Raw genomic sequence first — 60,948 nt, forward strand, 5'->3', positions numbered from 1 at the left:
CCTCATAAAATAAAGGGGGGGGTTTTCATTCCTTTTTCTCATCTCCCTCACCCCTTCGTCTCACTCCTCTGACGTAAAAAGTGAGATATTTCCTGGAGACAAAGACTCTGGGCTTTCAGCCTTTTGCCTCACTGTAGATGAGTTTGTTCCCACATGAGAGGAAGGGGGGCCCTCACCCCTTCGTCTCACTGCTCTTACATAAAAAGGAGATATTTTCTGCAAAGAAAGACTCAGAGTACTCACCTTCTCGCCTCATTGTAGATGGTTTTTTTTCCTCATAAAATAAAGGGGGGGGTTTTCATTCCTTTTTCTCATCTCCCTCACCCCTTCGTCTCACTCCTCTGACATAAAAAGGAGATATTTTCTGCAAAGAAAGACTCAGAGTACTCACCTTCTCGACTCATTGTAGATGTTTTTTTTTTCCTCATAAAATAAAGGGTGGGGGGGATTCTCATTCATTTTTCTCATCTCCCTCACCCCTTCGTCTCACTCCTCTGATATAAAAAGGAGATATTTTCTGCAAAGAAAGACTCTGGGCTTTCACCCTTTTGCCTCACTGTAGATGAGTTTGTTTCCACATGAGAGGAAGGGGGGGCTCTCACCCCTTCGTCTCACTTTTCTGAAATAAACAGGAGATATTTTCTGCAAAGAAAGACTCAGAGTACTCACCTTCTCGCCTCATTGTAGATGGTTTTTTTTCCTCATAAAATAAAGGGGGGGGTTTTCATTCCTTTTTCTCATCTCCCTCACCCCTTCATCTCACTCCTCTGACATAAAAAGTGAGATATTTCCTGGAGACAAAGACTCTGGGCTTTCACCCTTTTGCCTCACTGTAGATGAGTTAGTTTCCACATGAGAGGAAGGGGGGCTCTCACCCCTTCGTCTCACTGCTCTGAAATAAACAGGAGATATTTTTTGCAAAGAAAGACTTAGAGTACTCACCTTCTCGACTCATTGTAGATGTTTTTTTTCTGCATAAAATAAAGGGGGGGGGGGGTTCTGATTCATTTTTCTCATCTCCCTCACCCCTCGTCTCACTCCTCTGATATAAAAAGGAGATATTTTCTGCAAAGAAAGACTCAGAGTACTCACCTTCTCACTCATTGTAGATGTTTTTTTTTCCTCATAAAATAAAGGGGGGGTTCTCATTCCTTTTTCTCATCTCCCTCACCCCTTCGTCTCACTCCTCTTACATAAAAAGGAGATATTTTCTGCAAAGAAAGACTCAGAGTACTCACCTTCTCGACTCATTGTAGATGTTTTTTTTTCCTCATAAAATAAAGGGTGGGGGGGATTCTCATTCATTTTTCTCATCTCCCTCACCCCTTCGTCTCACTCCTCTGACATAAAAAGGAGATATTTTCTGCAAAGAAAGACTCTGGGCTTTCACCCTTTTGCCTCACTGTAGATGAGTTTGTTTCCACATGAGAGGAAGGGGGGGCTCTCACCCCTTCGTCTCACTGCTCTGAAATAAAAAGGAGATATTTTCTGCAAAGAAAGACTCAGAGTACTCACCTTCTCGACTCATTGTAGATGTTTTTTTTCCTCATAAAATAAAGGGTGGGGGGGATTCTCATTCATTTTTCTCATCTCCCTCACCCCTTCGTCTCACTCCTCTGACATAAAAAGGAGATATTTTCTGCAAAGAAAGACTCAGAGTACTCATCTTCTCGACTCATTGTAGATGTTTTTTTTCCTCATAAAATAAAGGGGGGGTTCTCATTCCTTTTTCTCATCTACCTCACCCCTTCATCTCACTCCTCTGACGTAAAAAGTGAGATATTTCCTGGAGACAAAGACTCTGGGCCTTCAGCCTTTTGCCTCACTGTAGATGAGTTTGTTTCCACATGAGAGGAAGGGGGGCTCTCACCCCTTCGTCTCACTTCTCTGAAATAAACAGGAGATATTTTCTGCAAAGAAAGACTCAGAGTACTCACCTTCTCGCCTCATTGTAGATGTTTTTTTTTCCTCATAAAATAAAGGGGGGGGTTTTCATTCCTTTTTCTCATCTCTCTCACCCCTTCGTCTCACTCCTCTGACATAAAAAGGAGATATTTTCTGCAAAGAAAGACTCAGAGTACTCACCTTCTCGACTCATTGTAGATGTTTTTTTTTTCCTCATAAAATAAAGGGTGGGGGGGATTCTCATTCATTTTTCTCATCTCCCTCACCCCTTCGTCTCACTCCTCTGACATAAAAAGGAGATATTTTCTGCAAAGAAAGACTCTGGGCTTTCACCCTTTTGCCTCACTGTAGATGAGTTTGTTTCCACATGAGAGGAAGGGGGGCTCTCACCCCTTCGTCTCACTTCTCTGAAATAAACAGGAGATATTTTCTGCAAAGAAAGACTCAGAGTACTCACCTTCTCACTCATTGTAGATGTTTTTTTTTCCTCATGAAATAAAGGGGGGGTTCTCATTCCTTTTTCTCATCTCCCTCACCCCTTCGTCTCACTCCTCTTACATAAAAAGGAGATATTTTCTGCAAAGAAAGACTCAGAGTACTCACCTTCTCGACTCATTGTAGATGGGTTTTTTTTCCTCATAAAATAAAGGGTGGGTGGGATTCTCATTCATTTTTCTCATCTCCCTCACCCCTTCGTCTCACTCCTCTGACATAAAAAGGAGATATTTTCTGCAAAGAAAGACTCTGGGCTTTCACCCTTTTGCCTCACTGTAGATGAGTTTGTTTCCACATGAGAAGAAGTGGGGGCTCTCACCCCTTCGTCTCACTCCTCTGACATAAAAAGGAGATATTTTCTGCAAAGAAAGACTCAGAGTACTCACCTTCTCGACTCATTGTAGATGTTTTTTTTCCTCATAAAATAAAGGGTGGGGGGGATTCTCATTCATTTTTCTCATCTCCCTCACCCCTTCGTCTCACTCCTCTGACATAAAAAGGAGATATTTTCTGCAAAGAAAGACTCTGGGCTTTCACCCTTTTGTCTCACTGTAGATGAGTTTGTTTCCACATGAGAGGAAGGGGGGGCTCTCACCCCTTCGTCTCACTGCTCTGAAATAAAAAGGAGATATTTTCTGCAAAGAAAGACTCAGAGTACTCACCTTCTCGACTCATTGTAGATGTTTTTTTTCCTCATAAAATAAAGGGGGGGTTCTCATTCCTTTTTCTCATCTACCTCACCCCTTCATCTCACTCCTCTGACGTAAAAAGTGAGATATTTCCTGGAGACAAAGACTCTGGGCTTTCAGCCTTTTGCCTCACTGTAGATGAGTTTGTTTCCACATGAGAGGAAGGGGGGCTCTCACCCCTTCGTCTCACTCCTCTGACATAAAAAGGAGATATTTTCTGCAAAGAAAGACTCAGAGTACTCACCTTCTCGACTCATTGTAGATGTTTTTTTTTTCCTCATAAAATAAAGGGTGGGGGGGATTCTCATTCATTTTTCTCATCTCCCTCACCCCTTCGTCTCACTCCTCTGACATAAAAAGGAGATATTTTCTGCAAAGAAAGACTCTGGGCTTTCACCCTTTTGCCTCACTGTAGATGAGTTTGTTTCCACATGAGAGGAAGGGGGGGCTCTCACCCCTTCGTCTCACTGCTCTGAAATAAAAAGGAGATATTTTCTGCAAAGAAAGACTCAGAGTACTCACCTTCTCGACTCATTGTAGATGTTTTTTTTCCTCATAAAATAAAGGGGGGGTTCTCATTCCTTTTTCTCATCTACCTCACCCCTTCGTCTCACTCCTCTGACATAAAAAGGAGATATTTTCTGCAAAGAAAGACTCAGAGTACTCACCTTCTCGACTCATTGTAGATGTTTTTTTTTCCTCATAAAATAAAGGGTGGGGGGGATTCTCATTCATTTTTCTCATCTCCCTTACCCCTTCGTCTCACTCCTCTGATATAAAAAGGAGATATTTTCTGCAAAGAAAGACTCTGGGCTTTCACCCTTTTGCCTCACTGTAGATGAGTTTGTTTCCACATGAGAGGAAGGGGGGCTCTCACCCCTTCGTCTCACTTCTCTGAAATAAACAGGAGATATTTTCTGCAAAGAAAGACTCAGAGTACTCACCTTCTCGACTCATTGTAGATGTTTTTTTTCTGCATAAAATAAAGGGGGTGGGGGTTCTGATTCATTTTTCTCATCTCCCTCACCCCTCGTCTCACTCCTCTGACATAAAAAGGAGATATTTTCTGCAAAGAAAGACTCAGAGTACTCACCTTCTCACTCATTGTAGATGTTTTTCTCCTCATAAAATAAAGGGGGGGTTCTCATTCCTTTTTCTCATCTACCTCACCCCTTCATCTCACTCCTCTGACGTAAAAAGTGAGATATTTCCTGGAGACAAAGACTCTGGGCTTTCAGCCTTTTGCCTCACTGTAGATGAGTTTGTTTCCACATGAGAGGAAGGGGGGCCCTCACCCCTTCGTCTCACTCCTCTTACATAAAACGGAGATATTTTCTGCAAAGAAAGACTCAGACTACTCACCTTCTCGACTCATTGTAGATGGTTTTTTTTCCTCATAAAATAAGGGGGGGGGGGGATTCTCATTCATTTTTCTCATCTCCCTCACCCCTTCGTCTCACTCCTCTGACATAAAAAGGAGATATTTTCTGCAAAGAAAGACTCTGGGCTTTCACCCTTTTGCCTCACTGTAGATGAGTTTGTTTCCACATGAGAGGAAGGGGGGCTCTCACCCCTTCGTCTCACTGCTCTGAAATAAACAGGAGATATTTTCTGCAAAGAAAGACTCAGAGTACTCACCTTCTCGCCTCATTGTAGATGGTTTTTTTTCCTCATCAAATAAAGGGGGGGGGGTTTCATTCCTTTTTCTCATCTCCCTCACCCCTTCGTCTCACTCCTCTGACATAAAAAGGAGATATTTTCTGCAAAGAAAGACTCTGGGCTTTCACCCTTTTGCCTCACTGTAGATGAGTTTGTTTCCACATGAGAGGAAGGGGGGGCTCTCACCCCTTCGTCTCACTGCTCTGAAATAAACAGGAGATATTTTCTGCAAAGAAAGACTCAGAGTACTCACATTCTCGCCTCATTGTAGATGGTTTTTTTTCCTCATAAAATAAAGGGGGGGGGTTTTCATTCCTTTTTCTCATCTCCCTCACCCCTTCGTCTCACTCCTCTGACATAAAAAGGAGATATTTTCTGCAAAGAAAGACTCAGAGTACTCACCTTCTCGACTCATTGTAGATGTTTTTTTTTTCCTCATAAAATAAAGGGTGGGGGGGATTCTCATTCATTTTTCTCATCTCCCTCACCCCTTCGTCTCACTCCTCTGACATAAAAAGGAGATATTTTCTGCAAAGAAAGACTCTGGGCTTTCACCCTTTTGCCTCACTGTAGATGAGTTTGTTTCCACATGAGAGGAAGGGGGGGCTCTCACCCCTTCGTCTCACTGCTCTGAAATAAAAAGGAGATATTTTCTGCAAAGAAAGACTCAGAGTACTCACCTTCTCGACTCATTGTAGATGTTTTTTTTCCTCATAAAATAAAGGGGGGGGGGTTCTCATTCCTTTTTCTCATCTACCTCACCCCTTCATCTCACTCCTCTGACATAAAAAGTGAGATATTTCCTGGAGACAAAGACTCTGGGCTTTCACCCTTTTGCCTCACTGTAGATGAGTTTGTTTCCACATGAGAGGAATGGGGGCTCTCACCCCTTCGTCTCACTGCTCTGAAATAAACAGGAGATATTTTCTGCAAAGAAAGACTCAGAGTACTCACCTTCTCGCCTCATTGTAGATGTTTTTTTTCCTCATAAAATAAAGGGGGGGGTGGTTCTGATTCATTTTTCTCATCTCCCTCACCCCTTCGTCTCACTCCTCTTACATAAAAAGGAGATATTTTCTGCAAAGAAAGACTCAGAGTACTCACCTTCTCACTCATTGTAGATGTTTTTTTTTCCTCATAAAATAAAGGGGGGGTTCTCATTCCTTTTTCTCATCTCCCTCACCCCTTCGTCTCACTCCTCTGACATAAAAAGGAGATATTTTCTGCAAAGAAAGACTCTGGGCTTTCAGCCTTTTGCCTCACTGTAGATGAGTTTGTTTCCACATGAGAGGAAGGGGGGCTCTCACCCCTTCGTCTCACTTCTCTGAAAAAACAGGAGATATTTTCTGCAAAGAAAGACTCAGAGTACTCACCTTCTCGACTCATTGTAGATGTTTTTTTTCCTCATAAAATAAAGGGGGGGGTTCTCATTCCTTTTTCTCATCTACCTCACCCCTTCATCACACTCCTCTGACATAAAAAGTGAGATATTTCCTGGAGACAAAGACTCTGGGCTTTCAGCCTTTTGCCTCACTGTAGATGAGTTTGTTTCCACATGAGAGGAAGGGGGGCTCTCACCCCTTCTTCTCACTTCTCTGAAATAAACAGGAGATATTTTCTGCAAAGAAAGACTCAGAGTACTCACCTTCTCGCCTCATTGTAGATGGTTTTTTTTCCTCATAAAATAAAGGGGGGGTTTTCATTCCTTTTTCTCATCTGCCTCACCCCTTCATCTCACTCCTCTTACATAAAAAGGAGATATTTTCTGCAAAGAAAGACTCAGAGTACTCACCTTCTCGACTCATTGTAGATGTTTTTTTTCTGCATAAAATAAAGGGGGGGGTTCTGATTCATTTTTCTCATCTCCCTCACCCCTTCGTCTCACTCCTCTGACATAAAAAGGAGATATTTTCTGCAAAGAAAGACTCAGAGTACTCACCTTCTCACTCATTGTAGATGTTTTTTTTTCCTCATAAAATAAAGGGGGGGTTCTCATTCCTTTTTCTCATCTCCCTCACCCCGTCGTCTCACTCCTCTTACATAAAAAGGATATATTTTCTGCAAAGAAAGACTCAGAGTACTCACCTTCTCGACTCATTGTAGATGTTTTTTTTCCTCATAAAATAAAGGGGGGGGTTCTCATTCCTTTTTCTCATCTACCTCACCCCTTCATCACACTCCTCTGACATAAAAAGTGAGATATTTCCTGGAGACAAAGACTCTGGGCTTTCAGCCTTTTGCCTCACTGTAGATGAGTTTGTTTCCACATGAGAGGAAGGGGGGCTCTCACCCCTTCGTCTCACTTCTCTGAAATAAACAGGAGATATTTTCTGCAAAGAAAGACTCAGAGTACTCACCTTCTCGCCTCATTGTAGATGGTTTTTTTTCCTCATAAAATAAAGGGGGGGTTTTCATTCCTTTTTCTCATCTGCCTCACCCCTTCATCTCACTCCTCTTACATAAAAAGGAGATATTTTCTGCAAAGAAAGACTCAGAGTACTCACCTTCTCGACTCATTGTAGATGTTTTTTTTCTGCATAAAATAAAGGGGGGGGTTCTGATTCATTTTTCTCATCTCCCTCACCCCTTCGTCTCACTCCTCTGACATAAAAAGGAGATATTTTCTGCAAAGAAAGACTCAGAGTACTCACCTTCTCACTCATTGTAGATGTTTTTTTTTCCTCATAAAATAAAGGGGGGGTTCTCATTCCTTTTTCTCATCTCCCTCACCCCGTCGTCTCACTCCTCTTACATAAAAAGGATATATTTTCTGCAAAGAAAGACTCAGAGTACTCACCTTCTCGACTCATTGTAGATGGGTTTTTTTTCCTCATAAAATAAAGGGTGGGGGGGATTCTCATTCATTTTTCTCATCTCCCTCACCCCTTCGTCTCACTCCTCTGACATAAAAAGGAGATATTTTCTGCAAAGAAAGACTCTGGGCTTTCACCCTTTTGCCTCACTGTAGATGAGTTTGTTTCCACATGAGAGGAAGGGGGGGCTCTCACCCCTTCGTCTCACTGCTCTGAAATAAAAAGGAGATATTTTCTGCAAAGAAAGACTCAGAGTACTCACCTTCTCGACTCATTGTAGATGTTTTTTTTCCTAATAAAATAAAGGGTGGGGGGGATTCTCATTCATTTTTCTCATCTCCCTCACCCCTTCGTCTCACTCCTCTGACATAAAAAGGAGATATTTTCTGCAAAGAAAGACTCAGAGTACTCACCTTCTCGACTCATTGTAGATGTTTTTTTTCTGCATAAAATAAAGGGGGGGGGGGGTTCTGATTCATTTTTCTCATCTCCCTCACCCCTCGTCTCACTCCTCTGACATAAAAAGGAGATATTTTCTGCAAAGAAAGACTCAGAGTACTCACATTCTCACTCATTGTAGATGTTTTTTTTCCCTCATAAAATAAAGGGGGGGTTCTCATTCCTTTTTCTCATCTCCCTCACCCCTTCGTCTCACTCCTCTTACATAAAAAGGAGATATTTTCTGCAAAGAAAGACTCAGAGTACTCACCTTCTCGACTCATTGTAGATGTTTTTTTTTTCCTCATAAAATAAAGGGTGGGAGGGATTCTCATTCATTTTTCTCATCTCCCTCACCCCTTCGTCTCACTCCTCTGACATAAAAAGGAGATATTTTCTGCAAAGAAAGACTCTGTGCTTTCACCCTTTTGCCTCACTGTAGATGAGTTTGTTTCCACATGAGAGGAAGGGGGGGCTCTCACCCCTTCGTCTCACTGCTCTGAAATAAAAAGGAGATATTTGCTGCAAAGAAAGACTCAGAGTACTCACCTTCTCGACTCATTGTAGATGTTTTTTTTCCTCATAAAATAAAGGGTGGGGGGGATTCTCATTCATTTTTCTCATCTCCCTCAACCCTTCGTCTCACTCCTCTGACATAAAAAGGAGATATTTTCTGCAAAGAAAGACTCTGGGCTTTCACCCTTTTGCCTCACTGTAGATGAGTTTGTTTCCACATGAGAGGAAGGGGGGGCTCTCACCCCTTCGTCTCACTTCTCTGAAATAAACAGGAGATATTTTCTGCAAAGAAAGACTCAGAGTACTCACCTTCTCGCCTCATTGTAGATGTTTTTTTTTCCTCATAAAATAAAGGGGGGGGGGTTTTCATTCCTTTTTCTCATCTCCCTCACCCCTTCATCTCACTCCTCTGACATAAAAAGGAGATATTTTCTGCAAAGAAAGACTCAGAGTACTCACCTTCTCACTCATTGTAGATGTTTTTTTTTCCTCATAAAATAAAGGGGGGGTTCTCATTCCTTTTTCTCATCTCCCTCACCCCTTCGTCTCACTCCTCTTACATAAAAAGGAGATATTTTCTGCAAAGAAAGACTCAGAGTACTCACCTTCTCGACTCATTGTAGATGTTTTTTTTTTCCTCATAAAATAAAGGGTGGGGGGGATTCTCATTCATTTTTCTCATCTCCCTCACCCCTTCGTCTCACTCCTCTGACATAAAAAGGAGATATTTTCTGCAAAGAAAGACTCTGGGCTTTCACCCTTTTGCCTCACTGTAGATGAGTTTGTTTCCACATGAGAGGAAGGGGGGGCTCTCACCCCTTCGTCTCACTGCTCTGAAATAAAAAGGAGATATTTTCTGCAAAGAAAGACTCTGGGCTTTCACCCTTTTGCCTCACTGTAGATGAGTTTGTTTCCACATGAGAGGAAGGGGGGGCTCTCACCCCTTCGTCTCACTGCTCTGAAATAAAAAGGAGATATTTTCTGCAAAGAAAGACTCAGAGTACTCACCTTCTCGACAAATTGTAGATGTTTTTTTTCCTCATAAAATAAAGGGTGGGGGGGATTCTCATTCATTTTTCTCATCTCCCTCACCCCTTCGTCTCACTCCTCTGACATAAAAAGGAGATATTTTCTGCAAAGAAAGACTCTGGGCTTTCACCCTTTTGCCTCACTGAAGATGAGTTTGTTTCCACATGAGAGGAAGGGGGGGCTCTCACCCCTTCGTCTCACTGCTCTGAAATAAAAAGGAGATATTTTCTGCAAAGAAAGACTCAGAGTACTCACCTTCTCGACTCATTGTAGATGTTTTTTTTCCTCATAAAATAAAGGGGGGGTTCTCATTCCTTTTTCTCATCTACCTCACCCCTTCATCTCACTCCTCTGACGTAAAAAGTGAGATATTTCCTGGAGACAAAGACTCTGGGCTTTCAGCCTTTTGCCTCACTGTAGATGAGTTTGTTTCCACATGAGAGGAAGGGGGGCCCTCACCCCTTCGTCTCACTCCTCTTACATAAAAAGGAGATATTTTCTGCAAAGAAAGACTCTGGGCTTTCACCCTTTTGCCTCACTGTAGATGAGTTTGTTTCCACATGAGAGGAAGGGGGGGCTCTCACCCCTTCGTCTCACTGCTCTGAAATAAAAAGGAGATATTTTCTGCAAAGAAAGACTCAGAGTACTCACCTTCTCGACTCATTGTAGATGTTTTTTTTCCTCATAAAATAAAGGGTGGGGGGGATTCTCATTCATTTTTCTCATCTCCCTCACCCCTTCGTCTCACTCCTCTGACATAAAAAGGAGATATTTTCTGCAAAGAAAGACTCTGGGCTTTCACCCTTTTGCCTCACTGTAGATGAGTTTGTTTCCACATGAGAGGAAGGGGGGGCTCTCACCCCTTCGTCTCACTGCTCTGAAATAAAAAGGAGATATTTTCTGCAAAGAAAGACTCAGAGTACTCACCTTCTCGACAAATTGTAGATGTTTTTTTTCCTCATAAAATAAAGGGTGGGGGGAATTCTCATTCATTTTTCTCATCTCCCTCACCCCTTCGTCTCACTCCTCTGACATAAAAAGGAGATATTTTCTGCAAAGAAAGACTCTGGGCTTTCACCCTTTTGCCTCACTGAAGATGAGTTTGTTTCCACATGAGAGGAAGGGGGGGCTCTCACCCCTTCGTCTCACTGCTCTGAAATAAAAAGGAGATATTTTCTGCAAAGAAAGACTCAGAGTACTCACCTTCTCGACTCATTGTAGATGTTTTTTTTCCTCATAAAATAAAGGGGGGGTTCTCATTCCTTTTTCTCATCTACCTCACCCCTTCATCTCACTCCTCTGACGTAAAAAGTGAGATATTTCCTGGAGACAAAGACTCTGGGCTTTCACCCTTTTGCCTCACTGTAGATGAGTTTGTTTCCACATGAGAGGAAGGGGGGGCTCTCACCCCTTCGTCTCACTGCTCTGAAATAAAAAGGAGATATTTTCTGCAAAGAAAGACTCAGAGTACTCACCTTCTCGACTCATTGTAGATGTTTTTTTTCCTCATAAAATAAAGGGGGGGTTCTCATTCCTTTTTCTCATCTACCTCACCCCTTCATCTCACTCCTCTGACATAAAAAGTGAGATATTTCCTGGAGACAAAGACTCTGGGCTTTCAGCCTTTTGCCTCACTGTAGATGAGTTTGTTTCCACATGAGAGGAAGGGGGGCTCTCACCCCTTCGTCTCACTTCTCTGAAATAAACAGGAGATATTTTCTGCAAAGAAAGACTCAGAGTACTCACCTTCTCGCCTCATTGTAGATGGTTTTTTTTCCTCATAAAATAAAGGGGGGGTTTTTCTTTCCTTTTTCTCATCTCCCTCACCCCTTCGTCTCACTCCTCTGACATAAAAAGGAGATATTTTCTGCAAAGAAAGACTCAGAGTACTCACCTTCTCGACTCATTGTAGATGGGTTTTTTTTCCTCATAAAATAAAGGGTAGGGGGGATTCTCATTAATTTTTCTCATCTCCCTCACCCCTTCGTCTCACTCCTCTGACATAAAAAGGAGATATTTTCTGCAAAGAAAGACTCTGGGCTTTCACCCTTTTGCCTTACTGTAGATGAGTTTGTTTCCACATGAGAGGAAGGGGGGGCTCTCACCCCTTCGTCTCACTGCTCTGAAATAAAAAGGAGATATTTTCTGCAAAGAAAGACTCAGAGTACTCACCTTCTCGACTCATTGTAGATGTTTTTTTTCCTCATAAAATAAAGGGGGGGTTCTCATTCCTTTTTCTCATCTACCTCACCCCTTCATCTCACTCCTCTGACATAAAAAGTGAGATATTTCCTGGAGACAAAGACTCTGGGCTTTCAGCCTTTTGCCTCACTGTAGATGAGTTTGTTTCCACATGAGAGGAAGGGGGGCTCTCACCCCTTCGTCTCACTTCTCTGAAATAAACAGGAGATATTTTCTGCAAAGAAAGACTCAGAGTACTCACCTTCTCACTCATTGTAGATGTTTTTTTTTCCTCATAAAATAAAGGGGGGGTTCTCATTCCTTTTTCTCATCTCCCTCACCCCTTCGTCTCACTCCTCTTACATAAAAAGGAGATATTTTCTGCAAAGAAAGACTCTGGGCTTTCACCCTTTTGCCTCACTGTAGATGAGTTTGTTTCCACATGAGAGGAAGGGGGGGCTCTCACCCCTTCGTCTCACTGCTCTGAAATAAAAAGGAGATATTTTCTGCAAAGAAAGACTCAGAGTACTCACCTTCTCGCCTCATTGTAGATGGTTTTTTTTCCTCATAAAATAAAGGGGGGGTTCTCATTCCTTTTTCTCATCTCCCTCACCCCTTCGTCTCACTCCTCTGACATAAAAAGGAGATATTTTCTGCAAAGAAAGACTCTGGGCTTTCACCCTTTTGCCTCACTGTAGATGAGTTTGTTTCCACATGAGAGGAAGGGGGGCCCTCACCCCTTCGTCTCACTCCTCTTACATAAAAAGGAGATATTTTCTGCAAAGAAAGACTCTGGGCTTTCACCCTTTTGCCTTACTGTAGATGAGTTTGTTTCCACATGAGAGGAAGGGGGGGCTCTCACCCCTTCGTCTCACTGCTCTGAAATAAAAAGGAGATATTTTCTGCAAAGAAAGACTCAGAGTACTCACCTTCTCGCCTCATTGTAGATGGTTTTTTTTCCTCATAAAATAAAGGGGGGGGGGGTTTTCATTCCTTTTTCTCATCTCCCTCACCCCTTCGTCTCACTCCTCTGACATAAAAAGGAGATATTTTCTGCAAAGAAAGACTCTGGGCTTTCACCCTTTTGCCTCACTGTAGATGAGTTTGTTTCCACATGAGAGGAAGGGGGGGCTCTCACCCCTTCGTCTCACTGCTCTGAAATAAAAAGGAGATATTTTCTGCAAAGAAAGACTCAGAGTACTCACCTTCTCGCCTCATTGTAGATGGTTTTTTTTCCTCATAAAATAAAGGGGGGGTTTTTCTTTCCTTTTTCTCATCTCCCTCACCCCTTCGTCTCACTCCTCTGACATAAAAAGGAGATATTTTCTGCAAAGAAAGACTCAGAGTACTCACCTTCTCGACTCATTGTAGATGTTTTTTTTCTGCATAAAATAAAGGGGGGGTTCTGATTCATTTTTCTCATCTCCCTCACCCCTTCGTCTCACTCCTCTGACATAAAAAGGAGATATTTTCTGCAAAGAAAGACTCAGAGTACTCACCTTCTCACTCATTGTAGATGTTTTTTTTTCCTCATAAAATAAAGGGGGGGTTCTCATTCCTTTTTCTCATCTCCCTCACCCCTTCGTCTCACTCCTCTTACATAAAAAGGAGCTATTTTCTGCAAAGAAAGACTCAGAGTACTCACCTTCTCACTCATTGTAGATGTTTTTTTTTCCTCATAAAATAAAGGGGGGGTTCTCATTCCTTTTTCTCATCTCCCTCACCCCTTCGTCTCACTCCTCTGACATAAAAAGGAGATATTTTCTGCAAAGAAAGACTCAGAGTACTCACCTTCTCACTCATTGTAGATGTTTTTTTTTCCTCATAAAATAAAGGGGGGGTTCTCATTCCTTTTTCTCATCTCCCTCACCCCTTCGTCTCACTCCTCTTACATAAAAAGGAGATATTTTCTGCAAAGAAAGACTCTGGGCTTTCACCCTTTTGCCTCACTGTAGATGAGTTTGTTTCCACATGAGAGGAAGGGGGGGCTCTCACCCCTTCGTCTCACTTCTCTGAAATAAACAGGAGATATTTTCTGCAAAGAAAGACTCAGAGTACTCACCTTCTCACTCATTGTAGATGTTTTTTTTTCCTCATAAAATAAAGGGGGGGTTCTCATTCCTTTTTCTCATCTCCCTCACCCCTTCGTCTCACTCCTCTTACATAAAAAGGAGATATTTTCTGCAAAGAAAGACTCTGGGCTTTCACCCTTTTGCCTCACTGTAGATGAGTTTGTTTCCACAAGAGAGGAAGGGGGGCTCTCACCCCTTCGTCTCACTTCTCTGAAATAAACAGGAGATATTTTCTGCAAAGAAAGACTCAGAGTACTCACCTTCTCGCCTCATTGTAGATGGTTTTTTTTCCTCATAAAATAAAGGGGGGGGGGGTTTCATTCCTTTTTCACATCTCCCTCACCCCTTCGTCTCACTCCTCTGACATAAAAAGGAGATATTTTCTGCAAAGAAAGACTCTGGGCTTTCACCCTTTTGCCTCACTGTAGATGAGTTTGTTTCCACATGAGAGGAAGGGGGGGCTCTCACCCCTTCGTCTCACTGCTCTGAAATAAAAAGGAGATATTTTCTGCAAAGAAAGACTCAGAGTACTCACCTTCTCGACTCATTGTAGATGTTTTTTTTCCTCATAAAATAAAGGGGGGGTTCTCATTCCTTTTTCTCATCTACCTCACACCTTCATCTCACTCCTCTGACATAAAAAGTGAGATATTTCCTGGAGACAAAGACTCTGGGCTTTCAGCCTTTTGCCTCACTGTAGATGAGTTTGTTTCCACATGAGAGGAAGGGGGGCTCTCACCCCTTCGTCTCACTTCTCTGAAATAAACAGTAGATATTTTCTGCAAAGAAAGACTCAGAGTACTCACCTTCTCGCCTCATTGTAGATGTTTTTTTTCTGCATAAAATAAAGGGGGGGGTTCTGATTCATTTTTCTCATCTCCCTCACCCCTTCGTCTCACTCCTCTGACATAAAAAGGAGATATTTTCTGCAAAGAAAGACTCAGAGTACTCACCTTCTCGACTCATTGTAGATGTTTTTTTTTTCCTCATAAAATAAAGGGTGGGGGGGATTCTCATTCATTTTTCTCATCTCCCTCACCCCTTCGTCTCACTCCTCTGACATAAAAAGGAGATATTTTCTGCAAAGAAAGACTCTGGGCTTTCACCCTTTTGCCTCACTGTAGATGAGTTTGTTTCCACATGAGAGGAAGGGGGACTCTCACCCCTTCGTCTCACTTCTCTGAAATAAACAGGAGATATTTTCTGCAAAGAAAGACTCAGAGTACTCACCTTCTCGACTCATTGTAGATGTTTTTTTTCTGCATAAAATAAAGGGGGGGGTTCTGATTCATTTTTCTCATCTCCCTCACCCCTTCGTCTCACTCCTCTGACATAAAAAGGAGATATTTTCTGCAAAGAAAGACTCAGAGTACTCACCTTCTCGACTCATTGTAGATGTTTTTTTTTTCCTCATAAAATAAAGGGTGGGGGGGATTCTCATTCATTTTTCTCATCTCCCTCACCCCTTCGTCTCACTCCTCTGACATAAAAAGGAGATATTTTCTGCAAAGAAAGACTCTGGGCTTTCACCCTTTTGCCTCACTGTAGATGAGTTTGTTTCCACATGAGAGGAAGGGGGGGCTCTCACCCCTTCGTCTCACTGCTCTGAAATAAAAAGGAGATATTTTCTGCAAAGAAAGACTCAGAGTACTCACCTTCTCGACTCATTGTAGATGTTTTTTTTCCTCATAAAATAAAGGGGGGGTTCTCATTCCTTTTTCTCATCTCCCTCACCCCTTCGTCTCACTCCTCTTACATAAAAAGGAGATATTTTCTGCAAAGAAAGACTCAGAGTACTCACCTTCTCGACTCATTGTAGATGTTTTTTTTTTCCTCATAAAATAAAGGGTGGGGGGGATTCTCATTCATTTTTCTCATCTCCCTCACCCCTTCGTCTCACTCCTCTGACATAAAAAGGAGATATTTTCTGCAAAGAAAGACTCTGGGCTTTCACCCTTTTGCCTCACTGTAGATGAGTTTGTTTCCACGAGAGGAAGGGGGGGCTCTCACCCCTTCGTCTCACTTCTCTGAAATAAACAGGAGATATTTTCTGCAAAGAAAGACTCAGAGTACTCACCTTCTCGACTCATTGTAGATGTTTTTTTTCTGCATAAAATAAAGGGGGGGGTTCTGATTCATTTTTCTCATCTCCCTCACCCCTTCGTCTCACTCCTCTGACATAAAAAGGAGATATTTTCTGCAAAGAAAGACTCAGAGTACTCACCTTCTCACTCATTGTAGATGTTTTTTTTTCCTCATAAAATAAAGGGGGGGTTCTCATTCCTTTTTCTCATCTCCCTCACCCCTTCGTCTCACTCCTCTTACATAAAAAGGAGATATTTTCTGCAAAGAAAGACTCAGAGTACTCACCTTCTCGACTCATTGTAGATGTTTTTTTTTTCCTCATAAAATAAAGGGTGGGGGGGATTCTCATTCATTTTTCTCATCTCCCTCACCCCTTCGTCTCACTCCTCTGACATAAAAAGGAGATATTTTCTGCAAAGAAAGACTCTGGGCTTTCACCCTTTTGCCTCACTGTAGATGGGTTTGTTTCCACACGAGAGGAGGGGGGGTGCTCTTACCCCTTCGTCTCACTCCTCTGGCATAAAAAGGGAGATATTTTCTGCAGACAATGAATCAGGGCTCCTGATTTCCACAATTAGTTCATGAGAAGCTTTTTCTGTAATATGACAAGTAATTTTTTTTGGGGGGACCAGCAAACTGCACACAAGTATAAAAAAAAATATATAGTGGACATATTTTGCAAAAGCACATTAAATTATATTTAACTTACATGACATCTTTAGAAGAAACTGCTTACATCAGTAAAAGAAAGGTCACAAGTGCAAGGACTGCAAAGCTTTCAGTCTATGTGAACTTTGCTTTAGTGCAAAAAACCCCACCACAAATGCTGCCCACTTTGCACACATGCAATTTAGGCAACAATAAAAGCAACAGGCTACATATTAAAACTGTGTTGTGCAAAACAAAAAGTGCATTTGCGTCTCCTGGTTACAACAAAAGATGCACATCTTAAAATGTAATTTACCTCACAGATTAACACGGATAAAGTACATGTACTCTTTCCCCAACCCAACACAGTTCTACTAAACAGGAAAAGTCAAGTAATAAAGTAGTTTTATCATAAAGTGGGCTTACCTTACTCTCCAAAGGCTGATGTGCAAATGAGGCTGGAATTCGGTGACCTGCAGATATGCATATGAGCCCTTTATGGTGTCATCGTGAATAGAACACCAGGGTTCTAATTCTACTGTCAGTTGTTTTGTGTTTATTCTTCCTCATTCTAAACACACTCATTCACTTATCCTGCCAGCCCAGAAATCGAACTACAAACCTCCTTGTCGCAAGCACAACTCTCTCACCTTTGGGCCACCATTAGTGCTGTTCATCCTGCAGGGCAGCCGTGGTTACAGTGGTGATTTAGGTACTTCAAGTTTGAAGCACTTTATATTATTTGCTGATCTTTACCCAATCCCTTTGATAAATATCCAGCCATGCACAGTTTTCATAGGTCCAGGAGTACTTGGTTAGTAATAGGTTAGTTTGATTTTATTTCCATTTAATGCCAAACAAATATATCACGCAACAAAGCTGCATTTCCAGTAATGAATTACACTAATAAGTGCGTTAGAGGCTCCACATCCACCATATTTAGCACAGTTTAAAGCCTCATTTCAGTAATACTGTATGGGGACATTGATCTGATATGATTTGACCACAAGATGGAGCTCCTTTCTCATTAAAGACATTTACATGCACTGTTGTTTCAAAAGGAAAAGAGGGCTTTCAGAATGTCAGAAATTTGACTCCTGTGATCCTTTTCACTTTGGTAGCTCTTTCTATCTTTTAAAGTTAACGGTCTTCACTCTATTTTCTCAAAATAATACAGGCATAGCAAGAATATTTCCTTTTAGCACTAACATATGTTTGTCCAAAGGTCAGATTCAGCTACAGAGTGGAGCAGGTGGGTATTCAGTGTTCAGCAAAAGTTTGGAAAATTGAGGGAGGACCACCCTGGAGCCCAAGGTTTGCCTTTAGCATCTAGTGTTCAGTCTTTGTCAAAGGAAAATGGTGTTTCGACTTCTCTACCAGACAGTGCACACGTCACAGAGAAGAGCTGACACAACGACAGACACTAGGAGACTGTCTGTTGCCTCCCTGCCTGCCTTTCTGTGTGTTTCTGCTTTCTCTCTGATGCACACATACTTTAGTAGGTCCATATAGTTCCATACATTTGCACCACAGCGGTGCCACATTGTAAGGCATGATCAGAAATGGGTTGGTTTCCTTGTGAGACGATGGGGGGGGGCTCTCACCCCTTCGTTTAGTCTTCTTCGATGTGATAGAAGAGTCTTCTCCCAGAGACCGAAGTCTCACAAGGTTTCGAATGGTTGTCGACATCTTGTTTTCTCTCAAATTTGCGGACACAAACACACACAGCAATCATTTTACTGATAATCAGATTTTTTTTTCAAGCAGCACACTGAGCAAATTATTGCTAACTTAACTGACGTCCTACTCCAAAACACTGAAAAGACTAAATACTATAATGTTGTTTGAAATTAAAATTAAGTCTTCAAGATGTATTATAACTGTAGCTGACATATTACACATCTAAAATCATTATATTCATCAACATATTATTTTTGCAACTAGAGCTTAATACAATGAATGGTACTGAACTTCCACTGCTACCAAATGTGGTTACAGTAAATTAAATAACATTGACAATAATATAACCACTATTGGTGATAACGATCAGAAAAATTACAACATGAATCTCAGTGGTACAGTGAAATTTTCCACAATTAGTTCATGAGAAGCTTTTTCTGTAACATGACAAGAAATATTTTTGGGGGGATCAGCAAACTGCACACAGGAATAAAAAAAAAAGAATAAAAAAAAGAATATAGTGGTCATATTTTTTAAAATACACATTAAATTATCTTTAACTTACATGACATCAGTAAAAGAAAGGTCACAAACTGCAAACCTTTCAGTCAATGTGAACTTTCCTGTAGTGCAAAGAAACACTTCAAATGCTGCCCACTTTGCACACATGCAATTTAGGCAACAATAAAAGCAACAGGTTACATATTAAAACTGTGTTGTGCAAAACAAAAAGTGCTTTTGCGTCTCCTGGTTACAACAAAAGAAGCACATCTTAAAAAGTAAGTTTACTTGACAGATTAACACGGATAAAGTACATGTACTCCTTCCCCAACCCAACACAGTTCTACTAAACAGGAAAAGTCAAGTAATAATGTAGTTTTATCCCAGCTGTAAAGTGATCTTACCTTACTCTTAAAATGGTGTTTTGACTTCTCTACCAGACACTAGGAGACTGTCTGTTGCCTCCCTGCCTGCCTTTCTGTGTGTTTCTGCTTTCTCTCTGATGCACACATACTTTAGTAGGTCCATATAGTTCCATACATTTGCACCACAGCGGTGCCACATTGTAAGGCATGATCAGAAATGTACAGAGAGAAGAAAAAACACGTGAAAAAGCTGCAAACCAAACCTCAGTCTTTTGTAATCTATTACCAAGCTAGTAGTAAACCACTGTAACTGTGAGAGGTGATCATTAGTGGTCTTTGTCACTCATCATCTTCTGTACTGACATTTTTCCAGATATAACTCAGGTAGTCCAGTGCTTTTATGTATGTGACCTCAGAGAAATGACCACTGTGTTATTAGCTAAAGGAGATCCTCAAATTAGTGTCACCAAAGCCATTTTCCAAAACACTCAGCTGTTTTACAGCACTGTGTCCTGATCTGATCTCAGAAGAGGAACCAAGATGGAAACAACTTGACAGGCCTTTTGATTTATTTTTACGTAATTTATTTTAACATTAATGAGTAATGTCAAATAGACTAATTTAATCTTAGTAAATGTGGTATTTTGTACCATTGAAAACAAGTCTATGATAATACATCTTTTTTTAAATCCCATGTAAACCGACAATACAGGCCTGGATATTAATTTAAATAATAGTAATTACAATTAAAATGTATGTCTGGACTTTTACTAAAGATAACAAAAAGAAAAGAACATTCATTAATGCTGCCTGTATGTCAATGCAGCCCTCAAATCGTTCAGCTCTTATAAATAAAATATGGAAAATTCAAATAATGGAATAAAGTTCTAGTCTAGTCGACCTTAAAAGCAAAAAGATCAGTCGACCTTAAAAGTTAAAACTGAAGGGGCTCGGTCAAGTTTTTCGAGTGAGGTCACCAGCGCCGATTGGTTGCATTTTCGAGGTATGCGGGTATGCAAATGAGGGGGGGGGCGGGCTTGTGGAAACGAGTAGGTGACGTCAGTTCCCCGTTCACAGAGAGCGAAACAAACATGGCGATAGACTCGAGTGGACGGGGGTTTACGCTAACTTTATTCGTCTTTTCTTGTGTTTTTGCGGGCAGGCAGGCCGAGGCGGCGGTTTCGGAGTCACGGGGCGCCACTCGGATACTCGGTATGAGGCTGGAGAGGAGCGACACGCCGGCCGAGACCACCGAGAGAGGGGTTATTCAGGTGACCGAGGGCAGCGACACCCTCTTCAGGTTCTACGGGCTCCACTTGTTCCCAAACAGCTCGGGGCTTATCAGCTTCGCGGAACTTTACTCCAGTGATAAAGAGGATGATGCTTTCGGTGCAATCATGGTCCCCTTCAACAGGACTTGTCCCGAACTCACGAAGGATATAGCAGTGAAGGGGTTCATGGAGGTAAGCAACCAAAATACCTCCGGTGTGGTCAACCTCAGTATCAAGCAGCTCCGCAAGAGCGAGGCGGTGAAGGTGTTCGGCTTGTGCGTCCGCGACACCCATGAGAAGGACGAGACGTGGTACCTGCTGGACGATAAAGACGGCAGACTGCGGGTGGTGGAGGAGAAGAAGTCCCTGCTGCCCATCTGGCTGCAGGTGATCCTCATCTCCTTCCTGTTGGTGCTGTCCGGCATGTTCAGCGGGCTCAACCTGGGGCTGATGGCGCTGGACCCGATGGAGCTCCGCATCGTGCAGAGCTGCGGCACCGAGAAGGAGAAGAAATACGCGCGGAAGATCGAGCCCATCCGCAGGAAGGGCAACTACTTGCTGTGCTCGCTGCTCCTCGGAAACGTCCTGGTCAACACCACCCTCACCATCCTCCTGGACGACCTCACCAACTCCGGGATCGGCGCCGTGGTCGCCTCCACAGTCGGCATCGTTATTTTCGGCGAGATCGTCCCGCAGGCGCTGTGCTCCCGGCACGGTCTGGCAGTCGGGGCGAACACCATCCTCGTCACCAAGCTGTTCATGCTGTTAACTTTCCCCCTGTCGTGGCCCATCAGCAAGCTCCTCGACTGCGTCCTGGGCCAGGAGATCGGCACTGTGTACAACCGGGAGAAGCTGGTGGAGATGCTGAAAGTCACCGAGCCATACAATGACCTGGTGAAAGAGGAGCTGAACATGATCCAAGGCGCGCTGGAGCTCAGGACCAAAACAGTGGAGGATGTCATGACGCCGGTCAGCAACTGCTTCATGATCCACAGCGACGCCGTGTTGGACTTCAACACCATGTCCGAGATCATGGAGAGCGGATACACGAGGATACCCGTGTATGAGGACGAGCGCTCCAACATCGTGGACATCCTGTTCGTCAAGGACCTGGCCTTCGTTGACCCGGACGACTGCACCACGCTCAAGACCATCACCAAGTTCTACAACCATCCGGTCCACTTTGTCTTTCACGACACCAAGCTGGACTCCATGCTGGAGGAGTTCAAGAAAGGTTTGTGGAGTCAGGTGTAACTATCTTTCCTCCAAGATATATATGTGTGTGTGTGTGTGTGTGTGTGTGTGTGTGAAGCTTCAAATACAGGAGTGACAAACATGTTGACAACCCCATAGAGTAATCATGTAGTTAATTTGGATGAAGCTCATAGTATTTGGTTGTTTATGAAACCTTAAGAGGTTTTGGTTGAACCTGATGAGGCTAGTGTGTGTTGCATTTGCTGCTCCTCTTTCCTAGTAGGAGATTCCCGTGTTTGACAAGTGAATATTTAAACCTTTCCCTCCGTCAGATGACCTAATTTTGTAGTGATTGTGATGGGACGGATGCAGGCAATTCAGACGGCAGCGTGATAAGTGAGCTCAGTGAGCGGTCCGGCTGTGGTGTTGTGTGTTGCAAGGAGGTTGACCTTTGACCTCTTTGTGGAGCACACCAAGCAATACATGAAATTTGCATCTTGGGGGTCAGTGACGTATGGATTTATTCTTCTATATAGCAAGACCTCAAAATGTTTACTATTGTTGTGTTTCCTGGTAGATGTGCGATTAAATAATGTGTATTTATTCTACCAATACATGATTTTAATGTTGGTCTTTTTGCTGATGCTTGAGTGATGATGATGAGTGTCAGGGAGAAGTTCAGTGTCTTGCAATGAAACCGACAGGACACGGCTGTGGTTGCTATGCGCATTTTATTAGGAGACTGTCTCTGTCCGCCAGACTCCCTCTTTGTTTTGAGTATTTGATAACAACTGGTAGTATTTTCTCTGAGTGTAGGAAGTTGCCATCTTCATCATTTAATCATATTCAGCCTGTGGAAGAGAAGTTAGGTTTGTTTCTTACAGTTCAAAGTACTGAACAAAGTAAGGAAAACACAGTGTTGTTAATCTAAAGTGGTGTTTCTGACAAACATGACTCTGCTGAGAAGTGGTGTTGAGTCTTTGTCAGGAACCAAATGTCACCTCAGTCAGGTTTGTGATGGATGATATCAAAAACACTTCCCGGTTTTACTTCTCTCTCTCTCGCTTTGCTGCTTTTGTGCTTTCAACACACACATGCATGCAAGCACAAACACACACACATGTGCGCACTCCCTCTCTCAGGAGGAAGTACACACACTGACGCCATCCCCCGCAGGGATATATTTTTCCTTTCTCAGGCATCTCGTCTCAAGGTCACAGACAGTAGAGACACACACACTTGCTGTGTCTATAACTCAGCATAGTTAGGACAGTTAGACACTTTCTGTCTCTGTCCTGGCGTCAGTGTCCCACTGTTAGACGTAGAAATTAAGGTAAAATTTGACTGAACTTTGTTGGCAGTCTCCGTGTTTATGCCAGTGTGGCATAATGTGTCTCAACAGGAACTTACACTTAATTGCACTTATCTCGCTATAGATTGACTTTTGAGTTGCTGTAGCGGTGGTGCTCGGCGCCGCGTGACATTTGGCCAAGAAATGGCTCTGCGGCTCATCTCAGTAAAGGCTTGGCTGGTGAGGGGGGGGAAGGTTTGGCCACAAGCTGCAGTGCCCACACACACACACACACACACACACACACACACACAGACACACAGAAGTCCGGCTGTGAGGGAGTTGAAAACAATCTACATCGGCTCAAAGCTTGGCAGAGAGATTTACTATAAGTAGTTATGAGAATACACTCAGGTTGCCTCTCATTACTGGTGGACGATGTTTTCACATGACATGTTTGATTTGCCTTTTGCTGAAGTTAAAGTAGAGATCACTTGTAAAGGAACTGGATTATTGTGCTATTTAACCCAAGTTAAAAGATATTGCTTTGTTAACAACATTGTATGATTAATATGAATAGTCATATTCAAAGTAAGCTGAGTTGACGTCAGGTACTCCAGTTTTAGTTGCATTACTGACAGGTATTGTAGACACATTAACACTTTAATGGGAATAATAAAACTCGAGGGTTGTTGCTGCATTTTGCAAAGCTTTGGGCGATGCAGCTGCTTGATGACGTCCAGTCAAAATGGAGTGAGAGGTTGAATATTGTGGGAGAAGTCTGATGGTGTGACATTGTGTGTTGGAGGCATCGGTCGCCGTCAAACTTAAAATTAACCTGTTTAAACAGCATATAATCTCAGTTGGACCAGTGCAGTCCATCTAAATGTAGTCACTGTTTTAAAGGATGTTTTAAGTGTCACTTCATGAAAACTTTTGCACTCCTTTTTGTAAACACAGTGCGTCTGGTAGCTTAACAAATAGTGAGTACAGCCAGACACGGAGCCAGTACCATGTGGTCTATGTGAAGGTGCCTCCACTTCAAAGAGATCTGACAAGAACAACCTGTCATTTCAGGCAGCATGTATTATTTTAAGATTAAGCGTACTGACGTTTTCTCTGGAGCAGAGAGGACTATCTTTGATCCAACAGTGTAAAATGTACTTTATATAAAGCTTATAATGTGGGAGATTAGGAGGATGGCAAATGTCTAGAATCTTTAAATTAGTTTACCCTCCCAGAAACGATATGTTTGAGAGAGAGAGAGACTGCACAATGCATTTAGTTAAGAATTACAGGGTTGATATGTAACTGTGGTGAGCTGCTTGCACGTGAGAGCAGATCTTATCTATTTCCTGCCGTTCCTTTTCGATATAATCATCGAGCGTCTGGTAGATGTTTTTTCTGATACACAAGGGTTAGTGATTACTAACAGCCACTGTAACCAAACAGGCAAAGACAAGAACATTCACAGGAAATGTGACACTTTTTGATTGACAGATAGTCTTTCATGTAGCGCGAAAACACAGCGACGAGTACTTCACTCCAAGGAAGCTGGAAAACATTTTGGTAACGTGCAGGCTTGATCGGCTGCCGGCCCCCTGCCTCTTCTCTGACCCGACTCCCCGCTTACATCTCAAGTTCCTCTCACTCGCCGCTTGGCATCAGTTACCACGGTGATGGCATCCAACAGCGCCAGTGTGTGTACACAAGGTTTTTTTAGGCTGTGCTCTGCTAAATCAAATCTACTCTGTCAGCCCAAGATTTGCTTACTTTTGAGGCACACGTTCAGTTCTGAATGGAAAGAAACGTAAGTCATCAATACTGCATATTGTGACATTTCTCCTTCACTGTGTGTCAACACGATGTGACCTTTCACAAGGACTTTGAAGTGAGCATATTAGATGAGATTAAACTTTAATGGCATGTCATTGCAGGAAATAGTAACACAGCAGACTTCAAAGAAAATATGGAAGCTTTAACCGAAATGAAGTGTCTCAGTATCTTAGAGTCAGGCCACCACGAGCCTCCAGAACAGCTTCAGTGCTCCTTGTCACGTCTGTGGGAGATATTCCCTCATTTATAATATGCCATCTTTTATTTAATCAGGTAATATCATTGAGATCAAGATCTCTTTTGCAAGAGAGACTTGAGTACAGCAGACAGAAAGACTTAACAGAAGGACACCAGAGACAATCACAGACATCACGACATAGATTTGAAGAAAGTTTATATTATATCATTTGGTGTTATGGGGACGGTAGCATTTTATTCACACCGTTTTCATACTCAGCAAAGCATTGAGTGAGCCCTGGTGCAGGGAAACATCTACATTTAAGTTTCTTCGCTCTTTTATTCAGGTTTGTCCTTTTAATTGTCCCTCGTCTGTATTAATATAATAACGTGTGGATTAGAGAAAATAGTGGTACAAGCTGTAGAGCATACTGAAATTGTCACTGTCATTCCAGTTTTAATTAATGATAAAATATCGATAGCACCTCTCATGTACTCATTATTACACGTAGGGAGGTTTAAATTCACGCACACTGGACATCATCAGGCATAATTTAGAAAACACACAAACACAAGTGAACCGTGAATTCACTGGAGGCACTTTGCACTCTGTCAACAGACTGTCACATGCTGTACCCTCAAGTAGGGAGTTATATTAGCCTACATTTTAGCCTCAGAGGCTCTGCCCTTAAATAAGGACCGGTATAGGAGCAAGAAAACAAGACATTTGAATATTTCAACAGGCTTACTTTACTTTTCTCTGACATTTTATGGACCAAACGATGGCTGCCTTGTTCCGTTGTTGTTCCTTGCACTTGAAATGAACCAGCTTGTATTTTGTTTGTGGTTGTCGGGACCATCTGCATTGTCTGCTGTTTATCAGTGTTTGGGCACTTATCTGGCCACCCCACCCAGCCTTTATGTGTGCCACGGTTTAATGACCGTTTGTTTGTCTGTTAGGTAGCAGTGTATCTCAAAAACTCCAGTGGATTTAGGTTTTTTTAAAAGGAACTACTATAGAAACAGTTAGTGGATTAATTGACAAAGTAATCATTCTCTAGCTTCTTAAATGTGAAGACTTGCTGCCTTTTTCTCTTTTTTGTGACTGTAAATTAAATAGCTTTTGGGTTTTGGACTGACTGTCTCTGTCAGTCCAAATCTCTGGAAAAAGCCAGTACTGTAAGTGGACTGTAATATATCAATTTATATATGTATATATTTTCTAATTAACTTATATATATATATATTTTCTCAATAACAGATGACCCAATCAAGTTTTTTTCATTTTAATATTAGGTTGAGTTCGATCCGATCGATATTTACCTAAATGTTGATCAAATCCCGGTCCAAAACTATTATGTTTATGAGCTTAAATTACAGATATGATAGTTTAACTGCGAGAGAGAAGAAGTATCGCTGTTCGTGTTGCGGGAACAACAAAAAACACGATTGTACAGAGTTAATCGGTTGTTACAGAGTGGAGCATCTTCCCTCCCAAATAATCTTGGGCTGAGTACAGACATCGGCTTACAGAAAGAACTTTAACAAGACATCAACCAAGTGTTATCGTGGCCTGCCATCGACTCAGAATGAATGTTAATTGGTGACACCTGATCGGATCTGCCGCCGGCGACGTTTGTCATTTTAAGCGGCTGAATGTTTGGTAGTCTGCTCTGTGCTAATGAGAGAGAGGAGAGATGACAGATTTGTTAGTGTTGGAGTTCAGTGAATCCATGTATTTTGCCAACCGTGGTGTCCGTGGTCACTCTCGCAGTACTGTAGAGTCCGGCTGTGTACGGTGAGTTGAACAACACACCGCAGTAAAGAAAGGATCTCGAGTTTATTTCTTTATTTAATCAATGTGTTAACTGTTCACTTTGTCAAACACACACTTAAACACACCTCTGCTCCCATTCTTAATGACACTGATCTTTTGACACTCCCGGCCTGCAGAAACACACACACCTATACATGCACAGCAATACATCACAACACCTTTACTCACTACATTCCTCCCCTCAGCCTGAACTCTTAATCTAATCTAAAACTAATCCCAACCTTTAACCCAAATCCTAACTGTGAACCTGACCCTTTAAGAAGCACTAAGCAATGTTTACTTTGCCTGAACGCAGAGTTTTACAACTTTGAGTAAAAGATTACCCAATCTCAGCCCGATTAGGCCGTCACAGGGCAGACCTGAACCTCCACTCCTCCTTTTGTACAATGGGCGTGTCCCTCCATCTCTACCTCCTATTATCCAGTGTCTCTGCGTCTCTGCCCATCTGTCCTTGTCCTCCTGTTTTTTTTGTTTTGACTGTCTAGGAAAGAGCAGTTCCAGTCATTCTCTGCAGCGACTGAATGCGGTGAAATACTAATAGTCTTTAATGCGGCAAGAAAAAACTCACAGTTTTGTAGAAAGCAGTTATCAGGTTATGTAACAACGTCTGTGTTCACATTAGAGCTGGAGGTGTGCCAGTAAAGTGAAAACATGGGAGGACTTGCAAAACGAGAATCTTCCAGATAACCGAACATTCTGGAGACAGTCATATCCCTCCTAAATTATTCACTAAAAGCTGTTTATGAATACATTTGAAGCAGAAAATAGGCCATGCAGTTGTGGCGTCATGCTTTGTTTTAGCAATTTTTAAGGGTTGAGGAGTTTTTGAGAGGACTTTTCGGCTCTTATCCACTCTCTTTGGATCAGTGCGTACAAAATTCTTCTTTTCTCCATCACTTATGGCATAGATCTGACATTTCGTAATCAGTGTGTGAATCATAAAAAGCTCCACGTACTCCCATTTTTGACCCGAAACTCATCAAATTTGTGGTTCAAAGTCAGATCTGAACACTTGGACTGGAATCTGTCTACGCTTTGTTGAGGAACACATCAGCAGAGATGGAGAAGTGTAGAAATCTCTTTGTCTTTTCAACGTCAGCTTAAGTGTTGCATCCTTGAATAGAAATGAAACATCATTCAAATTAAGCATCAGTTACAAAGTGGCTCTGTCTAACATACACGCACTTCGATGTGTTTCTTAAGATGAAGAAGATTTTGTGTCTTCTTCTTCATGTAGGGGTCATGACGGGTTCCTGTCAAACAAAGTTAGCAACAGTAATGCTTGAAGGGTTCGCAGAACTAGCTGCAGGTTTGCACTTTCGTCCAGCTTTTCACAAACCTGTGAGCTCATGTTTTATTTGCTCTGGTCCCCCTCCTGTCCCCCGGTCGGGCCAATCACAAGCGTTTATCTAATACGGGGCAGGTTTGATACGACGACTGTACAGAGGAGCACAGTTGAGGCCTTTTTGTAAACAACCAAGATGGCTGCCACTGATGTGGAACGTTCTGTTGAATCAGCTGTCGCGTCAGTGTTAAACAAACTGGATGGTATATTTTCTCTAAATGGAGAACAAACAACTGCACTTTAAGCCCGTGTTGATAAGAAAGATGTGTTCGCTGTACTTTGGTAAAAGTTTAATTTACGCTTTGCTGCTCTGATTGGTTGTTGCGCGGCATTTTGGTCTGCGTCCATTGATAACGCCCCTTGAAAATTGAAAATGACCTATTATAAAGACTCAGTGTAGACCGGCTGTATATGAAAAGTGACCTTAGATAACTTCTGTTATGATTCGGCGCTATATTAATACAACTGAATTGAACACCTACCTACCAACTCACCGTCCAGCTGGCTGTCGTCTACTGGCATTTTTCTGCAGGTAGTGCAGATAGTGTGTGTGTCTGTCAACAAATATGTGACCTTCTATTTTTAAGAGACAACCCCTCAGGTGTTCTGCTGAGTCACAGAGTAAACACACACACACACACACACACACACTCTTGTCAGCTGACTTCCCTGTCTGTTTTGCTCTGATTTAATTGGTGGAAGATCTTAGCTTAGAAAGTAGCTTAATTTAAAAGACAGAAAGTTCTTTTAAACGGGTTCAGTCCCAGCTAAGAAAATGTATTCTTACATTGTCTGTTGCTATTTTTGGGCTATAAAGCAGATTTTTGCCACTTTTTTATATTGGGGTCCTGATAAATCATGAAAGTCCTAAATTGTTTAAGGCAGAGTATTAAAAAAACATTAAATAGACTGATTGATAATGAGATGAATTGATTGTCACACAGTCTTCCTCAGCAGATGGAGTTACAGACTTCAGCAAAAGTTAATTCTTTACCTCGGGAACAGTAGTTGTCAAAGCAATCTCACCATAATTCTATAAAAATTATCACTTTATTACACCACAATAATCATTTGCAGCCCTATATGCATCAGTGCTCTGCGAAGTGTGGACTGACACCAAACTTTGGTGGAGCTGGATTTGACAATCCCTCATCAAGACTCATACAATCAGCAGCTAGAAATCAGTAGCAGCCAGTTTTCTCTCTGATTCCCTCTGCATTCTTATCAGCCGCCGGCTGCCTTTCTCTCTCTTCCTGTCTTGCCATTGTAGCTTGAATTGCTGACGGTGCAGCGGCAGTCCTCTCAACTTCAACTTAGTGTGTATGTTTTCTGTGTGTCACACCAACACTTCCAGACTGTGTGCCATAATGATATCAGTCAGCATGAAGAAAGAGCAGCTCAGCAGAAATGACTTGATGTCTCAAACACAAGCACACACGGCTGTCTTGTCTGTTTGTTTGAACTGAGGTTTTGCTTCATGTCACATTGCATAATACTGAGCCTAAAATAAACTTAGTAGTGGGATTGCTCTCATTTTAAAATGGGTTTGGAAGAGCTGATCGGACTGGAGGCATTTTAGTTTTAGATTATATTGGCTTATTGGAAACAGGGCTGAGTATCATGTGCCATCACCAGAAAGACACTCTATAAATACTTACCTCAATATTAACGCATATTCTGCAAAAACCTACAGTCTTAACACACACAGCTTCATTTAACTACTCTATCTACAACTAACTAATTATATTCATCACTGACTAATGTGACGACTATAACACTCAATCAATCGTTTGTTCTAAGAAATGTCCCACAAATGGGAAAAATACCCATTATAATTTCCCATGTTTACATATAACAAAACTAGAGCTGCAACGGATTGTCAATGAATCAATTTGTCCATCAAAAGAAAATTACTTGGTAACTATATTAACAGTTCATTAATCATTAAAGTTGTTTTTTTCAAGCATTCTCTGGTTCGCTGCTTCACTGTTTTATATTATTGTAAACTGAATATCTTAAGGTTTTTGGATCGTATATCAGACTTAATAAGACATTTGAAGAAGTCCCCCTGGCCTCTGGGAAACTTTGATGGACATTTCTATAGACTAAACTATTAACCAGTTAATCGTCAGTTGCTATAATAACTTCCCAGAGTTGTAAAATCCTGATTCAAAGGTGAGTGGGCTTCATGGTTTACGTTTCGTCTCCTCACTGAGACTCTTTGGCAGCACCTCGACACGAACGAACCCCCTTGGATTTTCTTTTTTATGCAGTGCTATTGTACGTCTGAATACAGCCTAAAACTTAACAAAAGAGGTGAGCATGTCGTGGAGTAGTTTTGTTTCTACTATCTACAATCTGCTAAGCAAAATAGAACCGATTCAGCCGTTACTTCACTGCCCTTTAAGATCAGAGTAGGTCTATCTGCTTGGGGCTCCAGTTTTAGCTGGAAAAACAGGTTAAAAGAGCTTGACCTGTCCCACACAACAAGCCTTTGTGTGTGTATGGACTGTATTTACCCAAGTGTGTGTGTATGAGCACATGCATATTTGCAGCCATGCATTTTTGTTTCATCCCCTCGCAGCGTGCATGTTTTGCCATCGGTGGTCAGTGCTGCTGATATGTGGCCGGCCGGTTGTGTTTTGTGCGTGGGTGGTATGCGTGAGGCATTCCTTTCCCATACAGACTCATCGCTCTCCCCCTCGTCCTTTTGTCGCCGATGTTTCGTGTCAACAAACAGGCCGGCTCGCAGGATGGTGACGGAAGAGCCAGAGGGCAGAGAAACAGACTGGGAGGTCACCTGACCTGCTGGGAGTATCTGAACAGTGACAGACCGATTCACTTCAATTAATGAGGAAATGAAACTGAGCAAAGTAAACGCATCTAGTGGAACGGACTCCACACACAAATGAGATTGCGTCAAACTAAAACCAGTACATCATCCAGAAAACGGAACCCAGAAATGTTGAAGACTATATGTGTGGAAAGGTGTTGTTCATTAGCTTGTTCATGTTGTGTAATGTTCAGGCAGAGACAGAGAAGTGGCAGCCTGTCGCTCAGCGGGGTTTAGTGTTTGTGACAAAGGTCGATGTGTTTCTCGGTTCCTGTTTTGGCAAATTGTTCTTCTCTCTCTGCTCACGTAGTTTCATTTGTCTTTGATTTGGAGAAAATCTGTGCTGCAGTGATCATAAAAAACAAATTCTTCAGAATTCCAGCGTCTCAATTGTCCTGGTTTGCAGCATATCTTTGTATTATATGATGGTGAACTGAGTATCTTTGGTAGTTTGATGACTTTGACTTTGATGACTTTGTATTTTGATGGACATTTTTCCACAGTTATCTGACATTTTATAGACCAGATGATCAATCGATTCTCAATCAGATTAGCTAATAATGAAAATAATCCTTAGTTGCAGCTCTAGATAGATTGACAGATGGATTTAGACTTTATAAATCCAAATGGGAAATTGGGCTGTTAATGAACAGTTGAGATAGGGACAAAGAAAATACAATAAAATACATCATCTTGCATTGGTGCAACAAGATGCTGCATTGCATAGTTTAGAATACAACTGACTGTAAATTAAATACTGTAAATATTATTTTTCTCATTTGTAGTCCCAGTATCTGTATTCAGTCTGAAATGACCTGACTTCATCAGTGTTCAGCAGACAGAGCAGCATTCATTAACAGCAGGATCGGTGGTTCGATCCCCGGCTCGCTCCTGATGGTTAAGCCGTCTCCTTGCACGGTAGCTCGCTGCCATTTATGTGCGGATATGTCTGTGAATGGGTGAATGAAAACCACATTGTAAAATGCTTAGGATAAAAGTGCTATTTAAATGCAGTCCATTTTAAATTGATGTCCCTGTTTTGACTTTCAAATTCACCTCAAGTCAAATTTAAAGCTGGAAAACACACACACACACACACACGCACACGCACACGCATGTAACAACAAGCTAAGTTGAGAGCAGTTGATAAAGGGTTAATACACTAAAGAAGGTTGAATATGAAAAAGTGAGTCCTCGTGAGTGACTTCAGAGGTGACCGGTTTAAACATTTTACAAAGTCAAGGAGCACCGACGGCGATCCCTGTCACCTCAGCTCACAGCCTGCAGAAAGGATGAGCGATGGAGCGATGGAGGGATGGATTTTTACCAAAAAACACTCTCCCGTCACGTCACATTCTCAGTTTGATAAGTGACAGCTGTTTGTGTTTCTGTGTGAGCCTGAGGTGAGTGTGCCGCGCTGAAACACGCATCCCGGCTGAAAATCAGCAGCTACAGACACACAGGAGATGGGTGACTTTGTGGGTTTTTTAATTGTAGACTCAGCTGACACAGGTCAGACGCTGAACGCATGAAGCAGCCTGTATTTGGCTGAACTTCCTTGTACACTGTGTATGAGTGTGTGGGTGTGTGTGTGCTCTGAAGGAGTCAATAGACGCTCAAGTGACTCTCCAGTATCTGGGGGTAAGTATGTCCCCTGGGGTCCTACTTCCTCTGAAATATTGACTCAGCACCACAGGGAGAGGTCACACACACACACACACACACACACACACACACACACACACGCAGAGTGCCTTTTCCATTACATGATGTCTCTATTTTCGTTGCTACAGTGATCTTGTGTGGAATGAACAACGATCAGCTAATGAATGTACCCGGATGCTTTCTTACTGTGGGACACTGTTGACTTTCCATCCCGGCACCTTACACGTCCCATGAAATGACATCATCCCTCCCTTATGTGATGTAATTCCTGATGAAACAGGATTTTGGGGCAGGAGATTCATTTTAACTGAAAATCAATGGCCTGTTGGTTATTAAGAGAAGGGCAGTCTGATTTGATGGGAGGGTCAGAAAGACAGAATTGTTCATAAATGTACGATTACTTTATTGTGTGTTAAAACCTAGCCCGAGCATCGGCACACGTCAACACTCCTGAAAACTTGATCACATTTACTCCATGGACCTCGACTGCTACGTCTGTCTGTGCGATGCATCTGGTGTGTGTGCTACAGGTGTCGGGTTGTCACGTGTCAAGTGACGCAATGCTGCACGGCACATCCCGAGGGTGTCGCACCCAAGGGCGTTTCTGAGGATGCATTGATTTGACCAGGAAGTTCAAGTACCTATTTCATGCAGTCAAGTTCAAGGCACTTGCATAACAGTTGACACGTGTGGCCATCCAGGTGCTACTGCTTGTCACCATGAATAAGGCTCACAATTAAAGATGTCCCATGTTTACAATCCTTTAACATTGCGTATCCGCTGATGCCAAGTCAGATCCAAAACTTGTATTTAACCAAATGACAGAGCTACCCATGAGATACAACAGAGCTGAATTCATCCCATGAGACGTTTTTGTCACAGAGATGCTCAGTGAAGCCTACATAGTAAAAAAATAATTATATCCTTAGTAGCAGCATATATGCCATGTTGATTACACATTACACAAATACAGAAGGTTTGTGATTCAAAAAGATTAGATTATTGGTGTGATATGATGAGAATGTGACTCCTGATATCGACATGAAGCGATCGGCTGTTTTTATTAGAGAAGACATATCACTCCGCTGGACTATAAAAACACTCTGATTGTCTGACTGTTGGTGTCACAGCGTGGAGCTTCTTTCCTCGCAAACAATCTTTGGCTTACAGACGCACATCAAGTTACTCATGGACTTGACGTTAATTAGTGACAGCTGATATGAACCGCTACCTGTGTTTGTTAACTGCTCTTTGCTTATAAGAAAGAAAGGGGAGAGATAATAGATTTGTTGGCTGCCTGCACATTTCACCAATCTGGTTGTGACATGCACCGGCGCAGCCAAGTTATTTTTGGCATTACCACACTCTAATTTTCACTGGCATAACAAAATGCTGGCGCTGTAGAGCTCAGCTGTTGCAAAGGAGAGCAGCTTTGCAACTCCAGCATGCAGAGGTGGACAAAACACAGAAGAGTACTGGTTTATTTGAACCAGTTATGATGCATTAAAATCTGCCCCGATACCCACTTAGGATTGACTTAGGACATCTCTAGTCACAACACGTAACATTGTGCTCAATGGAGATAGAGTTAATAGGCAGTGGCAATCTCTTTCACCGATGATTTTTGACAATCTGGTGTCAGTATGTGTTTTCCTCCTGGTCCTGCCTCGTGTGGTGGTTTTGAAGTCCATGACTAAGTTCACATTAGCTACGCCTGCAGCAAATGGTCACTGGATATTAAATATGGATGAAAACAGTGTCGTGGGGGGGGCTCGAGCTCCTTCTCTCTTCGTGTTGAAGTGTCCTGGAGCAAGAAGCTGAAGAACCCCATGTTGCTCCTTATGTAAATGTAGTCAGTTTGCCATGTTGGGTTTGAACGATGAGTTGATTAATCGATTAGTTGATCAAATTGTAGAAGTCATTCATTTAGTAAAAACACCAAACTTTTGCTGTTCACTGGCTGGTTCGCTTCTCATCAGTTTCTTATAAATATTACACATTTTTGTCTTTATGTCAGACAAAATAAGGCACTTGAAAACATCCGTTGGTGCTCGGGAACTTGTGAAATGCACTTCTGAACAGATTCTGACCTTATAAATGAACTTAGAATGAAAATAATCCATCAGCCCTCACGCCGTGATAAGAACTGCTTGGACTGTTTGTAACTTGTTATTTGGCCAACGATGAATGTCCAGCCTCGCCGCTTCCTCTCGAGACACCAGCGTCCAGACTAAATATACAGTAGATCTCACGTAGTGACGTCGCAGACTCCCACAGTAAAGCCGGCCTTGTGGGAAATGGATTCCTCAAAGTCCCTCTGCTCTATTCATGTAGTAAAACCAAGCAAGGTCAGAGCTGAGAATGTGTGGAGTGTGTTTGTGTCATCGTGCCAGCAGCGCCCACTTTTCCAGAACATGCAGGCGGAGGACATCAAGGACACACCAACACAAAGACGAAACACGTATAGCCTTTGGTCTTCTTTTAATTGCTGGTCATAGGAGCTCTTTGTAAATCCCATTGATCTGCTGCTGTCTTTTTGGAAACAGTCGATGGACCTTTCTGATCCTCTCGTTTTATCCTTCATCATGACTTGATAGCTTGTGGATTTGGGGGGAATGAGAATAACAAGTGCCCCCCCCCCATATTTTGGTCTCAAATCATCTCACTCGCCCTCAGCCGGCCTGCTGTTCAAATCCAAATCTCTTAATGGTGCGTGTGTCAGAGAGAGGGTAGTTTAAACCAGTTTCTTGCCTGTGTGTTTGTCTGGGTGGAGGGGAGGGAATGACCCACCTGGGGACCAAACCCCCAGATATCCTCTGAGTGCTTCTCTCTGGCAACACCGTTAATAATTCAGGGCATCGTCGGGGGCCGACTCTGCACTTGTTTGGAGTCTGTAGCCGGCCAGCGTCCATCTGCGCTTTTGAACAGTTTGTCATTCGAAGACTTCGGCAGGGTGTGTGTCTTTATGGACATGTGTGTTTTTGTGTTGTACAGTAACGCTCGTGGCCAAAGTCCAGACCCAACCCCAGCTGTAAGCAACCTGTACACATTAACCGGCTATTTGTGGTGCAAGCAGAGGGAGTGGGCAGATGGGTTACTGCTAGAACAGAGCTGTGGCGTGGCAATTTCGCAATTCGACTCTGACAATGAGGGTCGAGACAGTATTGTCACACATTATTAATGCTCAGAGATATGGTGCACAAGACAAAGGTTAGCTCGCAGTGTGCACCCACATGAGAAACTGTTCACTCTGCTTTATACCCTCCTTATACATCCTTATCTGGGTTCTTTTAAATGATATTGTGGCGACTTGATACCCTCTTGTATGCTATCAGCCTTGGTCTTTTCCAACAGTTAGCAGCTAGCAAACTCCTTACTCACATTCACATGAATCTTTTGTTACATTTGTAAGCAGTCAGGCTAAGTTTCACTTAATTAAAGGTTACATGGCCTAATATTCAGAATGGACAGACATAGTGGAAATTACACATGATTACATGTGCTGTAACAGTATTCTAACATGTGCAATACATGTAATATGTTTAATTTCCCTCACAGCTGCTATCGGATAGTAATCCATCATGATATGATTGTTTATCAGGTGGGCACACCTGGCCGAATTCACGAGTCCTGCGACCTGTGGCTCTAACCAGGAGCCGTGATATGATTCAACAGTACTTGTACAAATATACACCACAATAACAATAAATAGATAGCAGAGAGATGGTAATCAATGATATTCTGACTACCGTCAGGGCTTTCTAACAGCTGCTCAAAGATTGTGAACTTTTTAATCAGGAGCATTAAGGCTCATCATGTTGTATGCTGTTTTATTTTGAGGACGTGGAGACGATGTTGACAGCTCTCAAAAGCACCTAAGGAAAAGCTTTTAGTACATTTCTAATGTTGATATCATCATTACATTTTCACTTTCTTATCTAGCTCCACTTTGATCCCTTTGGCTTTATGTAAGATGCTCTGTATAATTTCCCCCCGGGGATCAATAAAGTATTTCTGAAGATTAGTGGTGGCTCAGTGTTGGTGCCATTGGAGGTGCTATTTACCGGGAGCTAAATCAAACCATCCAGCTTCACCTGGGTCTTTATCTGTTCGTAGAAAGAGACACTGGAACAGGACTTAACAGCAACAAATATCTATAACCACAGTTCACAGTGCTAATACTAGAATAGAGATGTAATGGCAACATTTGAAGGTCTGTGTGGTTTTTATTGTTTAAACTGAATGTTTCTCCACAGATTGCACTGTATGTTTTCACAAGGTCTAACAAACACAGTTGAATGCATTCCCTATCTTATGAAACATTTGCAAAAACCTTTAAAAGAAAGAAAGAAACCTTTGAACATTGTGAATGCTGCATTGTAGAAGTAAGCGGATAAAGTCCTCAATCACAGTTTATAGCTTTTTTTTAAATTAATATATGTATATCGTGCTATATAAAATTGAATGGATAATCAATCCAGAAACAGTTTATGGCTAAAATAACCAGGTTACTCAAATGAATTACTTTACAAATCAAGATGTTTCTGCAACCCTGTTTCTTGTGCACTTGATTGGGGAGGCTGCAAGGAACGGATGGATTGATCAGCTGAAAATCCCATGAATGATTCTCTTTCTTCCACTCAGGAAAATCCCACCTGGCCATTGTCCAGAAGGTGAACAACGAGGGGGAGGGAGACCCGTTCTACGAGGTGCTGGGGTTGGTCACCCTTGAGGACGTGATCGAGGAGATAATTAAATCAGAGATTCTGGATGAATCGGACCTTTACAGTGAGTTCGGCTTTGCTTTTGTTTGTCACTTGATTTACCGCCAAGCTTGTCTTTACTGTCAGTGCAGCTGAGGCTATTTTCCCTAGTTTTAGTTACTTATTATTTAAATATTATTCATATCTAAATTTGACATTGGTTTACAAGAACAAGCAATAAGCGGCTCCCGTTGTTGCTTTACAAGATGATTTTTTTTTACCTTTTTGATCTTTTAAGTGTACGTTTTCAAACAAATAAATTTGTCTGCTCTGTGTGTGTCTCTTCTCAGCTGATAACCGCAACAGGAAAAAGGTGGCGCCCAATAAGAATAAGAGAGATTTCTCTGCCTTCAAACATGAGAGCGAATCAAAAGTGAAGGTCTCTCCTCAGCTGCTGCTGGCCGCCCATCGCTTCCTGGCTACAGGTGGGGAATTGGACTGATGCAAGCATGCACACACAGACAAACACAGTCACAATATTTGTTATTATATTAAAGCACAGCCAGTAGATAATTTATAACTTGTAAGCCTGTTGTCTTGGATATGTAGCCACAACATGATTCTCCTCAGGATGTCAGGACGTGATGGATTCTGTCATCTTTCCGTCTGACAAGCAAGGCAGGTCCATACATGCAGGGTGGAGGTTTAAATGTGTTTATTTACTCGGAAGATCTATTTAAGACCCGAGCAGTATGTCCGCCTGAGCTTACCACCACAAGAAGACTCTGGACTCTGGCCAGCTGGACGTGATGCTTCGCCACTGCTGCAAATCACTTGAGAACGTGTTGCAATGTGTCTGGTTAGCGAGCGATAGCTGATGTGCTCTGCCAGAAGCAGTTAGCACTAGCCGCTGCTAGCATGACGTAGCACTCTCTCGTCTCACAGACACTGTGGTGCAGGAGCATGCCGGAGTCTGCCTCTGCAGGCATAACGTCAGCGTCTGCTGACTTTGTTTCTGTTTTCTTTGTCAGGATGTTGGTTTCATTTTTCTGTCTTGGTTCATTACACAGAAATTAGATATTTCATTTTTCTAGAGGTTCGGGTTTCATTCCAGGAAGTTACTGTTTCCCTGTTTCTTTTCGGTTCTTGTTCACATCGATGATCATCACCCAGCTCTTTTTAGATTGTGTCTGATCTCCGTTGCCTTTGAGATCTGACATGGGATATCTGGAGTGTCACTGATCTGTATTTCACACAGGGAAAGTCAGGGAATATGTGCATTATGACACTGTCATGTAATACTTCGTTACATAAAGTGAGTGTTTTGCAGCAGTAAGCTCCGTCAGTCTGTAGATTTCTTTTTTGAGAGCTGGAAAAAAACAAACCAGGAAGGAACACTTTTTTATTTTTTTTTCAGAGCAGCAGAAGCTTTTTTTTGAGTAAACCAGATGAACTTGTCGACCTAATACGTAAACCAGAGTGAAAGGAGTTTGTTTGCCTTTCAGATGATTAATGCCAACATTGGTCATATATGCCTCACCTCTCACTGTGTATTGCATTGAGTTTTGTTTGCAGGGTGAACTGTTTCTTTGTTCTCGGTTTGGGTGGGGTTGAGGGCACTTATGGTTGAGCTGTGATTGCAACAGGTCGGCCTACGACAGTTGAAAAATGCATGTAAAACAAATACTTTACACCAGTTACAGATACAATACATATCAATCAACATCACTGTTAATGGCCCAGTGTTATCTAGAAGGCCGATTGGCACCCGTTCGCTGGTGGTATTGATGCTAAATTTTAAAGAATATAATTACTTTTTTAGGGTTGCAACTAATGATTATTTTCATTATTTTGATTATTTAATGTCAAAAGTAGTGAAGACATTTCTCAGAGCTCAAGGCAACGTCTTCAAATGGCTTTTTTGTGCCACCAATCATCCAAAATCCAAAGGCAATTAGTGCACAATGATATAAAACTGCTAATCCTTACAGTCTGGGAAAACCACTGAATCAGTAAATGGAAATAGTTCAGCTAATATATGAATCGAGGAATTGTTTTAGCTTTACAACTTTTCATTCAACCGTTATTTGTCTGACCAACAGTCCAAAACTCAAAGATATTCATTTTACTATCATGTGTAACGTAGAAAAGCATCAAATCCTCACGTTTAAGAAGCTGGAACCAGCAAATGTTTGGCTTAAGTAATCAGTCAATTATCAAAATATTTGCCGATACGATCAATGAATGCTCAAACACTACTGTACTGTAAAAAAAAAAGAATCCTTCTCGCACACTTAAGCAAGCCACAATATAATTCAATGTATTTTCATAAGCCTGACGAAGAGCTGATCTTCAACCAAATGCGTTTAGAGGCTCTAATTGATAATTCATGTGATGTACATTCGCATCACTTAACACACAAGATGCTTTGATGTACTTTTTAATTCTACTTGATCACTTGACACTTGATTCTTGTAATCCTTTTAATTATGGCTATAAATATGTTACGCTCCCTTGTTAAGTATAGTTGTAGAACAGGTGTACTTGGCACACCAGTTTATGTAATTGTTTGTCGTGTTGTACTACAGACAAAAGCATGAATGACTAATTTGATAAGCACCTGGATCAGTGATGTCAGCAGATTGGTTCACTGTAAGGAAGTATCTCACTACTCAGATCTGTTGTGGAAAAAATATGTTGGTGCATCTCTAGGATTTGTAGTAGTTTGATACTGTTATGTGTATTCGACTGTGTCAATGTCCAGAAATGTATAATGGCCCTTCCTGTGTTGTGTGGCAGTAAAAAAAGAAAGTCTTAATTAATGCCCTAAAACTCTCTCTCATCTCTTCCTCCTCTCTTCCTGCAGAGGTGAACTTGTTCAGCCAGTCTCAGATCTCAGACAAGGTGCTGCTGCGAATCCTGCGCCATCCTGACGTGATCCAGGAGATCAAGTTCAACGAAAATGACAAGCGCTCGCCTCATCACTACGTCTACCAGAGGGGCAAGCCCGTCGACTACTTCGTTCTCATCCTGCAGGTATGCAGTGATTTTGGGAAGAGAGGGGGTGAAGCGTGACTGCTTGTTGCTTCAGTGTGGGTGAAACGGCAGGAGTCTGATCTCTAAAAGCAGATCGAAAGGAGATCGGGCTCTTTTAAAATCTTCTCTCTTCACAAACTTCCAAACTGACTCCCACACTCTCGTGTATACGCCAACACATGTGCAAAGTAGGAGAATATCTAGTTTTACTTCAGCTCTCTGATAACTCACTCTTACATAGTCTCTGTTTCTATAGTCAATAGTTTGTATTTTTCTTTGTTTTGTTGTTTCTTGGGTGTTGAATGTACCTCGTTTGAGTTTGAAAGTTCATTCTTGCCCCTGGAAATAGCAGCTGACAAAGTAATCTGAACACAGGGTCCGTTTAGTAGCTGTTCTGGAGCTTTTGATCGTGTCACATGATCTTCATCTGCAGATGGAGTTTGCCCAGTTGTCATGGAAATGTAGATATTCAAGTATCGGATAGAAATTACATTTTGTACTAACGTTGACGTCCCCCTCTGGCAGAATTTTTATCACTTTGGTTTGTGACTAAAGTATATTAGCATTGATGCATTGTTACTGATCACCTCAAGGACTTCTCGTCCACAGTTGGGTTTGATGTTATAAGGTTTCAATAAAATCAGGGATTTGAACTCGACATTGTTTTGTAGCGAGCCAGTCCACAAAAAGAGTAAACGTTAGTGAAATGTTGTAAAGAAAAGGGGGAAGAATAATGACAGGCACATGATTTCCATAACACAGTTAGAAAAGAAACATTACAGCAGCTTGTCAGACCCACGTGGGGACACACAGCGATGAAATCTGGCACAATTTGATCTTGAAAATCAAGTTCAGATAATAACAAGCTGACGCCAGAATACCTTTTAAAGACCAGGTACATACGTGCAGCAGCCCTCTGACTCACACATCCCGCCCTCTAAATGTCACTCTCCCATTGCTTCAGCCTGGGTAAAAGCTGTGAGGCTTGGATAATGAGGCTGACCTTCCACACACACTCTTCCTCTTTCTTCCTTTTGACCCTTATCTCCACCTCCTCCTCTTCTTCTCTCCACCTGTCAAGTCACCCCCTCACCAAGTGCATCTGGAGCGTAGCGGCACTGAGCGGTCTGCCTGGTTGTTAAACGCGGCTCTAAACCACAGCTTGTGACAGATGGAGGTAGGCGTCGAGACACAGCGCCGACCCAACAGGGTCCCAAAACTGTTGATAAAGCAAAGCGTGTTGGTGTTTGAGTGTTTCAAAGCATTCGAAATAAAGTTGAGTCACTGAACAAGAGCTGCTTAACAAAAACTAAATGATCTTCCAAGAGAACTGTTAACTGGCAATAATGATGAAGTTCTGATGTGATAAAGCGAAGCTCCGATACTCTCTCAAAGCCTGAAATGGCTGTTTTAAAAGTCAGTTAGTCACAAACACAATGCTTTTATCCTGATTTGCAACAGAAGTTGGAGTTCACCAAAGTATTTTCAAGAAAAATTTTTCTAATCAATGTTTGAATGACGGAGGAGCCAGGCCCTGAGTGCCCCTGACAACAACACAAGCTTGTAGTTTGGGTTGGGTCCATTAGTTACAAGTTGAAGAAAAAGTCTCACCAAATATATATGAGAAATACAAAAATATAACTCCTCAAGTGGTGAGTTATATTTTACATATCAGTTAATGGAAATATACAATAGTATCTTTCTCTCTCTGCCCTCCTAAATCTGTTCCTCTACTGTTCCTCTCTGATCTCTCTTTGCCAGAGCTCAGCCAGCTTTTACAGCAGTCACTGTTAAATGAGATAATATAGTACACGTTAATATAGTTAATTTATGATTGAATCCCCACTAAAGCTTCTAAGCCCCTCTTTTCAACAAGCAGAATTTTGGATTGTCGGGACACAGAGTACTGCCCACATCAAAGATTTACATCAAAGAGTCTATCGAGAGAAATTAAGATGAGGAGATCAAGAAAATCTAAAACACTGTGTGAGTCTGTGTGTTGTTATAACAACAACCCCAAAGGGTTTAAGGGTTTTAAGAGACCGATTTGGTGCAGTGCCAGGTGGTTAAAGTCAAACTCCAACCAAAATCTTTTCAAAAACTCACCACTTCTAGACTCTGAATTTGGGAAAATCCAAAGAATGTGGCGTTTACGAGCTCCCGAGTGCCTGAGCCTCTCTTCAGCGCCATGTTCAGCTCCCCTACAGCGCCAACAACGCTAGCTAACGTTAGCTTAGAAATGGGGTCCGCTAACGTCAACAAATGACAGAGATCTAAGTGGATCTGTTCGGTGGCTAGCTTCCCAAATTACTTCACCAGCTAACGTGATCCATGATACTAACGGATGTATTATGACAAACTGTGTTGATTTTAGCCAACGGCAAATGACATAATGGAGCAAAGGTGTATAACTAACTTTTGCTGTAACATAAGCTAAGGTTAGCCATCTAGCTGTAACTTAGCTACGCTGCATGGATCTAGCGTTGGTTGCCTCGTAATGTTAGCCGATGAAGTGATTTGCAAACAGCGAGCTAGTTCGTATCAGGAAGCCGATGGTCCAAATAAAATATAGAAACGTTATTCTAAATATGATTGCAAATCACAGTAAATGAGTCTGCTGTATGTCACTACAGAGTGCGAGCAACAGGATGCTGACTGCAGGTAGCTTAACGACCAGGGACCTTTTAACAGATGGATGAAGTCAACAGTGTGTTCCACGTCTGAAAGGGGCTTCAGTAAAGGCAGGAGGAGGTTGAGGAAGGACGAGTGAGGTTTCAGACAGCTGCGACCTTGGACAGACAGACATGATGGGAGGAGAGCAGTGTTGCTGCTGCTAAAGGACATGCTTCACTAATTGATCCCCATTATATAAGATGTTAGTGAAGGGACATCATAGTCGCCTGCTGTCAGTCAGCAGCCAATACACTTATCCCAAACACACACTTACACACCCCCCACTTCAATCTCTACCTCCCTCTTCATGCTGACACACCGTAGACACACCGCTTCTGCACTTCTGCTGTATTCACTCTGTGTACATGTACACGTGCGCTCAAATCCCACAGGGTGGGAAAACTACGCTTCATTGTCTTAATCGCATCTTTCACACACATTTATTTCCCACACGTCGGTTATATCATTGTCCCCAAACAGTCATTAGTAGTCCAGTAATCCAGGGGATCACTTCGACTTTCTCCTCGCCGCTGGTCTCGGTGGGAGGCCGGATATAGAGGATGTTGTGGAGAGACCCCACATGTGGAGTAATCCGCTGGGACCTTTTTGGAGAGGGCGGCATTTAGTGTCAGCATGCCAGGGAGGGAATTTTCCACAGGAGAGAAACATACCGCTGCAGCCGGTAGTTGTGAATAGCACTGGATAGTGGGTGTTTAGTCGAATTTTAAAAGTAGAAGCTGAAGCGATGTTTCACTCTTCTGACGCTCTTTTTGCTTTCTGTCAATTAAAGTGTCTCAGATAATATCTCATTCTGGTAAAACAAGGTTTAAGATCTTGGATAAATATTTAACTTTAACACAACATCCAGGTGATTCCAGGTGTAATAACCTGGATTTCTATATAGATACTCACGTAGACTATTTTCATTATATCTTGTGCTGATGAATATTTTATTTCAGTAATTACAGATACACAGACTACTCAATTAATCATTAATTTATATTTCCTCTGAAGAGACTTGCCTGTGTGTAGACAACTTAGGAGTTTGTGTGTGCGGCTCATATTTGTCCTGTAAACAAAATTATACTCTCACATTCCAGGAGTGCTTATTTGGAAACATTGGAGGGGGAGAAACGGAGAGAGAAGGGATCGTGGAGAGGGAGAGAGCTTGTTTTAATTTGACACTGGTTATTTTGGACGTGTGACAACAGCTTATTGCTTCAGAAAATCTGTTTAATAGCGTGGTGTTAGTGTTAGTGTTAGTGTGGAGGGTGTCCTTGTAACTTCTTGCATGTTTGAGAAGTGAAAAAAAGACTGGCTTGCTCTACAGGAACCAAACCTCATGTTGGCTCCTGATGTGGAACTTTATTAGATTTTTTAGCATATCCTAATCTGAGGGAAGACATGGAGGACACGTATCTCACATCCAAACTGTCTAATATGTATTATTGCGTACCAGAGACTGTATATAAAGATGGACGACATGACAGCTCCCCAAAAGGCCCCTGGTGGCTGGCTGCAGTATAGGTCATAAACCCCGCCCCCTCCATGTTAGCGGATGGGCCAAACTAAAAAAATCAAAGTACATGTCAAATCAACTTTTCCCAGAGTTTCTGTCATTTTAGGTAGTTGCTGATCTTTGTTCAAGAGTTCATTTGTCTGATGAGTTTGGCTTTAAATTTTTGTTTGATGCTATAAAAAGGGTCATGAAAACGTCATGATTGACAGCTGTGATGGACAGTGGTGCGCTCGTGATTGGGTCGGGCAGGGTGTATGGGCGGGACCTCGACACCGTGGCTCCACTTCCCGATCACTACTGCACAGACTTTGGCTCCAAGTGACGACACCAGAGCAAGATGGCAGCGGCCTATGTTGTGTACCGATACAGACCGGCCGTGCGGTTGACGAAGCTAGCTGCTTAACGTTACATTAGCTGCTGCGGGCATAAAACCCTCAAATCGCAGACAGAACTGTCAGCGGATGAGTTGCATTGTGGGTAAACAGGTTTTGAGAAAGAAAAAAGACGATATCTCTGCTTCTGTTTTAAAAACTGTCTGTCATATATAACAGTTTTAGAGTGCAAAGCTAAATCGATGGAGTATGATGCTGGTAAATACTGTTAATATGGAAAAGAGGCACTGAAAGATCAGAGCTGGCAGACTGACAGGTGAATGAATGTAGCAGAAACTCTTGACTGTGTGTGTGTGTGTACATTTACATGTTGGTTTGTATTTTTAGCATTATGTGTATGTATGTCTGATGTGTGGGAGTCTAGTAGACTCATGAGAACTAAAAACCTCAGATACAGATAATTCACTGTCCTTGTTCCACTCCTTTTATAGTGTGTGTATGTCTGCATGTGTGTGTTTTCCTGGTAGTGATCTGCACTGCCAGCAGACAGGCTGTTTGTTTATGACCAGCGTGATTCATGCGTCTATAAAGATGCTTTGTGATTCTCACAGAGCGGTCAGTCTACACAGGCAGAGTTCGGTCGCTGTTGTGTGTTCACAGGGTTCCTTCAGCTTCGGGAAAAGTATGTATGAATGTGTCGGGACGAACTGAAGGAATGATGTTCAGCTCACGTGCTAAATTAGCTGTGTTGTAGTTATTTTGTCATAAACAGGAAAAAAAAACATTTAGGATGCTGGGAGGCTGCTGAGGCTTATAAACCGTCATCATACCTTTTTGTTTTTTCCCTTATTTGTTGTTGTTGTTTGTAAGTTTCCTGGTTGACACTCTTTCCTGCATGTTGATGAGGTTGTTGTATGATGACCTGCAGGCTCTCCAGATAGCAATTATCCATTTATTTACCATCAATTTTCAATGATAAGTTGATGTCTTCAGACTGTTTATTATATGTGACCTACACACAACCCTTTCCAAAAGTTTCTAAAATGTATAATAATGTGAAACTGAGAAACTCGTATTTAAGAAGCCGCAGCCAAACAATCAACAGCATTATCACGGATGAATGTTCCGTGCGTGGTCGATCATTTAAACGCCGTTAGCTGTTGTTGCATTCCAGGATAATTAGGTCATAACATATTTGTGAGCAACTCTTCCTGTTGTGGACAAGAGCTGGAAAAGTGTCAGTCCTGTGAGAATAAGAAATATTCTTGGACTTAAAAGGAGGCAGCAGTAACCTCACACCACCGACGGGCTTTATATTGATGTACGTTCACGCTGACTCACACTGTTACATCTCACTGAAGAAATCTGTGTTTGTGTTATTGTGTTATTGTGTGTGTGTGTGTGTGTGTGTGTGACAACATAAATGACTCAGTGACTTTGCACAAACTGTTGAAGGAAACTGTCCAGTTTGACATCAGCCGTTAACTGAAGTCAGCGGTTCATTTTATGACAAACACACGGTCACAAACCACTAAACACTGAGGCTGGTGGCGCACACACAACCCCACACACACAACCACACACACACACAACCCCACACACACAACCCCACACACACAAACAGGCGGTTACAGGCGGGGCCCCCTACTGGTTATAATAAGTTATTTACAAACCTGTGTCAGTGATTCCTCAGTCCTGTGCAGGAGCTCATTACAGCTTCACACACACACACACACACACACACACAGCCAGTTATAATACACACACGATTGGCCTTCTCCAGCACTCACATGGAGGCTCTGTTCCAATACTTTCATCTTGTTATCCCTCCTTGTTAATGTCTGTAAGGCCCAGTTCCAGCACTTTTTCTGATGGATGCTTCCGTGTTTACCGACCTCAGACTTCAAAACTGTGACTTATGGTACACTTATAACACTACTTTTCCTTAGTATACTTCAGTTTATTGCAGTTTTTATTAAAAAGCACTCTATTTTGAATATTAAAAACAAGGTGGAAACTGGATGTGAGAATATCAGTCACAGTTTTCTCCTGTTGTTGGCTTTTTATTGTCAATTCTGTTAATCAGATTTATTTCTTGTTTGTGGTTTGATCATCTTTAAATAGTTATTTAAATAATTATTGGGAATGTTTCTCTTCCCATGGTGCTGTTTGTCTTATTGACAGTTGATCGCTAATCCCTGAGATAAGTTGTTGTTTTAAGTGAGTATGTGTGATGTTTATTATGTATATGCAGACTTTTTATATGGCATTCGAAAGTCACTTAGCCGAAATATTGCTGTTAAATTATCTATAAAAAAAAAAGACGGCGGAGAACAAAACACGATCCAGATGATTATACAGGCAGGTTTTAAACAAACCCCCAGACTGTTTAAACTTATTTGGAAGACAAAACAAAGGCAAACGGTATAATTATTCCCCAAATTGTCGCTGTAAACATCCGTTTACTGAAGAACTTTCAGGTGGGCTCTGGTTCAGTTTTGCCTTCAAATAAAGTGATTTAAATATTCTGGCTAAAATGTTGGCTTGTTTAAAACTGAACATAGGCCCTATTTCAGGACTTTGAACTGTCATTCCTCCTCTAATGCCGTTTACTTTTACTGAGCCCCAGGCCTCAGTTGTCATTTAAACAAGCTTTCTTCTCTCACCTCCCTCCCTCAGGGCTCTGCTATAATACTTCACTGACTCCATTTTTTCCCCAATCATGCTTTCATGGCTTTACCTTTCTGCCTTCATTAACCTTGATTTGTTTTATCCATCCTGAGCATGCCTCCTCTTTAGCCGTCACAGTCCAATAATTAATGATCTCCCAAGGTCACAAAGAGGGTCACGTCTGATCGTTGTCATACATCAGCGCCTTGATGTGTGTCGGTTTGACGGATAGAGACTTCAGCGAGGGACACAAAGTTCTCGCTCACGTTGTTGATGAGTCATAAAGCAAAGTTGAACTTTGGCTAAGACCCACCTACAGTGCAGGTCCAGAAACTCACACTCATGTTGAACTTTGAGCTGAAGCACAGCTCTGAGTTGGAAATGAGTAAAAGACGGAGCTCTACTACTGTAATGAAGTACCATGTATTCTGAGGTTTACCACCATGCTCATCATGTCTGCTTATATGCTCACTGGAAGCTTCTTTGCTGTTTTACGTTACCTTAGCTCTGGTTACAGTTAGTTGTCCACCGCTACATTGCTCTGGATTTTGCACCAGTGAACTATCCAGTACATATTCCAGTACTATCCAGATAGACTACAGTTGCAAAGTCTGACCTTCCTTAATTCAAGTTTGAAGCAGATTTTATTGCAGATGTTTTAGACTGAGACTGCAGAGGCTGTGAAGTGAAATCCTCCTGCACACTCCACTTATTTCTGATATCAGACATAAGAAATAAAAATGATAAAAGACTGTGACCAGGGTGGCTTCTCTGTAATATAGTATGACCCACCCAAGGCCTATTTTTTAATAAAAGTTCCCCAATGTTGGTGCAGTATATTGTATAAGTGTTGGCAGGCTGCACTGTCAGTGCAGATCTGGGAAAACTGGTCTGACCGGAGCACCGGCAGGCTTTACACCTCTCACTCCTGTCCTCCGCCTCCCTCTGTTTCTATTCTTTCTCTCCTCCCCCCCCCCCGTGCCTCCCTTTTGAATTGAACACCAGCCGTGCAGCAGCGCGGACGGCTGCAAATCTCCAGAAGTCGGCCTTCGGCATGCTCGCGAGGCTTTGTATGTTGAGTTCTTTGCGTATGTGCGTGTGTTACAGGGTAAGTATTCGACCCCCACATACACGCAGAGAGTGGACCATATGTTGAGAGGTGATTAGCATCTTTCCAAATCAGCTGATATACTTTAGGTGGCATAAAGCTGGACAGAGCCAAGGAGGTTTAACCTTTGCATTAAGTGTCAAGTGAAGTCACGCTGCTGTAAACCTGCCACACTTGGAGCGGCAACAGTAGAGTAGATGTAGGATCATGGAGGAGACATTCAATGGACCTTTCCATTAAAGTAGAAAAGCCAGAAGAGGTTTGCGGTGAGGGTCTGCTCCTCTTTCAGCAGCATGTTGTCCTTGATTAGGCATTTGACCTCTGATTACTCAGCAGCCAGAGGGAGACGTGTTTGTCCTGAGCAGGTGTGAATACTGGATGAATTTAGACCAGTGCGTTGCAGCAAAGCCATTCATGCTCAGTGATTTTACCTTTTACAATAAAGATTAAATATATATATATATTTTGCACGTCTGACCGTCCTGGGAGAGGGATCCCTCCTCTGTTGCTCCTCCTGAGGTTTCTTCCATTTTTCCCAGTTTAAAGGTTTTTAAAGTTTTTCCTCATCCGAATCGAGGGTCTAAGGACAGAGGGTGTTACATGCTGTGCAGATTGTAAAGCCCCTTGAGACAAATTTGTGATATATGATTTTGGGCCATATGAATAAAACTGCCTTGACTTGCATCTCCACACGCTGGGAGCTGAGCGATGACAGATGGAAGGATTGCCCTTATTAAGGAAATATGTTTTCACTTCCTGCACAAAAACAGCTCAAGAATCAAATCTATTTTTGAACATCAAAGCTTGTTCATGAAACACAGAAGAAACCAGAGAGCAGAGAGAGTATGCACACATTTTTTTACCTGGACACACACCAACCTCTAACCGCCATTTTACTTCCTTAATGTGACTTTACAACGATGTGATTTTCTGTTCATTCATGACATTTCTCTCCACTGGACACATCAATATGTATAGACAGGCTGCTGCCAATAAGTTGATTTGAATAATCTGTCATTGGTGAAGTTATTTATCAAGAAAAAAACAACAAAAATGTATTTGAAATGTGAGGATTTGCTCATTTCCCTGTTTCATATCACCATCAATTAAATATTTCTGGGTTTTGCGCTGTTGGTTGGACAAAAAAAAGCTATTTGAAGACATCACCTTGAGCTCTGAGCACTTGTGATAGGCATGTTTCATGATTTTAGGAGACATTTGATAGATGAAACAATCAATTGAACCCTAGAGAGAGAAAGTGCTATTCTCAGAGCCTCAAAATGGTAGATTACTTTTTCATCATTGCCGTTACAGAGCGAGCAGTGAGTGAAAATGACACATTTTTTAGCGTTCACTGGTTGTTTGGATGATATCAGGCAAACACAACTGATTCTTATGAGAAAAATAAAGCAGCAACAAAAAGTCCAACTTGTGCTTTACGTGTATCTGCAGGGTCAGAGTAGCGTTGATGTCGAGTGGAGTTTAGTTCTGATCGGTTCTGACATCGGTTGTGAAGCGCTCGCTGTTAAGCTGCAGGGAGATGCTGTGAGCTTAATTCAGCGCAGCGTCTGTGATGGGAGCAGCCTACTTGGTAACTTCAGTGACAGATACACTCGCACCCCCACCCCCTCCTGTAATATCCATATTTCTAAATTGGCATGCATCCCTAAAATAGCACGAGGGATGGTTACATCACAGCGTTTATGTTTGTAAATGGCCGATCGCTGTCATTACAGGACGTCTTAAAGAGAAATGTACTCTGAGCTAAATAAGGACCCTTTTATGTCAAATATCATGTTGTCTTCTTGTTGTTGAGTTCAAGGACCGTGTTTGTTAATGATCTGTGAGTGTGGAATGATAAACCTCAGCTATCAGCTGGTTTTACATACTGTTTACAACCTTCAATGCCTCAAACTCTTAATTCTCCCTGAAACTTCACCACAAAATCCTCTAAATTTAGAAACTTGCATTTTAGGATGTCACATGTTTATTCTCTTTCTGCTTGTTCCAGCTCGCAGGCTGAGTGAAATATTAACCTAAGATGTGATGTGATTTTATGGCTGCACCGCGACATCAAATGGAAATATTCTCCATGTTTTGTTTATACATATAGAACACATCCCTGCAGCCCATCCTTGCATATTTGATATGTTTTGGAAACCTTAAAATCCTGGATTTAAATTCAAATCATATATGTTTGAGGAGCTCTTGGCAGCACAACATGACTTTCATGTAGTAGGTTCTGCAGAGGAGTAACTCATGATAAAATGACTAAAATGACAGTGGACCCTGGAATTAAACATTGTAAAGTGACTTTCCTGATTTAATCGTCACTGTTGGATACAGTGAGCTCCCTGCACTTGTCTTGTTTGTCCTTTCTCTTTTGTCTCCCTTTTATTTTACCACCTGTTCTGCTTTCATCAGCCCAGCCCCTGTGTGGGGAGGGTGGAGGGATGGAGGGAAGGAGGGATGACAGTGTGGATTAACTGTGCTGTGTTGTTGCTGCAGTTCACACATTCCAGTGGGCCGATTCAGGCCAACTCACTGTACCAACACAGAGGCCTCCTTAACCCCCTTCTGTCCCCTCACCCCACCCCCATCTCCCTCTCTGGCTCTAATGTCTCCATCCCTCATCTATGCAACCTTCACGTGATTGATTTTAGTTTGGCAAAGTATCTCGAGCAGGCCGGCCTCCCTCCTGTCCTCAGTTGCATCACATCGCCCCCCTGCAGCCACATCTCTTTTCATCTTTGTGAATTCATAGAGTGTCTAATCAAGGCCAAAGTAAACATGTTTCCTCCCACAAATGATGCAGAGCCTCTACAGAGGACAACCACTTAATAAATACTGTACGTCACCTTGATTTGACCTGTGATTGCACCCCCCTCTAGAGGCCAAACTGAGTAATTTCATAAAAACTGGAAGTAAGGGTTACAAGGCAGAAGTAGTAATCATCCAGTCCGGTGTTGTCTGGATCTGTTTGATGGTCAGATGTCAGGATTTGATGGTCTTCTTTGTCATAAATGATAAATGGTAAACTGAATATCTGTAGGCTAATCATATGTTACAGTCCCAGTTCTGTTATGATGTGATGTGATTCAAAAATGTAATTCACATGAAGTCTGCAGAGTAAATCCCACCTGTAATACATGAATGTTGTTGTTGCTGTCGCAGCTGTAATTTCTCACACAACATCCATGTTTGTGTCTGTTGTTGTCTTTTTCAGGGACGAGTGGAGGTGGAGGCCGGCAACGAGAACATGAAGTTTGAGACTGGACCTTTCTCATTCTACGGTGTCATGGCGCTCAGTGCTCCAACACTGGGTGAGTCCAAAACCTGCATCTCTCCTGTCCTCTCCTGTCCTGTCCCCTCCTCTCCTAATGCTCTATTAATTAATCTACTACTGTTAAATTAGTATTTGCAGTGTAATGTCACAGGTTTAAATGCCTCTACTGCCACCTAGTGGCACAATCTGCCTTTTCTGACAGAAATGTGAAGTGGACAGTAAAATATTTAGTTGAATTAAAATGACTAAAACATTTGTATAACCATGTTTTTCTTTCTTTAGGAACATCTTCTAAGAAATGAATAATGAACATATCATAGCACTCCCCCCTAAAAAAAAATTCAAGTAATGTCAAGAATGGGTTTTCACCTATTGTGGATGATTTATATGTTACTTTACCCCCATTCAAAAACCATTACAACAAAATGTCTTCCACCAGCATGAGAGCACATGCTGATGTTAAGGTGGCTGCAGCATCACTTCCTTCTTGTTTATTTTACAACATAGCATGATAGGATTTCTGTAAGGTCATCTATTAAAACAGCAAATACAAAATATACTACCCCAAAGATATAATCATTTTATTCCACCAGTGTGGCTATCACTGTCACTGAATGTATGATTCATTAAACATTAACTCCTGTAGACAGTAGAGGGAAACAACTGCAATATTTACATCCATACGGTATACGGTGTATACATCCGGTGATTGGTGTGAAGGTGGTCAGTTATATACATCCATCCATCCACATCATCTGACATGACACAGTTTGTGGAATGTGTGTGTGGATTGATAAGTCTTGCTAGTTTCTTTGATTCATTTCTTTTATTTTATGGCTTTATTTGACAGAGACAGTGCTCATTGATCAACAGAGGACAACATGTAGATGAGCCGGAGTCAGCCTACAAGGCTAACTTTCATCTGTTGTCCTCGGCCAGATGTTTAAAAAGTTGTTTAACTTTTAAGCCTTTATTTTACCAGAATAGTTTCTTGGGATCAGGATATTCTTTTCCGAGAGAGTCCTGCCAGGAATAGAAAATGCAGCACAAAGCGGCAAAGATGAAGTGACTCGCAACTTGAAATGATTGTACGTATAATTCACAGTGTTTGTTGGAGTACCAGGTGTGCCAAGTTTGCCTCATAGTACACCATGTGATATACTTTCACCTAATAAACTGGTGGTAAACATGGGACAACTGGTCCACGTAGCTAAAACACAAATGATATCAAAACCAGAGCTTTTTGCTTTTATTTAAGAAGGGAAGAAGGTTTGGTTTGAGTTCACTGAGAAAGGTCTCATGTGTCGGATGGGGGAAGTGGATTTTGATCGATGACCTTTTTCTCTTTTACACTTTCGCTCCCTTTAATTACAAAACGTCACTCTCATCTTTTGTCACTTTGTTTTGTGTTGGTTGTCTCTGTTGTCGACGTTCAGCTGTCAGCTTGTCTGTCTGCCGTCCACTTTCCATTCATGTCCCTTATGTCTCAAGTGTGTCCTCACGAGGCCCCGACAGACCTCAGTAGCATGTCAGAATTTTTTGGCCTTCTTCTGCCACGTTTGACAACACCTATGACGTGCTCTGTGACGCTGAGCAAGAGTTCTGGGTATTGAAATACTTTTAAGGTGCAGACACAAAGGAAGTATTGAAAGCTGTCAAGCAATGAAAGATCACACAGAATTTTTGATTGTAATCTTGTCTACTCCTTCTTTAATCAGATATTTACTGATTTAGTTAAGTTTTCAAAGGAATTCAAAGTTCCTGTACAGCTGTTTGTGTTAAGACATTTAAGATTGAAGTTAATGTCACATAAAAAACAGGTTTTGGTAGTTCTAGTGCGACACAATGACAGAGCGATCTGGAAATCTGGAAAGACAATAATATTGTCTGAACTCAACAGCTTTCTCTTTCAGGTGCCTCAGGTGTCTTTTCATCTTCCTTCTCACCAGCGTCCGCCTCATTCACCCATTTCATCGAACTTGTGATCGATCAAACCTCTTCAGAAGCAGCTCAAATTCACTTCGCCTTCAAACAGTCTAATCTGACGTGTGATGTTCTCTGTGGGTTTGCATGTCCTCGTCCAGTCTGGAAACAGATCTGTCTCACTCGCTGTCCCTCCCTCCCCTTCATGCCCCCTCCCTCCCTCTGTCCCACCGATCACCTCCTCCTCCTCCTTCCTCCCTCCCTTCTCTCCTCTCAGTGGTTGCTCCTCGTCCTCGCCACCTCTCCTTTAAGCGGTTTTCTCTGTTCTCTCGGTTGCCAGGTAAACTCCGGCATGTCTGGGTCCTTTTAACACCGAGGACGGGCGGGGGCTCGGGGGATGGGCGGGCAGGCCTGACTCTTGACTCGCCAGATGTGGCTTTGAAATGTTTGAACTAGAAATCTGTTAAAGGTTAAATTAAAGCCTGATCACGGAGGGCAGAAAATTGCTCTTGCACTGCTCTTTATGGGTTAAAACAATGGATTATGGGTTGCACTTCTATATACACCCCAATCAGTGATGTTCATTGGCTTAAAATACCTGCCAGGACATCACTGATGTCAGCTTTGGCCACATGCTCAAAGGTTTCACTGCACAGACAGCTGTGACCCAGCAGTTTTCTTCCCTGTGTGTTTCAATGCAGATTTAAGGACAGCAAAGAGTTACCACATGATACAGCTGCTTTTCTTTTTGGCAAATACTCTCTTTGTTCGTCCAAAACGACCTCATTTACACCTGGTTTTACTGAGTCAACGTTTTATTTGCATGAATTTTGCAGAGCAGATGAGTAGGAGGCAGTGTGGAGGTGGCAAGTCCATCTATTGTTAGCAAACAGGCGTAGGTGTAGGTCAGCGTTCATGTTACTGTACGGCATGAATTTAAATTTGCTTTGTCACGAAGAGGTTTGTCTGGACTCTAGTAGGAGGAAGAGTGACGATGATTCTCTCTTTGGAAAAGTCTATTTAATGAGAGCCCGACTGATACAAAGGCACAACAGACTGCAAAGAAATGTTATTAAAAAAGAGTGTTGAAGTGACATACACACTCACAAGTTTGTTTTTCAACAATAAAATGTGGCACTAATCAATCGACAGAAGGATCAACAGTTATGATAATCGATTAAGTGGGTTTTTTTGTTTTTTTATCAGAAGTTCTCTGGTTTCCACAGAAGCCCAGAGAGGCAGTGAGAGAAAAACATTTCCATTTCCAGATCCATTTTCTAAGTTAGATTGTTTTCTCTCCTGCGTCTGTGACTTAAGAACAGGTGGAAACGTTTTTACCAGGATAATCTTTCTAAGTTCCTTACATATTTTTTTTTACATATGAGTGAAAACTGGTGGAAAAAAAAACATTTTGTCAGGTGAAACTTCATGAGTGTTTGTTGTTGTAATACTAATTTCGGCCACAAGAGGATGTAGTGCACCATAAACAGAACAAAAAGCATTTTGTTGCAAAGCAAGAAAGTTGATCAAAGAGTGCATCTGCCAAAACGTCAGCACTGTTCTTAAACTGGCGGGGCACTTGGGGATAGAAAATGATCACATGGCACCTCCTAAGGTAAAGTGTTGAAGGATGGGACAACATCACGAGACACCCAGATGGGACTTGAAGCCCCTCGAGGGGTTAAGCTGTCCGCTCTTTGCATCCTAATAGCTTCAGATGGCTTCTTCCTCTTTTACGTCAGTATTTAGGTGTGAGATCACTCAATGAAAAGAATGAAGGAGAGAACGTGGAGCTATTGAGATGCAGCCCTGGATTCTTTAAGTCAGATGTTTTTTTTTATTTATGTTATTGTTGTCCCATCCCTCACTTTCATGGTGTAGTATAAACCCTGGCTTTCAAGACTAAAGGGCATTGCTGACATGGATTGTAGTCTTTTAGAGCACAACAGAATCACAAATACCCAGTTCCAAATGTAATTTAGTCTGGTAATTATGAATGAAAATGTTCAGGTAATAGGCTTTTAATGTGTAAGATGTGGGATTAAGGTAGGAGTGAGGATTGTTGTTTGGAATTGGGTCCATCACTCAGCCACTCTAACTCACTCTGCGAGCAGCAGGTCACAAGTTAGAGGTCTTGAAGATCCAGTAGGTAACTTTTCTATAAGTTTTAACACTAGCTCAATCGCAGCCAGGAAAACATGAAATATACATATTTTTGAGATTTAGTGTATCTTCCCTGAGCCCAGTCCTGAGAGCGTACATAAACGTTCATACGCATTAAACTTGTGGCTACGTCAGACTGCGTTGGCTGACGTGGCAGAAGCTGAGAAAATGGAAAATCAAGAAACCCAAGTCACACTTTTGCACAGAGTAAACAGCTCTGTAGTGTTTGCTCTCACGGTGACGTAAACGGCAGATTGTTAATACAAATATTTGTACTTTGTTTAGACAATGTTAATGTATCTTATTAAAGTTCACATGACATAAACAGGACTGTGACTCTGTTAGTCTGTCACATGAAGGCTAAGCTGGAAAAGCTAAATAAGTACTGAGTGCTTTGGTTAGGAATGGGTTTTAAGTTTTAAGTTTACTGGATCTAAATGAAGGAAAGTTGCCTACCGGATCTTAAAAGTTACTGTTGTGAACATCAACATAACAAAGATTGTCTCACGACTAAGTGAAATCTAACCACTAACTAGAAGATTAGCCGTAGATATCCACGATTAACTAGCTAGCTTAATTCCTTGAAAACTAACGCAGTTGACGTGTCTCAGGTAAAACTGTTTCCTATGACTCACTGAGGCCCCCTGCTGGAAGACTCACACCTACCGGTAATAATACACCGCTGGTAAAGAGCATGCATGTGAAGTGTGTGTGTGTGTGTGTGTGAAGTGTGTGTGACACATTGCGGAGGATGGTTTCGTCTGGATGAACTCAGCATGCCACAATTAACTACTTAATTACTAAACCGTCAGCTGGATGACACCCATGAATGTTAGTCATCGTAGTTTCAGTATGTTGGAGCAGAGGTGGAAAATAACTAGCTAGTCTTTTAGGCTTTGAGCCAGAAACATGCCAAAAATAAGTGTTATTGTTCTGAAGAAACTGTTGACAACTAAGAGTCATACAGGAGCAGATTTAACCTGCTCCTGGTAGGCCCAGTTCTTTAACTTGTATTTGGTTCAGTATTTTCTCCTGGATGTTGTCCTCCTTTAAAACCCCCCAAAATGGAAATGGAATTAATTTTCATAACTTTTTAACCCTTTAACACGAAAACCACCTGGAGACAACATATTCTTAAGGTTTTAGTTGTGTACTCTAAAGCTGAAACAATTAGTCAGTTAATCCATTAGTCAATGGACAGAAATTAGCCAGCAACTATATAGATTATTGACTTATCGTTTGAGACATTTTCAGTGTATTTTCTGCTTTTCTCTGTTTTATATCATTGAAAGTTGAATCTCTTTTGGCTGTAGGTCTGCCGAAATAAGTAATTTGAATACGTCACCTTGGGCTCTGGGACATTTATAGACAAAATCATTTAAATCAAGAATATAATTGGCAGATTAATCGATAACGTAAAAGAAAATGACTCTGCCATGATGTAACATTTCATTGTGCCAGTGTATTAGATTTGGATCACGGACAGAATAAGCTTGGCAATCGTCCCCTAACCTGAATTAATTGAATTTCAGCATTGAATATTGTTTCCACCTCTGCTAATAAAACTGTTGGTTGCATCTTGCGCTGCCCGACATATACAGGAAATACAAACCTGTGAGTAATGCCAGCTTTGGTTTGGTGTGAGGCATCCTTAGAAACACAAATTGAGTCACTGCTTATTATGGTATTGGGAAGTTTTTGTGTGTCACTGCCTTTGGGTGTGAGGAGGCACCGCTTTGCTGCTGTGATAGTGACACGAAGGGTATGTACAGTAGAAGTAACTGAACATTAACCCTTCTTTTATTTACCCCCCCCTGTCTCTCTTGCTCTCACACGTTTAGTTTTAGACGTTTCCGTTGTTATTTTGTGCATTCATTATAACTTGTGTGTCAGTAATTAGTCTTATTCATGATTCATATCGTTAATATTAACCTGCATTTACACTGCATCCTGTGCTCTCGGGGTCTCCCATTGATCTGTGTTTGCATTAATTCATGGATGTCTCTGAAACAGTAGTGTGAAGGCCTCACCGCAGCTCACCGTATGTGCTGATAGATCTTTATCACGCATTTCTGTCTTTTAATTGCTAACAGGAGTTGTTAATAACCCTTTCTGTGTGTGTGTGTGTGTGCATGATTGCAGAGTTTCGCTCGCCGTCCCACCTCAGCGGGTTGAACCGCACAGCCTCTCTGAGCGGAGCCGACCGGACAGAGTCGCTCTCCGTCAGCGGCAGCAACAGCCAGCTCAACAACAGCATCCCCTCGCAGCAGTACACACCCGACTTCTACGTCCGAGCTCTCACCGACCTGCAGTTTGTCAAGGTGGGCTGAGAATCCTTAAACCAGACGTAGTAGGGCTACCCAACAGCAAACACACCATCCTATTTCAGTGCACAAAGTATATAAAACTGCAGAACAACCAGAGAAACAATACTTCAGCTTCATGCTACACTACAAGAGACATGAACATGAAGTTACACCGACTATCAACAAACTTTAACTTTATGGATGATTTAAGTGGCAGAGGTACAGTGACAGTGCACTCTGACGAGTCTTGAGAAAGAAGATGAGGGTGATGTATTATCACTAATGTAACTATAACAACAGCACCGTGCTACTGTGTTACCTGTTAAAGCTGGAGACAAACTTGGCAATCAGTTGATTAATTGATCACGTTATGTTGATAATGATTTGATAGTTCAAGCTTTTCAAATTTGAGGATTTGCTGCTTTTCTCACATCACAGAGAACTGAAGATCTGTCGGTTTCTGTTGGTGAGACAGAAACTGCAATTTGAAGACTCTGTTGTTGTATGGAGCAAACGATTAATCGAGATTAAGAACAATTGGCAGATTCATTGATAAAGAAAATAATAGTTTGCAACCTAGTTGGAATAGAGTCTTTATGCTGTAGGATCAAAGTGGATGTGGTCCAAGTGTAGTGATACTGTCTGTCTTAACATTGTCCTAACGTTGCTTTCTCCAGCAACTGTCATGCTGTCATGTAGGCAGGACTGTAAGGAGTTAGTGGGAAATGAGTGCCCCTCTTCCACCACCGTCCGAGGACAAAGTGTGAATTTCAGCATGAAGTTAGGACCTGCTTTACACTGAAATATATCGTGTCAATCATATGTAGCTTAAACATTAAGTTTCTTTCCTTCAGATCACGCGGGCCCAGTACCAGAACGGCCTGATGGCGTCTCGCCTGGACAGCACGCCCCAGTCCCCGGAGAGCGGGCACAACGCGGTTCGCCTGGATCAGACCACTCCCCCCGCCAACACCACCATCACGGACCTGGGAGCAGACTCCACCCCCACGGAGAACGGACCGGACGAGACGACGCTTCTCCTCCTCAACGAGCAGAACTCACCGCACACAGCCAACCACCACAGCCAGTTGGAAAACAGCATATGACACCCGACCCCCCAATAATCCTACGTCTGCATGCACTACTACGCCTGAATGTATGCTGAGGAGGGGAGGAGTGTGTGTGTGTGTGTGTGTGAGTGAGAGTGAGGATGCAGACACATTAAAGAGACAAGCCATGTGCAGGCATATTGTGTAAAATATGGAAGCACACGCACACACACACACACGCACACACACTCACACACACACACACCGACATGCCAAAATGTATTGTGGGAACTTGCTACATCCACTTTTCCATCATAGACAGACTTACCACAAACCCAACACTCATCTATGGTAGTTCATCCACAGACAGGAGAGTGTGTGTGTGTGTGTGTGTGTGTGTGTGTGTTTGCACATGCTCCTTAACGTATTAACTGACGATGAAGATCTGAAGGACCTGCTTGTCTGGACCAGAAAGCTCCTCCCTCTCTCGCCCATCAACGTTATCAGCGTTCAGATGCGAGTTTCTTCCTCTGTGTGTGCGTTTTTAAATGTGTGTGTGTGTGTGTGTGTGTGTGTGTTGCTTCACTGTCCCCTAATCAGAGACTCAGGGAGACTCCGCCCTCCCCCCCCCCCCCCCCCCCCTTTGCTGACGCACATACATGCAAGTGCGGTCGAAAGCCGCTAAACCAACCCACCGCCGCATGTGTAGCAAACCCGCATCCCCTCGTCACCATCCATACAGCTAGAAGACAAAGACGACCCGAGCATGTCAGCGGAGTTCAAACAAAGTAATATATGTTCCGTAGAAATTTATAGTGAGATATTTATTCATGAATTCTGATGAATACTGACTCTTTTTTGTGTGTGTGTGTGTGTGTGTGTGTGGGGGGGGGGGTTGGGATGGATTTCTATAAATATATATATATATTTTCCTTCTCGTTTCCTGGATAGATGCCGCGAGTAGCCCAGAGCCTTTACCCCAGAGTTGTTAAGAGATTCAGCAGCGATAGGCAGCCAGTCTGTATCGTGATTAAGACAATCAATATGATTATTTTGAATGTGTTAAATTAAATGTGTAGGGTACGTTAACTGTGGCCCCCCTGCTCTCAAACGGCCTCCTCTCTGTGAAATTCTCCGTTTTCTTGTCACCGATGGCGGATCTGAAAGGTGAAAGAGTCGTGTAGGGATCAGCTTCCTCAGAGGTGTTAGATGTTTGAGAGCGGTGAGTCCTTTCCATGGCTTTATAAGCGAGGGTGGGTTGTCTGTGCGTGATGCGTGTTTGTGTGTGTATGTGACCAAAATGGCCATCACCAGACTTGGTGGGAACTGAAACCAAAAGAGGGAAGCTTGATCACATTCTGACTAGAAAATACTTAGAAATCAGAGACTTTATTTATTGAGTTCGATGTGCGTGTATATATATATTATTGTTAATTGGGAGGGGAGGGGGGGTGGGCGAGAAATGTGATTTTTATTTTGCCTCGTTGTGAGATTTTACACGTTAAATGTTCCTTTGCATTCAGTTGGTTATGTTTGGGTTTCCTTTTTGTATATCTGTAGATCTGGGGGTGAAGGGGGGGGTCACTGAACAGCAAACTTTGACATTTATTGTTTGTCTGTGTTTCTGTAGCCAAACACGCCGCTCAGCCCTGGTA

General features: G+C 42.2%; 1 protein-coding gene across 1 annotated transcript; it reads left to right on the forward strand.

The window, feature by feature from the left end:
• The first annotated feature begins 20,190 nt into the window (after positions 1–20,190).
• LOC139283927 (metal transporter CNNM4) lies at positions 20,191–59,350 on the forward strand. Its single transcript, XM_070904026.1, is given in 8 exon segments — positions 20,191–21,581; positions 37,170–37,313; positions 37,579–37,713; positions 40,095–40,264; positions 51,793–51,874; positions 52,327–52,341; positions 58,081–58,259; positions 59,099–59,350. Coding segments are annotated over 8 exon segments (2,268 nt in total). The 5' UTR covers positions 20,191–20,290.
• Positions 59,351–60,948: the final 1,598 nt, after the last annotated feature.

The sequence above is a fragment of the Enoplosus armatus genome, chromosome 4 (assembly GCF_043641665.1).
Source record: "Enoplosus armatus isolate fEnoArm2 chromosome 4, fEnoArm2.hap1, whole genome shotgun sequence".
Lineage (NCBI taxonomy): Eukaryota > Metazoa > Chordata > Actinopteri > Centrarchiformes > Enoplosidae > Enoplosus > Enoplosus armatus.